Consider the following 72,089-nt stretch of genomic DNA (forward strand, 5'->3'; position numbering starts at 1 on the left):
AATGCACCTGCTACATTTAGTCGAATGATGAATCACATATTTTTGAAATATCAGCATTGTATTATAGTATTCTTTGATGATATATTGGTATTTAGTAAAAATGAGAATGAGCATTATGAACATCTGTCTTTAGTCTTCAAGTTGTTGAAAGATAATCAATTGTATGCTAATCTAGAAAAGAGTGAATTCTTTCAAACAGAAATTGAATATCTAGGTCATATTGTTTCATCAGAAGGTATTAAGGTTGACCCTAAAAAGATAGAAGCAATATTGAATTGGCCCATACCCAAAAATGTGCATGAGTTACATTCTTTTCTAGGTCTTGCTAGTTTTTACAGAAAGTTTGTGCGAAATTTTTCATTACTTGCCTTGCCTTTGACTAAACTTTTAAAGAAGGGTATTGTTTATAACTGGATTGATAATCAACAAAAGTCTTTTGATTTATTGAAACATGCATTAACCCATGCTCCTGTATTACAACTACCTAATTTCAATAGACCATTCTTTTTAGTAGTTACTGATGCTAGTGGATCTAGAATAGGAGCCCTACGTATGCAAGATAATCATCCCATAGCCTATTCTAGCTGTAAACTGAAACCATCCGAACTTAAATATTCTACATATGATAAGGAATTGTTAGCTGTAGTACAAGACTTACGACAATGGAAACATTACTTAATGGGTTCTGAATTTATGATTAAAACTGACCAACAAAGTATTAGACATCTCCTTAGTCAACCCCAAATATCTGACCGACATATTAAATGGGCAGCTTTCATTCAAAGTTTTCATCCCCTTATACAATATCAACCAAGAAAAGAGAATGTAGTAGCCGACACTTTAAGTAGAAGACCGACCATTCATAATATTTCTGTGATATCATTTGATTCTCTTACCCCTATGAAAGATACTTATTATCAGGATATTACTTTTCAAGCTGATTGGAATAAATTAGTTGTAAATAATTGGATTCTTATTGATTCACTATCTTACAATAATGGATTCATGTTTTATGAAAAGAGATTATGTGTTACAATTCCATTTAAATTATTTGTATTGAATGAGATTCATTGTCCCCCATATCAAGGTCATAGAGGTATTATATCTACTTTGCGTACATTGACTAAAGATTTTTATTGGCCACATATGGACACTGATGTATCTAACTTTGTTTCTGAATGTTTAGTTTGTAGAGGCCAATTACCTGTACACCCTGTCTATAAAAACCCACCTTTGTTAGATGAAGAGACTGAAATCCTTGAACCTGAAGCTATTATAGATACTGACTTTATGACCACTAGAATTGGACGTAGATATTCTAGATATTTGGTCAAGTTTAAAAACCATCCTGTTGAAGAGGCCCAATGGATGCACGCTAGAGACTTAAATGCTTTCCCCACTCCGTTAGCTCCACATTGAGCTAATAGCAATTGAGGACAATTGCTATCCCATCCCGGGGGTATGATGCCAGGAGGCATATTACACGATGGATTCTGTGCCACGGTAGATTCCGTAAATTTTTATTACCGGGGCTCATACACAAAGTGGATTCTTTGTGCGAGAAGTCGATGGGGACGCCTATTCTTTTCGGGTGTTTTGTTAATTTTATGTGTACATGGGTGATTCCGCAAAATACATATTAAATTAATAAAAGTTTATGAGTTTAGAGTGCGCACTCGTGATAAATTAAGGTTAGGATTGATTTCTAACCAATTGATTTATTTATGTAGCTGAATACTGCTAGGTATTCACTTTTGTCGGTTTAATTGTATTATTTTACTAACGATTGTGAATGCTTCAGTTGATGTGTAGAGATAGCAGTAGTGGCGGTGGAAAGCATTGGAAGATAGCGTGTATTCGAGTTATCATCTATATTTTGATGGGCGCATACCTTATGCATGGCGCCTATATTTTGTCGCGTCTATTTATTAAGGCGTTCGATATTTATTTATTATTTTTGTATGTGCATGGGCACACGATTTAGATATTTGTATTTGGACATTATATTGGGTATGTCTGACTTCTTGGGCACCCATTAGCTTTATTTCTATTTGGCACTAAAGCAAACTCAAAAGTCAAAAGCGTGCGATTTTGTAATTTGGGCTATTATTTGAGCTTGAAGATTATTAATACATAAAATACATGCTTTGTGGAGCGCTCACACAAGGCATGGGGGAGATTGCACCCAATTGGTCTCTTGTTCATGTCGTGCATGTCTTCTACATTGATTTGTGTGCAAAAAGTAGAGTTCTTTTGTTCTTGGGGACCTTTTGATGCTCACTACGCACGCTTACGGCATCCGATCTGTGCACCAAGAGATAGTGTATATTTGTGGTGGTCTAAAGTTTCTTGTAGATTGTCTCGATACTTGCTTAGCTTGAGCATCTCAATATCCCAACTGTCTATACTATTGTATGTGAGGCTTCCCACCTCTATGATATATCTACCTCAATATTTCTCAATTGTTCTAATGTTGCATCATGTGTGGCAGGTTGTACATGCTACTTGCATATACCACCTTGCATATCTCAAAGATTTTTATGGGTAGTTCAGTATCTTCTTCTCATTGAATGTACAAGGCTATGGACTATCTTTTTATCCTCAAGATATGATAAGTAGTATCTCGTCCCTCTTGAGACTCCATATCCAAGAAAAATGCATTTCCTTTACTAAGGATCAAGCTCATTTTACTTGTCATTTGAATATGCATATAAGCTTCATAGCCAAACACATGTAAGTAGTCATAAGAGATTTGTTGTTAGACCATACCTCCTCAAACTTCCTTTCTTATTTTATTCATGTGGTAGATAAGCAAAATGCCACTTGACCTTATAGCTTGACCAGAAGTTATGAATCATGAAATCTTGTTAACATCATGAGGCTTAAAAGAGAGCTTGCAAACATGAAGATGAAGAGCTTTAACAATCTTGAAGACCATGTGCAAAGGATTAGGGGCTTGGTTGGCAAAATTTTAGAAGCTGCAAGAACTAGTGTCTAATAAGGAGTTAGCTTTCATCCTTTTAAACATTGGTGCAAAGGAGGAAGCTTCAAATTTTGATTATATATGAGCAAGGCTAGAATAAGAGGAGAAAAGGCTCTAGCTCTCATAGGATGAAGGAGAGAGAGCTTATCTAAGGGGACTCTCAAGTAGCACATCATGGTAAAGGAAGAGGCCATTATAGGTCTTCATGGACCATTATTGCAAAGGAAAGGACCATATAACAAGGGGATATGAAAATAAAATGGTTGATAAAGGCACATGGCAATGATGGCTTTGTCATAAGAGATGAGCAAGGAAGATAGCAAATAACCTTGGCCTAGGCATGTTGGAGCCATTATGCATCTATATGGGAGAAGGAATTCTTGCAAGTATGACAAATATGATAAAAAGACTTTTGTACAATTGAAGTGAACACCTTGATAAAGGTTTTGGGGACGGGATCACTTAAAATTAATATATAAATGCCTATAAGCAACTAGCCTGCTAGTTGGAAGGAAGGGGTTATGCGTAGTAGAAGCTTAGTAATTCAATTCCTTAGTTGGGCAACTCTGCAATGTCAAAACCTTGGGTGATATGACCTTCAAATGAAAATATTGGGCTCGTCTCCCAACTTACAAAATGAATTATATTTGAAAAAAATATCGAAACCTAGCGTCAAACCTATATGCAATCATAAAGAATACTCCCAAACCTCCAAATCCTCCATTTCTTGTTAATAAAAAAGGAGAAATTTTTTTAAAAAAACCCTTCTCTCTCTGTTTGCATTAATACATCATGTGTAGCTCCCTCCCTCCCTCCCTCCCTCCCTCCCTCCCTCCCTCCCTCCCTCTCTCCCTCTCTCCCTCTCTCTCTCTCTCTCTCTCTCTCTCTCTCTCTCTCTCTCTCTCTCTCTCTCTCTCTCTCTCTCTCTCTCTCTCTCTCTCTCTCTCTCTCTCTCTCTCTCTCTCTCTCTCTCTACTGGCCCATCTACTTTCATGAGAGAACACTATTTTCTCTCTCTCCCATGTGGTTGATAGGTGGTCTTCTTCCACCTCTTCTTCTAGCCCTCTATCAACAAATTTCACCTCCTCGTGAAATTACTCTAGAAGCAAGTCATTGTTATTGATCATCGTTTCCTTTGGAGTAGTACTACAATGGGTGCCCATGATTATCATCATAGTGGTGAGGTGTGCACTGAATCAATAATGACCCCTTAGCTAAGCGCCTAACAAGTTGTTGCTACTAGTCCCCTCTTTTGAGGTCCTATTAGTATAGTGGCATGTATGCCTTGGAGACTCATTGCCTTAAACAACATGAGAATGAGCACTGGTAGAGCAACTTGAGAGATCTTTCATGGCAACGCAATAGGGGCCCTAGTGGTGGATTTCTATGTCACTCTTTGAGAGACATGTCCGGCTCTACAAGATCCATTATGCCAAAAAGGTCCTTGCCCTTGACAACCAGTCTGTCACCAAGCCCTAGTGCTCGTCAGCTAGCTCCAGCCACAAAACTTCACGACCTCTTTTGGGTCATCCACTCCAGTGGGCATGCCAACCTCAATGTTGTTTAGGCCAGTGAGCATGCCATCCTCAATGCTGTCTAGGAGGCTCTATGACAGTGAGCATGCCATCCTCAATGCTGTCTAGGAGGCTCTATGACAACTAGAGCCTATTCTCTGTTGGGGTAAAGGCGCCTCCGCCGTGCGCCCCGTGTATAACTACACTGACAGTACCCGCCACTGCACACTGCAGGTGGTGGGCGCCCGTCAGGTCACTTTATTCTTTACATTCATTTTAGTGACAAAGTAAATAAAGGAAGTCCCGGTCACACATTGTGACTGTTCGAGTTCCCATTTCTTGTCTCTCTCTCTCTTGCTCTTGCTCTCTTGCCATAGCTCGCGTGCAAGCTTCGATCCTTCTCACCTTTCAACTGGTATCAGATCTTGGCTTCCTCTTGCTCGAGCTTGACTCGGTGCTTCTCTACCTTCGCATTGACTCCCTTCACGCATTGGGTCTCCATCCCGGCAGCCATAGCTTATCTCCCGAGCTTCCGACACTCCCCGGCTTCCCAAGCTCCCTCCTGGCATTGTTGGGCTTCTTCGAGGCCTTGCCCTTGAGGTATTGCATCAGAGTTTGAAGGGTTTTACTTCAATCTCAGTTTTAAACAGGTGGAAGAAGAGGGGCAGCCATCACTTGAAGCTTCCTCGGGCAGCCCATCAGCAGTTCCCCCTTGTGCTCCATGTGGTTTGAGCCCACTCAAGGCTTCTTGGAGCACTACTAGTGCCTACCTACCCTCCCCATTTGTCTTCCCCAGCACACGTGGCAGTCCAGGCCTGCTCAGAGATCACGCAAGCTGCGCCCTGCTGTGGCAACACTTTACACGTGTGGCATTCCTCTTCCTCCAGCTCCCACTTCCTCCTGGAGCTCATTGGGCACTCAATAACCACCTTGGCCTTGCTCTATGCCCTTTGGTACTGATCTATGGCACTTAGCCTTTGAGCTTTGAGCTCCACATTTTCAGATAGGCTAAAAATCACAGGTCTACATGCTGTAATAAAGGGCAGCCCCCTGCTTCTCATGCCTGAGATCAGTGGTGATGGTCCGATGATGCCCCTTTTGTGCTCGATAAATGCCTATATGGTTGGGGATGATGTGCCATTTTTTGGATAGGCTTTTGGAGCTGGATTGAGCCCTTGTTTGCTCATATTTTTACTGTTATACAGTGCTGGAAACAGGGCAGCCACACTTGGCATTGGCATTTGATGCTTATACTCTACTCTATTACCTTGTTTGATGCCCGTATGCGGCCTACATGATGCCTAGTGCCTTGGGAATGTATGCACATGATTATGCCATGATTTTGGCCTGAAACATTGGCTGAAATTTCTCAGTTTTGATAGTCAAACTTGGCTGCAATAACAATGGGCTGAAGGTACTTTGGATGCTTTGTCACTTACCTATTGGTACCGGATGTATGCTTTGGGATTTGCCATCATGTATCTGACATTTGGGGACGAATTTGAGCTCATGTTTGAATCTATGGAATGTATTTGAGCTATGCATAAGCTTCGTCTTGGTTGGTATTCACTGGCATTTGGACCGACTTGGCATGCTCTTGGACCGCTTATGCCTCATGTCTATACTTGACAGTTAGGCTTCATACATTACATGCTTTGGTTTGTGATATATGCCGCTTGGTTTGTCTATGCTTTACCGACATTGGGAGCTTTGCCTTGGATGTGTTTGAGCATTTCCGACTCAATTTGATCATTTACTTGGTTACTATCGGATGTCATTGAGTTGACAGAGATCTTATTTTGGGATTATGTATTGCTCATTGGTTGCTTCCATCAGTTGCTTCATGTATGTCATGCTCTTGGGATGCGAATGACGCATTGACTTGGTCACTTGTCACTGGTACTTTGTCTTGGGTTGCTTGAGCCCTTGAGCTTGTTTGTACGCCTTTTGTGCCAGTGGGAGCATCTTGCATGCTTACTTGACCTTGAGCAGGGATTACATGCTATTGGAGCAGTTACATGTATTGGAGCAGTCTATGTCATTGAGCAGTTATAGATGTATTGAGACTTTGGGATTACACTCCGACAATTGGATGTTGCATTGAGTATATGTCTTGGTTCACATGATGCTTATGAGTTGAGTCTCAGTTTGGATCCGCTTTCTTTTGAGCAGACACCTATTTGTGTTAGGTTTTGGCAGTTGCAGGTACATTTTGCCTAGATTGTCTGGGGGTGTGCCTCTTACTGGCAGATGCTATTTGACATCTCTCGGTGTTATGCTCATGTATTTTCACTGTCATTTGGCTTTGCTTTGTCCTCTTTATGCCGGCTTTGGACCTAGCATTGTTTAGTTGACATTAGATCCAGGTTTGGGACATTTTGCTCTCATTATTGCAGTTCTGAAATTTATTACAGCAAGCATTTATTGGTGGACTGAGCAGTATTTTTTATGCTGAAATATCTTGTTTTGGTGTACCACACCTAGTACTAAGTGGGCAGCATCTTTTGGCACACTTTTCTCGCCATTTGGAGCTCATTTCAGTGGATTTTGGGCATTTTCTGCAGTAAAATAGCAAGCAGTTTTACATTGTATGTGCATTTCTAGCCTGTATTATGGCGTCCTCTTCGACTGATAATGCCATATTTAACATCACAAAGTTGGATGGTACCAACTACTCTTATTGGAAGAGTCAAATTTGGCAGGTCTTGGTGCAGAAATCTCAGATTAAGCCACTTCGGTTGTGCGGGGAGCAGCGTGAAACTATGAACAATGACGACTGGCTTGAACTTGATGAGCTATGCAAGTCCACGATTGTATTGTCCCTCACTGAACAGGTACATTATAATGTATTTGAGGAAGAACAGAGTGCATGGGATCTATGGAATAAGATCAAGAATCTTTATGATAAGAAAAGTCCGGCGAGTTAGATGTACTGGTTGAAGCAGCTTATGGATCTGCACATGAAGGATAATGCGACTATGTCTGCTCACTTGAGCCAGTTCCATGCTATACTAAAGAACCTGACTTCGCAGGATATCACCTTTGGAGAGGAAGTAACTCCTCTTTTCTTGCTTGGGACTCTGAATGAGTCATGGGATGTATTCCGCACTGCCCTATGTGCCTCTAATGCTACTCTGAAACTGAATGATGTTGAGAGTGCTCTTTTGCAGGAAGAGGTTAATCGCAAAAACCTGGATGCCTCTCGTGTTTCACATGCTTTGACAGTTAGAGGCAGGAATGACAGGAATGATTGTGGTCATGGTCATGGCCGTGGTCGTGACTCACAGAAGGGTCGGTCTAAATCTCGTGGAAAGTCGCGTAGTAAGTCGCGTGGGCGCAACGCTAATGTCACTTGTCATCATTGTGGAAAAAAGGGCCATATCAGACCACAGTGTCATGAGTTGCGCAATGAGAAGCGCAAGGATAAGGAGAGAGAAAGTGCAGGAGAAGTCCTCTGATCGCAGCATAGTACCTGTGAAGTCCAGCGTCAAGATTGAGGAAATTAATGTCACGCAGACCGAGGATTCCGATGGTGGTGATGAATTCATACTTGCAGCTAGTTCTTCTGATGCCTTACACTTGACTGAGACACCTAGTATGTATGCACAGTGTTGGTTATTGGATTCAGGTGCGTCCTTCCATGTGACGCCTTACCGTGAGTGGTTTCACTCTTACCGTACTGTATCTGGATCAGTCAGACTTGGAGATGATAGGTCTCTTGATATTGTGGGCTGTGAAGATATTCAGTTGCAGTTTTCCACTGGCAGTTCCTTTTTGCTCAGGGATGTACGTCATGTACCTGCACTTACACGCAGTCTTATGTCTTATTTTGGGGATTCTGTCTGGAAGATTACTAGAGGCAGACTTGTGCTTGCTAGAGGCGCCAAGGTTGGCAGCCTCTATCCTCTTGTTGTATCTGGGTCTTCTGTAGACCATGTTTTGGCAGTGGGTTCTATCCCACATGTATCACTTTGGCATGCCCGTTTGGGGCATATGTCTTTGAAGGGAATGAAAATGTTATCTGGTTTGCAGTATCTTCCATCTTTGGACTATGCACGTTTTGACTCGTGTGATCATTGTCTTTATGGTAAGCAGAATAGGTCTACACATAAGAAATCGTGTAGGCCATGCCGTGTATGTCTATGGGTGGCGCGAAATACTTTGTTACCTTCATTGATGATTTTTCTAGGAAAGTGTGGGCTTATCCCATAAAGCAAAAGTCCGATGTCTTGGCAGTCTTTCAGCGTTGGCTTGCTCTTGTTGAGAACCAGACTGGGTATAGGCTGAAATGCCTTAGGACTGACAATGGGGGAGAATATGTCTCACGTGCTTTTGAGCAGTTTTGTGATGACAGCGGTATTAAGCGTCAGTTGACCGCCCCTTACACCCCACCCCAGAATGGTTTGGCTGAGCATATGAACAGGACTATTCAGGAGCGTGTCCGCTCTATGCTTAGCCATGCAGGCCTACCACAGAGCTTTTGGGTTGAGGCAGTTAGTATGGCAGTGCATGTCATAAACCGATCGCCTTCTAGTGGATTAAATTTCCAGGTTGCAGAGGAAGTTTGGGCTGGTAAGCCACCCTCTTATGCGCATCTCCGTGTCTTTGGATGTGAGGCATTCTGCAATGTGCCCAAGGACAAGAGGAGTAAGTTGGATCCAAAGAGCATTAAATGCATCTTTCTTGGTTATGGTGATTCAGGAGAGATGGGCTATCGCCTATAGGATCCGCAGGCGCGAAAAATAGTACGCAGCCATGATGTAGTCTTCCATGAAGACAAGATGCACAGGCAGCCTGAGAAGGTGGTTGAGATCCGCAGAGTGATCTTTCAGGAGGAGCCTAGAGCTCTTGCACAGCCAGTTGGATAGCCTACAGCTGCGGCAGATGCTCATGGTCAGAGTGTTGGACAGGCAGCTGGGCAAGCAGTAGAGCCTGCAGTGAGACGGTCTGCTAGAGACAGACGTCCACCTAATAGATTTCAGCCCTCTATGCATTATGTTTTGGTTATAGATGCATGAGAGCCTTTCACTTATGATGAGGCTATGCGCAGGGGTGATAGTCACTCCTGGGAGAGGGCTATGCAATCTGAGATCGACTCCTTGCATAAGAATGAGACTTGGGATTTGGTTGCCTTGCCTAAGGGCAAGAAGGCTTTGCCATGCAAGTGGGTGTACAAGCTGAAAAGTACCCCTGAACACCCCAAGCCGGCATACAAGGCTAGACTGGTAGCAAAGGATTTTAAGCAGGAGCATGGTGTAGACTTTGATGAAGTCTTTTCTCCTGTGGTTAAGATGACCACCCTGCGCTTGGTCTTGGCTTTGGTTGCTCAGCTTGACTTAGATCTATATCAGATGGATGTCAAGACGGCTTTCTTACATGGGGACTTGCATGATGAGATCTATATGGAGCAGCCTAAGGGCTTTGCAGAACCTGGAAGGGAGCACCTAGTGTGCAAGTTGAAGAAAAGTCTTTATGGCTTGAAGCAGGCACCTAGGGAATGGTATCATAAGTTTGATGCCTTTATGTAGTCACACAGGGCTACACCAGGAGTGCTATGGATCCGTGTCTTTACATGAAGAAAGCCAGTGATTGTTCATTGCTTATTTTGGTACTCTATGTGGATGATATGCTGATTACAGGGAAAGCTCATGATGAGCTAGATGCTCTTAAATCTCAGCTGAAGAAGAGCTTTGAGATGAAGGATTTGGGACAGGCCTCTCATATCCTTGGTATGCGCATTAGACGCGACAGGCATCAGGGACTCCTCTACTTGTCACAGAGGGAGTATATTCATAAAGTCCTTGAGCGCTTCTGCATGCAGGACGTAAAGCCTATTGGCTGTCCATTGCCTTCTTATGTGAAGGTATCACATGCCGATTGTCCGCAGACAGATGAGCAGAGGGCCGAGATGGCCCAGATCCCTTATGCTTCAGCAGTGGGCAGTTTGATGTATGCCATGATAGCCACTCGTCCAGATATTGCCTTTGCAGTTGGTGTTGTGGTACGCTATATGGCTACACTTGGTAGGAAACATTGGGATGCTGTAAAGGGTATCATGAGGTACCTGGCAGTAAACATTGGGATGCCGTAAAGGGTATCATGAGGTACCTGAAGGGCACAACATATATGTGTATTTGCTATGGCAGCCAGGATACAGGGGTCGTGGGGTACACTGACTCCGATTATGCAGGACATGCAGATAGTAGGAAGTCCACTTTTGGCTATGTATTCACCTATGCTGGAGGTGTTGTCTCTTGGATGTCCAGGGTTCAGAAGTGTACGGCTTTGTCTACCACTGAGGCCGAGTATGTTGCAGCCACTGAGGCTTGCAAGGAGGCCATATGGCTAGGCCGTCTAGTTGTTGACCTTGGGATTGATGCTATACCTACACTGCATTCGGATTCTATGAGTGCCATTCAGTTGGCTAAGAATCTGGTCTTCCATGCGAAGACAAAACACATTGAGGTGAGGTATCACTTCATACGTGGTGTCCTAGAGGACAAGTCTGTTGACCTTGTCAAGATCTCCATTGATGAGAATCCTGTAGATCTGCTCACGAAAAGCCTCACTACTGAGCGCTTTGCCTTCCTTAGGAGATTGATGGGCATTGGATGAGATGTTGCCTTTCCTCATCCCTTGTACCTATGTATAGTTGTACTGTCTTTTTTCTTTTCTTTTCTCTCTCACTGGGGCAGATTCGCCTTTAAGTGGGAGGTTGTTGGGGTAAAGGCGCATCCGCCGTGCCGTCCCGTGTATGTAAAGGCGCCTCCGCCGTGCCGCCCCATGTATTACTACACTGACAGTACCCGCCACTGCACACTGCAGGTGGCGGGCGCCCGTCACGTCACTTTATTCTTTACATTCATTTTAGTGACTAGTAAATAAAGGAAGGCCCGGTCACACATTGTGACTGTTGGAGTTCCCATTTCTTGTCTCTCTCTCTCTCTTGCTCTTGCTCTCCCGCCATAGCTCGTGTGCAAGCTTCGATCCTTCTCACCTTTCATTCTCATCAAGTTGCACAAGATGCAGGCTATGCAGGTCAACCTTCCCTTTGAAACCATAGAGGTGGAAAGCATAGCCAATATCCGAGTGGGGTATATGAGTCCATTGCCAAAGCACCTCCAAATTTGGCTTCTAGGAAGGGATTTTCCCAATAGTGTGTGATCAACCACTTTAGTAGCGAGGGGTATGGCTTCTTGTCCTAGAAACGTGGCTTACATTCTCATACTACTCGAGAGGATGACATACTTTAGCCTCATGAGGGAGGGGAGGGAGAGGATTCTTGAGCTGGTGTACAAGTGGCAGTTTGCAGCCTCGCAAAAGTGCCCAAGGAGCTCAGATCCATTGTGTGAGTCAAGGGCAGCCCTCCCCATCAGTCCACAACATTGCTCAGGTCATGATGTGTAGCCAGTATCAAGGCCCTAACTTTGATATCAAACTACACCCTGCCCTCAAAACTAGTCAATAGATCCTCCTACTCTTTGGACACATGTCCACTTCCATTGTGCTTTGGTGCTTGATGAGTTCCCTAAATGCATCGATTGCACCCTATTAGCTGCCCCTCACACTAGCCCCTTTAAGTAGGATATCTCATTGATGAAACACAATTTATATCCTTCATTGCTAAATCATATCATGGTGAAGATGCAATCTCTAATAGGATTTATCCAAAATCATACCATAGTGTCAATGTTGTACAAATGTGCTCTTAGATGAGCATAAGTGGACATAGTGAATCAAAGTAGCCTCCATTCAAGAGAGCTTGTACAAATGTATTTATAGCTCATGATTCTTTAAAGTGTCTCTATATTAGTATCTATGAGCTATTCAATTTCTCTGGATACTACCCCTCGAGAAGGCAATCTACAACCAACATGGATTTGCTCTTAAATTGAGCAATCTAGCATGGATTTGCTCTTGAAATTAGTGATCATTGTACAATGTATATAATCTAAGGTTCACACTGTAACCTTTCATTTGGTGCCATGTCACACATCTCTATTAAGTGAATGCTCTAATCCTAAGTATTGTTTAAACACATAGATGGATCAAAATAGCTAGAAAATGCTAAGTAGTGTTGGCAAGAATCGATAGTTTAGTCCCCATAAGGGGTGTGTGTAAAATACCTTTCCATACTTAAGGACTTTCTCATGATTTGCTACATTTCATTTGTTATTATAAAAATGTTATATTTTGAACTCACTTAAGGACATTCATCACAATGCAAATGTGTATATAATATCTTTTTTGAGGCTCAAAGTTATGGAGTTGATCTTTTCTTAGAATGTCTTGGTAGTTGCACGAGAGAGAGAGAGAGAGAGAGAGAGAGAGAGAGAGAGAGAGAGAGAGAGAGAGAGAGAGAGAGAGAGAGAGAGAGAGAGAGAGAGAGAGAGAGAGAGAGAGAGAGAGAGAGAGAGAGAGAGAGAGAGAGAGAGAGAGAGAGAGAGAGAGAGAGAGAGAGAGAGAGATGCTTTTGAGATATGGATAATTACAAAAGCAATAGCCCTCTTTATGTTTTTATTTTTTTGAGTTGTAAATACACTCCTTGGTAAGACACACTACATCAATGTGTTTAGGGGTTCAATTCTCCTTGAGTTTTACTTAATGTATCTCCTTTGTTGCATTTAGATCTTCTTTATCATATTTTTATCATCCTTGCAACTACTCAATTGAACTAAGAACTCTACTTCTATTTTGTTGTTCCTCTTTTATTTCTAAACATCAATCATTGCATTTTTTGTCATGTCAATCTTATTCATCTTCAAACCCTCTTCTATTTCAAAAATCAACCACTACATTTTTCATCAAGAAATTGTTGATTCACATCATTTTTCATGTAGTTGAAGACGTTAAGTGCATCGATAAATGTTGATTAACATGGGTTTTTCATGTAGTTGATTCACATATTTAGTACTATATGCTATCAAACAAATGATACAAGCAGTTATAAATATAAAAAACAGACCTTATGTTGATGGCCAATTGCCAATGGAAGTTACTAGAATGTTTATGTAGTAAGCACTAGTTGTACTTATGCGAGATAGAGGAAGAGAGATATTAACATCTATAGATAGAGGTGCATGAAGAGTGCAATAATATGCACACGCGCATGCACATACACACGCATGCGCACACACATAGAAAGAGAGAGAGAGAGAGTCTTCACACATTCAACACCTCACAAGTGAATGCATTATTGCATTTAGACAAGCATGTTGTCTATTATAATGTATAAGTGTATTGGTCAAATCTGCCAATTACACCTGCTAGTAGTTTTGATGGGAAGACATAATTAAAGTTAACAGGTCTTCTGTGAGTTGGCTGACTTACAGAATAATTTACACGTCCCGCGGGGGCCACAGTGGCTTGTGTGGCTGAGACAGCTCCCCCTTTTCCTTTTCCTGCACACGACCGTTGTGGCAGGCGTTTCATCGGCCATGACAATGGCGGGTCTAGGTAAGTACATGGGAAGCTTTTAGAAGCCGCATCAAGAGAGAATCTACCCTTTCAAGGATAGAGGTCGCGTGCGCATTACTCAGGAGGAAGAATAAGAAGCAGACGCAGAAGAGAAAAGAAGAAGAAGAAGAAGAAGAAGAAGAAGAAGCAAGCAAGGATGGCTTCCTAAGATCAGGAAACATCAACATAAGGTCGAGGCATAATTTCAGGAATCGTCAATTGAATCCTGGAGCAATCAAATGGGAAAATGAAAATTTCAATTTTGTTTTTTTAAGGCGATCATTGCGAACTTGTTCAAATCCATTGCGATCATGTCCCGCTGTGTGAGAAGCTGGAAAGAGGTCTGAGAACTGTTAAGGCAGGAAGATAACCCAGCGGTGCCACGGAATTGACAGTCCAAGCTACGCTATTTCAAAGCAGAAGACGTTGTCCGAGGACAGATTTGAAAGCTTATCCAAAATGACCACCAAGCTTAGGAATTCATGATATATGTAATATATGTAATTCTTCAACTAAGGATGGCAATTCATTCGATCTGATTGATCACATATTTGTTTCGGATGGAACCATCTTCCATCTGTCGGGCTGGTAGTCCCGAAGGACTGTAACAGGCTGAGCCAATATCTCGAAGGTAACCTGTTGAAACATCTGGAATCGAGATGATCATTTGGGAGTGATACACTTCAGGGAAAAGGTGTCCAGGTCCTGTACACTTCGGTGCACTCGTACAAGTTGTTATCACCAAGCTTATATGGCCAAGGGAAGTTCACAATCAACAGCAAACCAAACATTCTCTTTTATACCCAAAACATGGGCAGAAGCACAGAGAAATGCCAACGAGGACCTCAAGCTCGTTAGCCAAAAGATGCAGTCTTTGACTGACTCTTTCAGTCGTGAATGGGATCACTTTAAGAGAACATCTCTTAATATTGGTGGCATTCAGAGCTCAGGAGGTCTGTTTTCTAGGATGAATCAGAACCAAAGCCCACTTACCCTGGCTGCTGATATGGAAGAATTGGCTGCCCAAAGGTTCAAATCTTTGTTAACTACATACAGGGCCCTAAACTTCAATGTAGACTGGAACAAACATGAACAGAAAACTACCATCTGGAAGCCTCCCCCATCTAAGCTTGAATTGTCATCAGTGCTTAGAACTGTTCCCAAGGTTTTCAACCCTGAAGACAGTTCCAAAAGGAAAGTTGTAGCAAAGCCACAGAAAGGAGAACTCAAGTTTCTTGTGGGTTGGAAAGAAACAAAACTTGCTTTGCAAGAATGGCAAAAGTCAAGGAGTGGAAAAACACCATATTCACTGGAAGAGTGGGAGCCATTGCGGCGTTTGCGAGTTAGCCTTTTGGAGTTGGAGACAACTGCAGCTGCGAGCAAGACTCCAAAAGAATTTTTTCAAAATTTATGCAAGTCTGAATTCTTTGAGAACACAAAGAGGACCATGGTACTTTATTTGAGCTGCTTTTCCATTATATGCATTGCACAGTTCTAAAACCAAAGAAATTCTAAGGCTATTTGAGTGGATTTACGGTTAATGTAGAACAAACTGGTGAAGTTTGATTCGGTGCATTGCACTTGGTTCAAACAAAAGAAAGCAATTAAGTGGCTTTTTGGAAGTTCATTTTGTGTATCAGTGAAGTATAGCATGGTGCGTTAGTTTGAATGAATGAGGGTCAAATATGTCTTCAATTTGAAGTGCTTGAAGGAGTAGGTACTTACTAAGAAAAGGTGAAGAATTTATCACTTAGTCTAGAATGCTTACTTGCATAATACCAGATGAAGAATTTGTGATTTCTCCACAATACTTTACTTAGAGTGATAAGTGGTCTATTCTTTACTTAGAGTGATAAGTGGTCTATTCCTGCTATTCATATTGTAATCACCCCTCTTCTTCCTGGATGTTTTGACCTGTTCTGGACTAATAGTTTGCACCATGCACCTAGAAGCCACTCCCATGGCTATCGGGCATCAGGATGATCAGCCCTATTTTTGTTGGACCTCTATTTTCAGCTTACACTTGGCAGGGGGGCACCACAAGTTGTAAGGACTACATCAAGTTTGGGCAATTTTATAATGTTGGTTAGCAGCTATTGCCCTTAGCTAGGACCCATCAAGTTTATATGTGTTTTGTGCCAACTACCGGTTTTCATATATATCCTTGCCTTCACATACTATTGGAGTGTCATGCCTATCCTGAGCTAGTTCTAGTGGAGGTGGTTGGTGGGACTTGTGATGGCAACTGTAGTGAAAACCACGAAAGCACAATAGCTGAAAAAAGAGAGATAGAGAGAAGCAAGTATACAAGTGCAAGATCCAATGTGAGTAAAAATGATAAAAGTACTGAATGAGATAATAGAACAAGAGGCTCCCCATGAATACATAAGTACACGGGCCAAGGCTCTATATCAAAGCTTTAAACATGGCTTTAAACTTAAGAGTTCCTTAAGTCCCAAAAGCATTTAGGTAACTCTAACATGTGCCTAGACTTTGGGTTGGCTCACACATGGAGATATCTCCAAAGGTGAGCTGCCATCTCTATAAAGAGATCAATGCTTTGCATGGGCCACTTGCATTGTAGCTCCATTGTCAGTAAAAATGATAAATGTACTGAATGAGATAATAGAACAAGAGGCTCCCGATGAATACATATGTACAGGGGCCAAGGCTCTAGATCAAAGCTTTAAACACGGCGAGGTGCCCAAATAGAAACTATACTAACTTAAGAGTTCCTTAAGCCCCAAAAGCGTTTAGGTAACTCTAGCATGTGCCTAGACTTTGGGTTGGCTCACACATGGAGATATCTTTGAAGGTGAGCTGCAATCTCTATAAAGAGATCAATGCTTTGCATGGGCCGCTTGCATTGTAACTCCATTGATTCGACATTTTAGGAGCTACCATAGCCAATCCAAGATCCCAACCCTAATCCTACTTAGTTTGAGCATGTAATGCACGTGTACAATACTTGTGTTCGGATGATCATGAACAAGGTAGAATGATGTGGTAGAAGAGCCTTGTGGTTGGCGGTGCTAGGGCTTTGAGTAGTAGGATTACATGTGCATCCAAGAGGCCATGGTGATAGTAGCAATTTTGTGAGTTGGATCACATGCAAGGGAATCATGGCAACAATTTGTGGAGATGGCAATTTGTTTGTTTGTTTCTTTAGTATTGCCTTATTTTGATGACACGTTGAAACGTCTAAAAGGAGTCGACGTATTTGATATTTTTAAATAAAGTGATGTATGCTTTTATTATCAAGGTGTTGGACTGTATGATTGGAAGAGCAACATAAATGCAATTGCTAGATGGACTGCCAATGCATCATGGAGATTGTGATCACTTGCATTGCTCACTGCGCCTCTTGGATTGGCCTTGTGCCGCCGGTTGCTGGATATTATAGCTGTTCGATACTTCCAAACTATTGCCACAACCTTTGCCATAGAGTGCTCCCTGAAGTTTGCATGTGCATCTCAAGGCGCTAGATATTTGGGGCTTTTGACCAAATCGAAGTCATTCATACATCGGACACATATATGGTACACTCACCATGGTTACATGAGCTTTGGCAGTCTCATGACTCTCTAGAGGTGTTAGATGGTAGGTGCTTTGCCTACTTTGGATACTCCACCTCCCCATGCTTGTGAGGGTTGCGTTGTTTGTGTGTGGTGTCCTATGAGGACTAGAGCACTTGGTGGTCATTTGTATTTTGTTACATTTATTGATGACTACTCTAGGTACACTTATGTATATGGTTTGAAGGCAAAATCCAATCTATTTATGCACGTCAAACACTTGGTGGAAAAATTGGAAGTAGAAATAAGTCTAAAGGTGTAGACTCTACGCACAGATAGAGGGGGGGAGTATATGTCTCGTGCATTTGAGACATTTTTGCTTGAGCATGGCATTATGCATCAAGCCATTGTGAGGGTGATACCTCAAGAGAATGGAGTGGCTCAAAGAAAGAATCGCATACTCATGGAGATGACTAGATGCATGCTTAAGAGCAGAGAATTGCCAGACAAGTTTTGGTTAGAGGGACTTCAGTGGGCAAATCATGTTTTGAACCGTGCATCTACAAACGTACTAAAGACTATCACACCGTTCGAGGCTTTGCATGGCAAGAAATCGAAGGTTGATTACTTTTGAGTGTTTGGATGCATAGTTTATGTGCATGTACTGAAGGAGATCAGAGAGAGAAGGAAGTACAAAATAGGAGATAGAAGAGAAGAAAAAGAATAGATAAGAGGTGCACAAGATAAAGACAAAGCACAATGAATCAAATCACTATGTATTGATAGAACCTGAGAAGATAAACAAAATCCTTGTCTGCACACCGTATTTGCGTAGCGACACGACAACATGTCGAATGCATAGTGGAGATGCGATGGCCAGCAATGGTAATGGCTGAGAGAGAGAGAGAGAGAGAGAGAGAGAGAGAGAGAGAGAGAGAGAGAGAGATCATTGGCTTGATAATCGATCACTCATTCTACTTAATTATCGAGTTTTCAATTGACCTTGCAAATTGGGGCTGTTTTAAAGAGCTAATTAGTTTATAATGCATTTTTGAGCTTTTACACATCCTAGCTGATGATGGACATGATAGATGAACATGGATCCCAAACTAATAGTCCTTGGAGGTGGTAATCTAACTAATGAAGATATGGCATTTGACATCTAAATTTAGTCTACCTGAAGATGATGGCATTTGATCATTGGTAGTAGTGGGAGGTTGGGCAATAGCTATCAGAGGAAGGTCTGTGCAGATTGAGGCTGCAATGCAGTAAACACAAGCTGTATAATGCTTGGGAAGAGGCTGAACAGCAAGGGAACAATAGTGGTTAGGGTGCTAGGGGCTAGTAATGACATGGTAGTGGTTGCGATGGTTTGGACAGCCATTGGAGGGAGAGCCGATGGCTGAAACCTGTAGGACAAGGGATAAGCTTGAATGGTGAGTAGGGTGTCTATTTATAGATGAGTGGATCCTTCCTAATTAGGGTTTGGCTTATGGGACACAGACACTCTCTAGGACCTTGCAATGTTTAATGAAACTTTGGGTAATTTACATGTTTTGGGGCTGTTTTAAAGAGCTAATTAGTTTATAATGCATTTTTGAGCTCTTACACATCCTAGCTGATGATGGACATGATAGATGAACATGGATCCCAAACTAATAGTCCTTGGAGGTGGTAATCTAGCTAATGAAGATATTGCATTTGACATCTAACTTCAGTCTTATGTTTACATGATATCTTCTAGCATAGTTGCCCTCGTACATAGTACAGACTTGTTCATTCTGTATGATCCGTACAGTATAGTACGGTATGAATCCGTATGATTCCGTTTGAAAATACTGCCTCTTTTGGGCCACCGCGTTTGGTGCATTTAATGTCTCGGTCAAAGTTAATTTTGTGCTTTTTGCTTGTGTTTTTGTCTTGTTTTTTGCCCACATGGCACAGTTGCCAGCCCATTGCCAGTTGCCATTGGATGCCCATTGCTCGTTGGATGCCAATTGTCTTTGGATCCCATGTTCTAGTCTTTAATGCTCTTTTTCACACTCTTGAGCCTTCGCTCTTCTTCCACTTTGGATCCCTCTCCTGTTCCACTCTCTTCTCTAGCCTATAAAAGGTGCTCCTCCCTTGCATCCTTCCATATCAAATCAACAAGCATTCTCATTGCTCAAGCCTCTCTCTCTTTAAGCAAGCTATCTATCTATCAACATTCAAGCCTATCCCGATTCTACCTCTCTCTCTCTCTAACTTCCATCCCCTCTCTCTTAAACTTTGAAGCCTCTTACTCTCCCTCTCTTTCTCAAGGCTTAAGGCTCAAGCCTCTCACTATCCCTTGGGCCTCCCTTTCTCAAGCCTCTCTCTCACTCGTGACTCTCCTTCTCCATCAGCATTATGACTCGTGAGAAGCACGAGGCCTTCAATTTGCACACCATCCATGTGGAGAGGGACACAAAGAAGTCCAACTCCCACCATTGGACGTGCAAGTATTCTCGGAAGCGCTACATAAGTGGTGCGACCTGACTTCTCCAACATCTTTCCAAGATGGGGGGCAAGCTGCTCCATGCAAGGAAATCCCTCAAAACATCGCGGACGAGATTCTCGTGAAGATGAGAGGGGGATCCACTGGAGGAGGAAGAAGTGGTGTATTAGCACCAACACCTATGCCTACTAATGAGGAAGCATCCAATGTGGGCATATCTTCAATCGGTGCGGGTGAGGCCTCCACCATTGGTGCTGGGGGCTCCACGTCCGTATCTAGCTTTGGTAAAAGACAAAGGGTGGAGGCTCATGCAGCACCGGAGAGGCAATCTTCTCTCTCTCAAGCTCCCAGTCATGTGCGTGGATCGATTGCCTTTCTTAGAGAAAGGTAATGACTTGTGGATATTAAAATTGTATGCACGGTGATTGAGTGCCATCTTGTATTCATGTTCTAAAGCAAGAGCAATGGAAGAAGAAGATGGTAAAAGCCATTGCCAATGTAGGTCCATGTGAAGGATGGGCCGGTATTACATACAATGACAGGAGGACAAAAAAGATTGGTGAAGAGAAGGAGAGGATTGATAGACCCTTAATCCTATTCGGACTGCATGGATAAAATATGATTGCTCTATTCTCGTCAACGAATGGAGTGATCATAAGAAATGGGGTATCATCAACATACTCATCTCATGTCCACTTGGCACTTACTTTTTGCGGGCTGTAGTCACTCGCAAGAGAGGGAGGAAAACTATGGGCGCCTTCATCTATTGCCACATTCAGCAAGCCATCATTGAGGTATACATTGTCTTTTGAATTTGTTTATTTTATTATTCATAATTATCTATCTCCCTATTCTCTCTAATATCTATCTTGATTCATTGCAACGCTTGTGCCTCAATGAGTAGTTTTGGAAGAAAGTCCATGTCATTGTCATTGTCGTGAGTCCCTTTTATAGGGTGTTATGTATGAGTGATTGTGAGGGGTCCACCATGGGCCTTCTTGTTCACTTCTTTAGATTAGCATTGGTAGAGGCAAGTGCTTGCACAGTGATCATAGAGACAGAGCATGCACATGTTTTAGAGAGAGTAGAGAGGAGATAGGCATGGATGCATAAGCCTATCCATGGTTTTGCAACATTGGTATATTCGGCCTACAAGTCACTAGCGGTCATGGATGATAGAGAGCTTCGTTTGGACCAGCTTGCTTATTTGACTTATGTGTTCCCTGTGGATGACCACAATGTAGTGTTGGAGGAGCTAGGATGCTATGCAGATCAGAGAGGGCATGTGGCTTTTGCTTCTCCCACTTGTTGAAGGAGAGAATTACTTGCGAAGCCTTTATTTTGGTGGCAAAACTTTGGATATGCGATGGAGACCCTTTAGCCTTTAGCCATGAGAGTCCTTGCTGAGGGTTGCTCTTCGGGTGCATGTGAGAGAAACTGGAGTGCCTATTCTCTCACTTACACGAAGATTCGCAATCGACTTAGCACATGACAATTAGAGCAGCTAATCTATTGCCGCACTAACTTACGTATGATGAGGGCTATGATGAGCATGGGTAGTCCAAAGCAAGTAAACACTTAACCATAAAATTTAAATATTGTTGTTTTAAACTTTAAAGTTTATACTTTACAATTTAGACTTAGCATTTACAATCTTATGTGCATTGTGTAGGTGAATGTTAATACATTGAAGTTGACGGGTGATACTCTTTTGAGTGTACATCAAGAGGTGGATGAGGAGGAGGAGATGATCCTTGCAGAGCTCTATAGAGAGCTTATAGCAACAGACACTCCTGACACTCGCAGTCGACATGCTCATGGGAAAGGAGTTCGGGTAGGTGGCAACAAGGGCATGGTTATTCAGTGCCCTTCGACATCGATGAGGGTCTCCCATCCCATGCCTCATGATGACATCTCCCCCTTGCTTACATAGCCAGTGCCTAGGGAGCCACCATTTGATGATAATGGTAAGCTCATCAGTGAGGATGAGTATGAGGGTGTCTCATCATCCAATGCCGAGAAGTCATCTTCAAACTCTCTTGATGAGCACTCAGATGGTTCTAATGATGATGATGATAGTGATGCCTCATCATAGATTCACTATCTCATCATAGATTCATAGGTCTCTCTCTTTTTTGTATCTACTATCATTGTATCCACATGCTATTATGATCCATTGTCCATGTATGTACTAGACTCTAGTTCTATTGCATGTTGCGCGCAACATATGCGACCGCAAGGACCACCCTTGTGAATTCATCTTATTTTGTAATGAAATGGCCATTTCCACTTTAAACATGTGTTGGTTTTTTTTTAAATCAAGCTTTTTTTTTTCATACTTATATCGTACTGTACATTATAAAATCATAAGGTACTATTTAGTACCGTATTTTATTGTACCGTACCGTATCATACCTTTCGTACCTAACAACAATACCTTCTAGTTATTCTAATCAATATTCTATGACACTTGTATCTGAATGTTTTGTTATGGACCACTAAGAAAAGTATCATCCAGTAGCTAGGTAACAAGGCATTACAAATGCAGGTCAGGTCTTGTTTGTTTTATTTGGACTTTATCATAGATTCACTCTCATACATAAATGAAGGTTTTGGTCATAGATCCACTCTCATGTTGGAGGACTTGCTGTAGTATGTTATTCAAGTGGTTTGAAATTTGATCTTTTGGTGTTATTATGGTGCTTTTTGGGGTGTTCCCTACTGGAGGGGTGGGACAGGTAAGGTTTTGGATGTTTCTTAGCACTCTGTGTTATAACTAAATATAGAAGTGAGTGCTCAAGCTGTAGAAAGGATCAGTCAGATTTGGTACTGAAAAGACTGGCTTATGGTTCCTACAAATTGACACTGGTGATAGTGTTGCAGCAACAACTGCTATTCAAAATTCATTTTCATTTGTAATTTATTGTTCTCATGGAAGATTTTGAATGCTTTCTAGCTTTCTGCTCTGATACTGTCCCTATTGCAGTTAATAAGCAGTAAATACTTCTCAAAGATGTCAGGCATGATTGTAATTGAAGCAATAGTGAAATTAACACTTTTTGCCTTCATTTGGGACATGTTAAGTGAGCTTTATGTATTCTAAACTTAGTCAACTATATTATGTGTTGTTACAGAACATACCGATGCGGAGATCGAGCACTGAACAAGTACTTACTCAACCTTTACATTGTTCAGAATTATAGTTTTTTGATTAATGATAACTCCAAAAAGCACACCTTTGACGTTTCAGTAAAGACTGGTTGTAATGTAGCCACCTGTAAAGTTCCAGTTTCAGCTTCATCCATTTCTTTTAAAAGATAAATGTCTTATAGTAATGATTTTTGAGAGTTTCCTGAGAACTGCAAGCAGTAAGTGCTAGGAGTAATGTTGCATACAGGAAGTAGCTGCATTCTGACTAAAGTAACATATCACTAAACAAATAATGATAAATCTATTTTGTGAAGACAAATATGATAGATGTTTCAGTTCAAGTGGGCACAAATACCACAAATCTAGATAGAGCCCCGTCAGAGCAAAGAAAGAGAAAAAAACACCGTTGAGAAAAAGATTGTTATTCATAACGGGATAAAGAGGGGACCTCAAGGATGGGACCTGTCATAACAGAATTTTGGTAGGAAGCCTTGGCTCTTTGCTAAGATTGACATTCCTTGTGAGCCATAACAATTTTTTTTTTCCAAAGGAGAAGACTCTGTTAATAGAGTCCTCTGAAAAGAAAATCCTGAAGCAGAGTACAAGATAGCAATCCAATATACTGCCAGAGACTAATGCATAAACCCACTCTCTTTCCATAAAACTCAATGTTCTAAATGTTCCTCCTTTCGTTACTGTGCTTATGCTCTTAAGAAAAGAAGGCACCTCCTCTGTGAAAAATCAAGATGAGCATAATGCTGTAACATGTCTGTTACCAGCTCAGGTAATACTATGGCACAAGCAATGGCTAGTTATGGGTAAAGAAGGCATTGTTACATGTTGCTAGAACTAGCTGGGAGTATGATGCAAATTGAGTTAGTGATAGTCTAGTTTGCTTCTCAGATGACAGACGGGGTTATATGGACATGAGGACCTCAACAATCCTTACCTTCATCCATATAGACATCTGGCCGTGTTAGTGCAAAAGATTGGTGTTTTTGGTTGGAGATTCTAATAATAAGAGCATGCATGCATTTTTGTGGACCGTGCCGATGCATCTAAGACTTCATCGATAATAAGGCTTGAGGTTGAGAATAGAGCAGGGCTGTTGTGGTTAGAGGAACTTGACATTGAGGAAACAGGCTTTATAAAGTTTGAGAGTAGTTGAAATGAAGAATACTAAGTTGACTATGTGGACCTTTCCACGTGGTATGCATGATGGAATACATCATATTTGCAATTGAAAGGTTTCAAATGGATGCGCTTTGAAGTTTGAGCATGGTTGACTTCTTGATAGGTTTCTTGAGGTAATAGACCTTGTTGAGAGATTCAATCTAAGCTTTCTATCTAAGGATTATTATATGCATCTTATAGGCCCAAATATAGGCCCTTTGTTTTGATCCAGGCCAACCAAATCAGCAGCCTACAGCTCTGACCTGTTTTTTAAAAAAATTTGCCTATATATAGACAGCCCCTTTGTACAGTGCAGTCAGCTCTCAATTTCAGTTTTCCTCGCTTTTTCCTTTATGTTGTGCTCTTGCAAGAATACATGTTCTCATGACAACCAGCATTAGGTTCCTCTTCCTCCTTCGGCATCACCTGTTGAGAAACCCTTCACCCGCAGTTTGCGTTTTTGCGTTTATGGTTTGCGTTTAGGGTTTGCAGCCCCAAAAAGGGGCGCCATCCTAGACTGACTATGCCTATTTATAGGTCTCTCACTCATTCATTCCTCACGGCTGATTAATTCAGTCCGTCATCTCTTCTCTCCAGCCTCTCCACTACCCTCACACCCCTTCAGGAGGACATTGCAGTTCGTGGTTCGTGGCTGTCTTCATCATCTTCCTTGTGCTACGGCACCCTTGTTCCCTTGTATCACATTCACTCCATGATTCAGAACTTCATCATTCCATTCATCAAAGTTTCTTCTCTCTTCTCTTCTCTTCTCCATGTTTGCCAAGTTTACCCCGTGTTCCTCCCCGCCAACCCTACTGTCTCGCTGGTACGTCATCTTTTGACATGGTATAAGAGTTGGATGTGCTCAAACAGTGGCAAAGATCCTCCACTCCAGTGAAGGCAAAGACCGGTGGCGGGTTCGGCATCCACTTTTCTTCTTCTTCCGCTGCATCAACATCTCGTTTTTGTAGATTTCAGGTGTTTTAGCTTGTTGCCCACACCCCGTTTGCGGAGGACATCTTAGCCAAAGTTGTCCATTGCTATCTCCATCAGTTGGCGCTTGATTTCTAGCCCTCTTCACACAGTTTGGAGCTAATTCTAGCCAGGCGACTGCTGTTCTTGTGCAGACCTGCTACCGTACAACCTGCTATGTCATCACAGTCTTGCTGCGTGCGTTTTTAGTATTTCTCTCTCCTGCAAGCTGTTCTGTGTGCGTTTTTAGTCTTTCTCTCTCCTGCTGCCTACGTTTTTAGTCTTTCTCTCTTGCAGGCTGTCCTGTCTGCGTTTTTACTATTTCTCTCTTTTGCAGGCTGTCCTGCCTACGTTTTTAGTCTTTCTCTCACCTGTTGCGTGCGTTTTTAGTATTTCTCTCTCCTCACATGCGTTTTTCTACTGGTTGCAACCTCTTACTACTGGTCGTATCCTCCTCCCACTGGCAGCTCACTTCTAGTCCTTCCACTGCCCTCCCACCCCTTGAGGTGAACATTGCGGTTCATGCTTCACACTGCCCTCATACCCCTTGAGGTGGAAATTGTGGTTCGTGGTTCATGGTTCATGGTGACTGACCTTCTTCAGCAAGGCACACTGGTATCCATGGCTTCTTTACCAATAGATGACCAGTCTACTGGGTGTTCCTATTGCGGCACGAACGGTCATTCCACCGACGACTGTCGACATCGACCTTTGCTCCCCATCCCCCTAGAGTATATGCATCTTCCACCAGGCACTCCTTGTGCCACCTCTCCTTTCTGGGCCACAGAGATCGTTGTGCATTGACTATCAGAGTACTATGCTCAAGGCAATAAGACGCATTTGATGCGCACTAAGTCCTTTCGAGCACATGGAGGATCGATTGGTGCTATGACCTCCTAGAGATCATCGCAATGCCAGCGGCAGTCTTCTCCTACTTATTTTCAGGTACAGTGGCTTCCATGACCTACGGATTTGCAGTCCGCTCCATCGAGAGACAGTGATTGTTTGATACCGTCTCCTCGTCAGTCTGCTCCTTTGAGAGACAACGGTTGCTCGACTCCTTCCTCTTCTTCGGCTACCCAGTCTGCTCCATTGAGCGACAACGACTGTTGCCTACCTCTTGCTCATTCTGAGCCCCACCCTTCCCCACCCTTGACTACTCAGGTTCGAGAGGCTACCTCTGGGAGCTCTTCGGCACCCCAGATAATAGATACCTTCTTCGGCATGACCAACGGCACTTCCTTCGTTATCATACATTTCGGAGTCCGTGATCCATGAGTTTTTGGATTCCCTATCTACTTCAAAGGGGGGTTCAGAGGGGGATGTTATTTCTTTGCCCTCAAAGAGGGTATCTACTTCTTCTTCGACTTCTGCGGGGGGCCCTCCACCTTCCGTCACCTCTTCTCTCTAGCCTCTCCACTACCCTCACACCCCTTTAGGAGGACATTGCGGTTCGTGGTTCGTGGCTGTCTTTATCATCTTCCTTGTGCTACGGCACCCTTGTTCCCTTGTATCACATTCACTCCATGATTCAGAACTTCATCATTCCATTCATCAGAGTTTCTTCTCTCTTCTCTTCTCTTCTCCATGTTTGCCGAGTTCACTCCGTATTTCTCTTCCATACTTCTTCATCCTTTTCTTCATCATTGACACTCTCGAGCAGGATAGCTCGTTTGTTTTGTGATGGGCTGGATCTAACCATTCCTTTCCATTCTCCCTAGGGGACACAATTACTTGACCAACCACAAAGCATATCTTTTCCTTAAAAGAAAGAGTTCAAAGTGGTTCTATCCACCTTTGTAGGTCTTCGTAGGCCATTGGGTAGTTGACAAGCACTTTTTGTCTGTTGCCTTGGCATCTCTAAGGTGATCACTTGGGCTCCTTTGGTAAGTTAACCATCGCCTCTGTAGTCTTGGTAGGCCATTGGCGAGCATCCTCTTTGTTTTTATTGCCTTTGTCTTTGTGGGTGATCACTTGGGCTCCCTTGGTAAGATAGCCATTGTCTCTATAGTCTTGGTAGGCCATTGGGCAATCGACGTGTACCCTTTGTCCAATGCTTTGGTTGCTTTGGGGTGGAATGCCTTGGGGTAAAAATGGGCTTGAGCTTTTTTTCTAATCCTTTCTTGGTTCTAGTTTTGGGCCTGAGAGGGGGTGTTGAGCTAAAAATGCATTACAAACTAATTAGCCCTTTAAAACAGCCCCAAAACATGTAAATTACAAAATGTTTCATTAGATGGTATGTGGTCCTAGAAAGTTCTTGTGTTCCATAAGCAAAACCCTAATTTGGGAGGATTCTTTTGCAACTACAAATAGATAGGCTACCCACCATTCAGCCTATCCTTTTTGTAGGTTATGTTAGTCCACACATCCTTTGTTGTTGTTGGTGCCTAGTTTTCAACCTTCAACCCTCATGCATTTGCTGTCTAGCCACCATTGATTGCAGCCACATCATCTACAACACCTAGTGTCCATTCTGCTATTGCCACCCTATTGCAAGGAGGACCTAGACGTTTGCGTTTTGTTGCAAGCTTGTCTATACTGCCACATTGGGATTCAAGTGTCCATCAACAGCCTGTGTTTTGCTGTTTTGCAGGCCGCCCTGCATTAGCACACATCATGCGAGTTATCGCCGTGTTGTTTATAGCCTTGGCGATCAATTTCCAGCCTTGTTCGGGTGGTGCATTGTTGCGTTCACCAGATTTCAGCCTCCGGATTGCAATGTTTTGGTGATTAGCCTACTGCTCTTCCCTATTCAGCACTCTCTCAGCTCTGATTGGTGGTTACAACACTTGGTATCCATCTCTAGTGAATGTCACACTCCAACTACATTCGTTGCTCTACCTTTGAGCATTTTGTACACTCTTTTCTTCATTTTCAGCATTGATCCATTCACTTCAAAGTTCTCTTCTTTCTCTGTTTGTGTTTGTGTTTTTGCGTTTTGCACTTTAGGTTTCTGAGCTATTGTGTTTTAGTCATGCTCATACATTCTATGTTTTCTTAGTGCAAACCCTAGCTTATCTTTACACCCCCAACCTACTAGAGGCAACAAGTGAGCTGGCACCAACTATTCCCTCTCAAAGCTGAAGGTCTCATCCATTTTGGACTTTGTGACAGCTTGGCATTTATCACCCAGCCTATTCCCTGTCCTATCCCATTTCTTGATGATGATGAATCTATGGATGGGGCTGAACCACAAAGGAAGGATGAACAACAAATGTGAAGACAAAAGCAAGTGGATCTAAGATGTGACTACACTATACAGAAGAGTTTCTTATAAGTAGGAAAATTTGGAAAAAGTAGATCTGACTTGCTGGCTGATTTGTAAAATGTCTTGGTTTTAGCCATTTGGTTAGCCAGAAATATGATCTAGACAGGCCCATACCTATGACCATAAAATGCCTACACAATCCCCAAATATGGTGCTTGACTAACTCTCTCAACACCCCTCCCAATGACATTGGGGAGCAAGAATCTGAATGAGCCTAGGGGTCCCACACATTTGAATGCACATGCAAATAAGCCACACGCTGCTACAGAACCTTAAAACTATTAGTGCAGTACGTTTTTGGCTTTGTAACCTAAAAGGTTGGGTTTTCCATGATTTTACCGACCATGTTCATTTGCTGGAGTTTAATGAATATATTGTCTTTATTTCCCAGTACTTGCCTTTATGCATAAAGATCTAGCATTGAGTCTACATCATTGTACCATTATCATTGATCATCAGTCTTTTCTCTCAATGTCCTACCACGTACCTTGTAGCACATTGGTAAAGGATGTAGAGTAAATGCTCATGAGTGCAAAAATCTGCAGCTTGGGTAGATTTACCTTTCCAATTGTTTCTCCCCTTCCACAATTTCAATCTTAAGAAAAAGCAAAGGATTACAGATATGTGTGGCTTTATGTGCATAGATACAGCTTTGTATACTTGCATGTTCTTTGCAACACATTACAAGGCGTGTAAATTATTTCTGAGCTTCACATGCTTGCAATATACAAGTTTTGATTTGGGGTTTCATGTCTCCTTTTTTATATGACACATTAGGAACTTGTGAGGAATGATGTTGCGCCATTGGACATACCTGAGCTCCTTGAAAGCCTAGTGAGACAATCAGAACCACTTCTTGATCAGCTTGGTGTAAAGAAAGGTAGCATATCATTTGCCTCAATGAGAGACATGTAGTCAAGAATGTTGTCACGAAGTTTCTAAACGGTTTCTTTCAGCATGATCTTGATGCTTAGATCATGATGTTTATGAGCTCCTTGGAAAGAGAAATGCATGCTAAAACTGATGCTTACAATAAAATGGCAAATCCAGTACTATTGACAAATACAGCTGAAAGTGTGAATCTTTACAGCTAAGGTTTATATGCATATTTTGATTGTGCTGCTTAAATCCTTAACAAGTCTAGTTTTGTCAAGTGCTATTACTTAAATATTTAACGAGTCTGGTTTTGTAAAGTGCAGTGTTTCTTTTTGCTTTTTGTTAATGGGGTGGTGGAACTGATTGAGCTACCTTACAAGGGTGATTCTACCTTACATGGCTGCAAAGGAGGCCAAGTACAGCTGTTCAGGCTGTGAGGGTGTCACTGAGGCTTAGGAGTGCAAGAGGGCAGCAAAAGACAGCAGTTCTCTGGTGGAGAACATTGCTGAAATAACAGCATAGAAACCTGGATGCAGTCAACCAGCAGCAGCAGTGGGAGGGTTGTATAACAGGCTGCAGGAGATGATTATGAGGGAGTAGGGCTAGCACTGATGATGGCTGAGAAGCAAAGCAGCAAGCTAATGGCCATGATGAGGGCAATGGATGCTGATGCAAACACAAGGGTAGCAGGGTGTGATTAGGGATGGAAAGGATGGTCACGCACCACTGGATCCCTCTTACAGAACTTTTCCAGCAATTTTCCCTAACAAAAGCGCTTGAGTTTTGTATTTATATAAACTTCATGTAGGATAAGTTTTCAGCCTGTACAAGAGCCCAAGAAAATCAGCCAATAATATGGAGTTAAATTTCAGGCTGATTTTGAGGTAGCTTAACACCCCCCTTCAAACCCAAAACAGTATCCTAAGGGCAATGAGAAGCAAGCTCTGTTCTCCACCTAAAAGCAAAGAGACCAAGGCAGCAGACTATGGGGTGCCTCAAACTGCTGCTGAAGGGCTGATTGCAAGGGGGGTAGATATCTTCTTTGAGTCAGGCAATAGCCCAGCAAGATTACAAAGGTGATGGAGCATTCCTATTGGTCTTAGTTTTTTTCTTTCTTCCCGAATTCAGAGTTGGATCATATATACATATGGGAGCAAGGGCTCTCAATTCAAATGTGCTCTCAAGTTTTTGCTTGTTGAGATAAACGTTAAAGCATGCTACACAATGCATGGGTTTTCACATGGAAAGCCACCCATGTGGTCTTCATCCTTCCAAGCGTCATAATGCATAAATGAAATGCTAAATGCAAGATGTGTGAGGATATGCTAGGGTTTGTACAGATAAAACATAGAATGCATGCACACAACCAAAACACAATAACTTAGACAAAAACACAAAATAAAAAATGGCAGAATAGTAGAATTTGATAAATGAATGGATGTTGAATATGAATGAGTGAAGAAGATGATATAGATGAGATGATCAAGGAGCGAAGATGTCCAACAACCACTGACTCTTGTGGGAGAAGGTTGAGGAAGCTTGCCGGAAAGTGTCGTCCTCCATGTATGAATCCCGAGTGCAGTAATACCACCAAATCTGATGTACATGCAGCTGATTGGAGCTGAGGGCGAAGTCACACAGCAGCCAAGGACCAGTCAGGGGTGAAAATGATTGTACATAACAGGCTGGAGTAATAGAAGATGTGATCTGCAGCAGCTTCTGCAAAAAACCATAGGTCAAAATCAGGTTGCTTGGCTGTAAAACAGGTCGTAACGGCTATTGTTGATGTTGTATGTAGTCTGCAGATGATGACGAGGCTGTAGACTAGGGTTGTGGCAGTTGAGTAAGGTGGAGAGGCCTCCGAGCAGCATCAACAGCACCAGGTCGGGTGGTGGTGGTAGCTGGTAGCAAACGCATGCAGTAGATGAAATCCACATGGCAGGTGGTGGCAGCAAATAGAAGGGTAGATGATGTGGGTAATGATGATGGTGACAACTCTGGGTCCAAAGGATGGGCAAAGGGATGAATGAGGTAAATGTGGTGTGCACAGCGAATCCCTTTCATAGAAAGAGTTGGAGCTATAAGTATTCTTGTGTCTCATTCAAAAAGCAAAAATGGCTTTTTAGGGTTGTTTTAATGAGACGAAACATGCCCAAAATATATAATAAATTAGAGGAAAGTTTTGGTAGCCTCCGCTTAGGATCAACATTCAATGAGTTTGACTACAAGTGCCCAAAAAGGGAGCGCAAGGAGAGTGAAGATACAACTCAGCTCTGACCCAAAAGGTCCCACCCCAAAGAGTCAAAGCATTGGGCAAAGGTTGTCACTTTGGACTACCCAAGAACCTACTAGGATCATAGAGGGGGCGGATATCTTCTTTTGAGTCAACCAACTAAATGAGAACTTTTTTTTTTTGGATTTAAAAAAATGGACACTACCTCCTTCGTCCATTCTAAATTAAGACCCAATAATATACATTTACACTCAAAGATGTTGTGTAGAGGTATAGAAGAAGTTAATGGTGAAAGTAGATGAAGTGTAGGTGGTAGTTGCTCATGATCCTAGGTGAATAGTGTGCTCATGTATGCTCCGCTTGATGAGGTAATAGGGAATTGTATGCTCATGACCCTAGGTGAATAGTATGCTTATGTATTCTCCACTTGATGAGGTAAAAGGTGAATGCGTGCTCATGTATGATCTGCTCAATGATGTAAAAGGGAATTATGCTTCACAATGCGCAGCTTTTCCCCTTGGATGGGTGCTTGCTTTTGCAAGTTTTCACCCAACCAAGGCGCCAAGATATACACACAGTGTGAATGGAAAGGATTAATGCAATAGGGGCAAGCTCATGTAGCAAGGTGTCAAGTGGCATTGGAAGTGTTCACCTACACAAGCCCCTTTTACAAAAGTGAGTTGTAATGAAATGCGATGATGTACACAATGCAAAAGGGTGGATACAATAGGGAAGCGATGTAAATGTCAAAGACAAGAAGATGTTGCCAAAACCTATATGTATATCATGGGAAAAGCAACCCCCTCTCAAATTTTGGAAGTCAATGTAAAGAAATGGTATGGCAAACATAGAAAACGCAAAGTGTGCAACAACATAGACAACATAATATTTAGAATGCTGAATGAGAACGTATGAATGATAATGAAGATGATACAATTGGGGGATCTCGAACCTCCATGTCTCTAGGACCAGGGTAGAGATGTCTAAAGGTGTTAGAGTGTGTCGAGTGTGTCGTACTTGAACAGTTTTCGAGGCATGGCAGTAGATTCTTAACAGGGAGATATGGATGCGAGAGTCTTGGCATTGTTGTTGTGAGAGTTTGACTCCCTTTTGTTTGATGAGTTACCTTAAATTCTATCAATAACACCTTGGAGAAAGTCCCCTGAGGTAAAATACAAAGTACAAGGAACTCTGTAAAAAGTAGCCAAGGACATAAAAAGTGCAATGGCTGTGTGAACAACCAATTTGTTGGGTTGTAATGCCAGACCATCTGAGGGCCAATGCGAGAAAGAAGTTGAATCCAAGAGGGTTGTGCCAAGTAATGATGCCTAATAGGCTGCCCTTGTTGCAGGCCCAATCATCCACATAAAATCGGTTGATCCTAGAGAAGGTCCTACCTCTTGTTGTCTCGTCTCTCCTAGAAAACTGAAGCAAGCCTCTAGATCTACCAAACTCTGCTGTGAACCATGGGTCCTAACCTCTCATGTCAAATCAAAGCTCCTCCCAGGCAGCCTGCTATCCTCCCCTAATGGACTTTGTGTATCTACCTCTCGTACCCTTCAAAGCCTCTACCATATTGAAGTTCCCCCCTACTATATGATTGACTTGTAGGAAGGACTGACCAAGCATAGACTAGAACTATCTCCTGTCTCTTTGGCCATTTGGGGCATAAATGACAAGTAGACTAATAAGTGTGTTCTCCACTTTCACAGACACCCAAATGGCTCTCCCCAGAATCACAACTCCCTAGTCGTGTACTAACTAACAGATATGCATACACCACCTGTATCTTTGTGACTCCCACGGCTGCTGGCGAATAGTTGAGGCTCTATCCTAGCAACGACTTCACACAACATTGGGGTATCCTCTCTGCCGAGAGGTGGTGCTCTTGCAGCATGTGAAAATCAATCAATCCTTCCACTAGTGCTTTGTGTAAATCCTATCTCATGGGATTCTAGCCCTGCCAAAAATGTTGTCCTCCAAAGGCTCATACATTCCATGGCAAGATCCTCATGGGGCGTGTCTTGAGTCTCTCAGATTGGTGTGGCTTTGCAACCCACCCCTATCCCTTCTATCTCCTAGTATATACCCTCTCAAGGCTCCTCCACCAACGTGTATCTTTGTGACTCCCACGGCTGCTGGCCAATAGTTGAGGCACTATCCTAGCAACAACTTCACACAACATTGGGATATCCTCTCTGCTGAGAGAGGTGGTGTTCTTGCAACATGAGAAAATCAATCGATCCTTCCACTAGTGCTTTGTGTAAATCCTTCCTCATGGGACTCTAGCCTTGCCAAAAATGTTGTCCTAAAAAGCCTTATACAATCCATGGCAAGATCCTCATGGGGTGTGTCTCGAGTCTCTCAGATTGGTGTGGCTCTGCAACCCATGCCTATCTCTTCTATCTCCTAATATATACCCTCTCAAGGCTCCTCCCTGCTAGCTCCGCGGCAATGTGGAATGGAAAAAGTCAGAGTATGCATTGAAGTCCTCCACCTCAACTTGCTCCACATATTGGGTGTCTAGGACCTATGATGGTTTCAACTTTGGTGGCTCTACCTGGTGGCCCAAGAGTCCTGGAGATAGTGGCACCGTCACATCTCTTGGAGGATTGTTGGTGGCACTACCTCTAAATCTCTGGGATGGTTGTTGGTGGCGCTACTACCGTTTGGGACTGGAATTTCTAGCTCCTGGGTGATCACGGGTGTGTTTGTGGAGGATGTACATCTCTTTGTGGTCCTAGGCTTCTCTGCTCCTGTCCCTCTCCCTCTACACACCCTGGTCTCTTCTCTGTTTGTAGGCCATCTCTAGCACTCTGCCTCACTCCTCTGTGGCTTGGGTCTATTGCCTCCCTTAACCCTAAAGGAGGTTTGCCATTGCCATGTCCTGGTCCATTCCGCTGCTAGATGTCTGATTATCCTATAGGCCAAGCACTGACCCAGGAGTCCTGTATATGAGACTGGCTCAATAAGGAAGCCCCCATGTATGGAGGGATCCTAACAGACCAGGGGATTGTATGTAAGGACTCTGAGGGCACAATGACTCTGACAGATGAGTATGTGTGTGGGCCTCCGAGACTGCATTGACAAAATGTTCTGTCTGTATGACATGGGTCAAGTGTGGCTTGGGTCTATTGCCTCCCTTAACCCAAAAGGAGGTTTGCCATTGCCATGTCCTGGTCCATTCCGCTGCTAGGTGTCTGAGTATCCTACAGGCCAAGCACTAACCCAGGAGTCCTGTATATGAAACTGGCTCTGTGAGGAAGTTAACAGACTAGGGGATTGTATGTAAGGACTCTGAGGGCACAATGACTCTGACAGATGAGTATGTGTGTGGGCCCTCCGAGGCTGCATTGACAAAATGTTCTATCTGTATGACATGGCTGAAGTGTGGCTTGGGTCTATTGCCTCCCTTAACCCTAAAGGAGGTTTGCCATTGCCATGCCCTGGTCCATTCTGCTGCTAGATGTCTGATTATCCTACAGGCCAAGCACTGACCCAGGAGTCCTGTATATGAAACTGGCTCAATGAGGAAGCCCCCATGTATGGAGGGATCCTAACAGACCATTCCGCTGCTAGATGTCTGATTATCCTACAGGCCAAGCACTGACCCAGGAGTCCTGTATATGAAACTGGCTCAATGAGGAAGCCCCCGTGTATGGAGGGATCCTAACAGACCAGGGGATTGTATGTAAGGACTCTTGAGGGTACAATGACTCTGACAGACGAGTATGTGTGTGGGTCCCCCCGAGACTGCATTGACAAAATGTTCTATCTGTATGACATGGCTGAAGCTGCTACCAATCTCAGACAAGCATAGGATGAAGTACTCATGGAGGGTTGGAAATGAGAGATTGATGGTGGTGCTATCACTGAGTGGCAACTAGTGCAGGTCCTAGATCTATCCATCAAAATACGCTACTAAGGACTTGACACTAATTTGGCAGCAGCATGATTTGTTGGAGAAGAGGTTGCCAGATTCCTTGGTCTCTTCTTGCATGATTTGGTGCTGCTGGTGTGTATCAAGCACATGTCATTGGGAAGGTGGTGCCATTTTTTGGTCGTCTAGCGTGTTGTATATATGGTGGCCTATCTATGTGCACTGGGTTGGTAGTTCGTGACTAGAGGGTGTCTGACATCAATTCTGTGAGAGGAAGCTGATTGCTGGGGTGTTTGGCTGGGTTGACCATGTTCAACGAGGAGAAATAATGACTGGATCAGCATGATTAGAGGCCCGACTGTGTATTAACGATATTGCTGCTCATGTTGTGAAGAGGCTGGGGATTCCCTCTTTGTTATTAACGTGTTCTTGTAAGAAGGCTCTTGTGTATGCAGATAATTCTATTTTGCATCTAGCTTGTGTCCATCTTGCTCTCTTTTCCTCCACACAAACACACACCCTAGCCGCCCCCCTCCCCCCCCCCCCCCCAAACGCACACGCGCGCACACACACACACACACACACAGACCGCCAAAACATTATGAGCACTTAAGGTACGATCCCCCATAGGCAACCTGTCAAGCTCATGAACATGGGTGGATCCAAAAATCCAACAATTCAATTTGCAGTAAGTCTCAAAAGGAGCACTATGTTCAATTGCAAAAGGTCTTGCGCTTGTTGCAAGATAATTGAATTTTCTTGAACAAGAAGTGTGATTTCTATATGATGTCGATATTTTATTTGGGGCACATAAGGGGTGACTAGTATGCTTCCTAAGAACGTCAAGGCAAGGCCTTGTTCTAAAGATAACGTGGGAGATGCGCTTGCTCTTGACATTGTTAGTGTTCTAGTTGGGATTGTTAGTGTCCTACCATACTTTCAGGCACATTATGCACAGGTGACATTTCCTCTTTCAGATGCCACTAGGCAAGAGTTTCAATGGACTTGGATGCAAGAGATGGACCAAGCTTTCAAGGAGTTGAAGATTATCTACTTTTCTCCCTATGTTTAGATTGTTGGAAAGCCAGAATCTCAAGGCAGCTGAATTGAATTATTCCCATTATGACAAAGAGCTATTGGCCATCTATATGCCTTGAATAAATGGATACATTATTTGACTAAGCAAGCTTTTTGCATAAATTATGTTCAACAAGCTTTGCCCTACCCTTCTTACCTAGTCACATTAGGGTATGACTAGCAATCACTTCCAAGATTGAGTATGGGCTTGGTAAGGAGAATGGAGTACATGCATTGAGCTAGTGATCACATGTAATGATATGGTCACTTTCATGGAGTCTGATTTCTTCACTCCTATGAACTCTATGAAGTTGATGTAGATTGTTGTCCATAGATGCAAGCGTATTAGTTGGATATTCAGTCGTTTTTTGTGTTGAAGAATGAATGGGTGGATGTATTTTCATGATGAACTTTGTCTTGTTCCTATAGGATCTTGCAAGGCTACTAAAGCAAGACATTCGATTCCTTACCTTTTCTTTGGATTGACTAGAAGGCTATTCAACTTGGATAGTTACAGTTCTACTGGGAAAGAAAGTTATGTACTTGGATAGTGACTGAGTTCAAATGATTGCAAGCAAGATTGTGAAGTTTGAGGATGCAAAGTGAAGAGTTTAGGCTGTTAGAGCCATAACTTGTACAATCTCGTATTTAATTGTTGTAGATACAAGATTTGAGGATCTCTTCCACATTTTTATCTTTCTCATGAGTTGTGCAACTAGGATCTGTGAGTGCGCATAGGGGAAAGGAAAGTGGACATAGAGCAAATAGAGAATGAGTTTAAAAGAAATGTAGGAGAAATTTGACAAAAGACTAAAGGCTGCAATAGACAGTCTCAACATGCAGCTAGACAAGAATGAGGAGGGTTGGCTGCATGATGACTTGGGCTGGTTGAATGATGACCAATGGATGAGCAGAGCCAGGGGGCAGGCTGTCTATAAATAGGCAAACTGAGGCCACAACTGGTATATAAGTTGGCTAGGCCCAAAATGTGGGTGCCCAGGTCAGCTGGACCGAATGACTAAAATGATCACCGTGCTAAAAATGAATTGCACTAGTGTCATCTCCATCTAGAGTATCTAGGACACATAAAATGACATGCAAACACTGTGTCAGATCTCCAAATGTCCTCATTTGACTTGGGCTGAGGCTCATAATCGGGAGATGGTTGGCTGGACTAGGAGCAAGAAGTGGTTATATCAGCATGTTAAGTGTATTCTTACAAATCTATGGGTTGTTGTTCAACCATTTATTTTAGTGTCTTGTTTTTGTTTTTTTGAGATAAGACAGACCCGAACACCCACAAGAGGGGTGCCTTCCCTCCAAACATGAGCCAACGGAGTCGACAAAAGCCTTGTGTGCAAGAGAGTGATTATCAGTAAGATTGCACTGGCTGAGTTATAATACTGATTACTCGTTCACAAAACTATTTGCACAAAAGGTTCAATATGTTCCTGCAAGTTTGCACGCCACATAACAGGAAGTAGATTGTTGGTTTTCATGTTTGAATGTGTCAACTACAGTCTCACACTCTTTTGTTCTTTGCAATTTCTTTCTTGATTTCTAAGTATATTGATGTGGACCTGGATAGACATTCAGTGCTTAGATTAAAGAGTACCAGTTCTGTGAGTTTCTTAAAACACTTGTGTTTTGCAACCTGAACCAGGTTTCTCCAATAAAATTTGTTCTGCACTTCGAAGTTGGAAGCACCAAGAACCCTTTCTGTCTTGTATTCCTGCTTCTGGTAGAGATGTATCAGTGCTTTCAAAAGAAGCTGGCAATGCTGTCAATGAGTTGGATCTGAGAATAGCCAGTGTCTTGAATAGTACTGGTTACAAGTATCAAGACAAGATTTGGGGTGGACATGGTGTACCAAGGGTCAAAAAGGATGATGATAAGAGAAACATCACAATTGCTACAACAGCATGCTTGCCATGGATGACAGGAACTGCAATCAATCCACTTTTTCGAGCTGCCTATCTTGCAAAAAATGGTGATAAGAATGTGACATTGCTTGTTCCTTGGCTCTCAAAGAAAGATCAGGAGCTGGTCTACCCCAATCAAATTACTTTTGACTCTCCAGAAGAACAAGAGAACTACATAAAACAGTGGTTGAATTCGAGGATCAGCTTTCAACCTGATTTCAAGATTGTATTTTACCCTGGAAAGGTGTGCTACCTCCATTAGAACTAATCGTGATTATAGACTGTTGTAAGCTATATTATTGTTAGAATGATCTAATATTAAGCTTTGGGATATAATGTAACTCAAATGCATGCTTGCTTTGCTGACTCTCAAAAGTCAGGTTTTCATAACAACACATTCTTCCATAAGAGCACAATGGCAGGTGTACTAGTAGTACTCTGTCAATTTCTGTTATTACAAAGGCTTCCATAGACACCAAAGTAAATAGTGTATTGCAATAACAGTCTGCCATTTTCAATTATTAGGACATTTTCAAGTGAGTTCAATCAGATTTACTTTTATGAAGCAACGTATCAGAGTATGCAAGGACTGTTTTGGAGCTGGACCACTTAACTTGTTGCAATTTGCAGTATTGTCATGTAAACTTGAATGTTTGGAGGCATTTGGTCCTAATGGCATATTTCTTAAAACTTCGCTACAGTTCTCAGAAAGCAAGAGAAGCATTCTTGCTGTTGATGATATTACACAATTTATTCCTGAGGAGGAAGCTGACATAGCAATCCTTGAGGAGCCTGAACATCTCACTTGGTACCATCATGGTGCTCGATGGACTCGAAAGTTTCAGCATGTGGTTGGAGTGGTGCACACAAACTATCTAGAGTATGTAAAAAGGGAGAAAAATGGTCCTTTCCAAGCTTTCTTGTTGAAATATGTGAACAATTGGGTGACAAATATTTACTGTCACAAAGTAAGGAACAACTATTTCATTTGCTACTCTGGAAGGTCTTTATCGATTTGTTTTTCTTCTAATGTCTTGTCCTTTCAAGCAGATTATTCGGCTCTCTGCGGCAACTCAGAACCTTCCAAAGTCAACTGTTTGTAATGTCCATGGGGTGAGCCCAAGATTCCTTGACATTGGGAAGAATGTTGCAGCTGAGAAAGAAAAAGGCAACCCAGTTTTCACAAAGGGAGCGTATTTTCTTGGTAAGATGGTTTGGGGAAAGGGATATCGAGAACTAATTGATTTGTGGGCAAAGCACAAGGAAGGTCTTTGTGAGGTGCCATTGGATGTGTTTGGAAATGGTGAGGATGCTTTAGCAGTCAGAGAAGAAGCTCAAAAACATGGCCTAAACATCCATTTTAATGTGGGTAGAGACCATGCTGACAGACTTCTACATGGGTAAGTTCCATGCATTATGAAATGCACTTAGTTACTAGTGTAGCATGAACTTGTGTGAGTTCCAAGCATTCTTTTATGACTTCTGACAAAAACTCATTGAGTTTGAGATATCCTGACCGACTGTGTCTGCTGAATTTACTCAGATACAAAGTTTTCATAAATCCAAGTGTCAGTGACGTTGTCTGTACAACAACGGCTGAAGCTCTTGCTATGGGGAAAATTGTTGTTTGTGCGGACCACCCTTCGAATGAGTTTTTCAAGGGATTCCCAAATTGTTTTATGTACAAAGATAGTGAGGATTTTATTGAGAAGTTGAAACAAGCTATGAGTATAGAACCTGAAGTGTTGTCACCAGGACAACAGCATATGCTTTCCTGGGAAGCTGCGACTGAGCGGTTTTTACAGTCCACTGACTTCGAAAACCTTCCATCCAAGGGTAAAAGCAAAGCACAAAAACGGCCCTTTGGGTCATCATTGTCTAAGATGGGTGGCGTCCTTGACTATGGAATGTTTTTGGCTCATTACTGTCTCTCTGGCATTGAAGTGGCACGTTTAGCATCTGGTGCTATACCAGGCACTATGCACATGAATGAAGAGCAGAGAAGAGAGCTTGGCCTGGCCCTGACAAACATGAAAAGGGATATGTACTATACTTGGTAGTTTAATCCATACCATATCAAACCGAATAAAAGAAGCCTTGTGTTTTGGCCTGTACATGATGAGAAGGTTTTTTGCAGTAACAAGTATGGAATGCCTCAGAAAAGCTGGGAATTATATTGGCTAAAACAGGACAGAAGAGGACGGTACACAAGGAGCTTACCAATAGCTATCCTATATCTATTCTCACAAGCCAATCAATGTTAAGACGCAGCCATCTCCTTGCGCAAAAATCTGATGAAGAGACTGTCTAGCCGATCAATATTAAGACAGGCCATCTCCTTGTTCAAAAATCTGATGAACAGACTGTCTTTTTACAAACTTGACTACGTACAGTTTGGATACTGCAACCTGTACTGGGTAAATGGTAAGAAGGGAACCAGGCGATCATCTTCACCACCGCTAAAAATTCACATGATCCCCTTCGACAAACTATATCATGGAGGAGCGAACCCCCTTTATCATAACTATGATGGATCTTGTAAGATTGTAGGAGAGCCAAGAGCTCTTTTGTTCTTTCCCCCCCCCCCCCCCCCCCCAAGAAGCTCCTTCATACATTGATGCCATTATCTTTCTATTTTATTTTGTTTCCTTTGTTTATTCATGATGAGACATACCATGGATCACTTTACACCAACAGCAGTGAAACTACCTTGCCATGATAAGAGTGCTCAAACCATGCCCACATAACCACAAATACCTAAAGCCAAACAAAAGCATGAATGGATTGCTTCTCCTCCATATGTTCCAACAACTAGTCCAACACAAAAAAACGAAAGACAAGTGTACTCAACTCTAAAATAGTTGTGGTTGACATTTTGCCTAAAACCCAAGAACTAATGATTACTTGTCGACATGTGAATGTCATCCATACTTGGAAATGAATCCCCAAACTTGTCTAGCAACTAGGCAAGAATAAGGAGATGAGCAAGAGTCTCATCACATCTGGTATAGAAAACACATTTATAATTGGAGATCTTGCGATATCATAACATATCCACTACGTGGAGACCCTCAATAAGAAGCCTCTAAAGAAAACATTTTCTCTAGTAGGGAAGCTTAGACCTCCACATCTTGAAGCAATTGATCAAGCCACTTAGCTTTACTATTTTGAGAAGACGAAGTGGTATTTGATTTCTTAGTCATCCATCTCTTATCTCTAGCCGTCTAACGATAAACCTAGTTGGATGAATGTTTCATAAAATCATTTTGGCATACAAAAGGCTAGTCCAACCATGGAGATCGAGGTATGACATCTTTGATAGTCCTCAACCTACTCATGCCATTCTGTTTAACTCATCTTGCTCCATGTGCCTACTAGGCTAGGCAAGTAATGTGAATATGACCAAATTCTTTGCTTGCAATGAATTAGCTCCTTTCTAGAGTCATGAAGATACCAATTAGTGAAGTGAAGGATCTTCTACTAGGTTGCAATCAATTGTGGAAGAAGAAAAGTCATCTTTTTAACAAAAGCCATAACAATGTCTACCCAAGTGTGTTGTTGCACATGTAAAGATTATAATAGGGTGATCCACAAAGTTGCCATATGAATACTTATGTCCAACAAGGCAACATCATCATAATGATTTGGTATGGCAACATATTAAGTAACCCATACTTGGCCCAAATGGTTTTCTTGATTCCCACAGCATGAAATGAATGTGTTGCGTCAATTCTTGTAATGAATTTTGTGTCTAAAATTGATAAAATGTTCATTCAACTTAACTTTGTCGAGTTGGATTCACGATGGTAGCAACACGACATTCTCTAAACTTATTGTGAGTTAATGGATTCTTGGGCTCATTAACATAATCTAAGAATAGTGTATTTGACACACCAATCCATCATAGGACATTTCTTGCTCAAAAGATGTGACAAGGCCTCCATATTCCTCTCAGTGTTGATATCATGCATAAAATTTTCATATTCTAGCTTGACTTGATCTCATACCATGTTCACAATGTAATGGTTGGCATCATAGCATTAGTAAGAGTGTCTTTTGAAACCAACAAAATTCTATAGTAATCAAGGCATATCTAAATAATAGTTTGAGACTCTGTAACCACAGTAGCCCCTAACTTGAGTGGGCTTCTTTGAGCATCATTGGTGCCCCCCATATGCCCCATAACCCTCAACACAGGTAGCAACAAACCCAACAGCAATTGGCGTGTTTGCGCTTGTTTGGGCTACTGCCTCTCTTGTCAGATTGCCTCACTTCTAGGCTTCCCTATAGCTTAGCAATGGTCTTTGGCACCTTGGCAATGATTGCTATCCACCCCAGCATTCATCCTTTGGATTTGAGCTCAGTTTTGACATGTTGAGCTTTAGTCCTTGACTATGGAAACAGGGCAGATTGCTGTTATACTTCAGTTTTGAGCTCAGTTTTGACATGTTGAGCTTCAACCCTTGACTATGGAAACATGGCAGATTGTTGTTATACTTCCATGACAACATGTTTTGTTATGCCTATGGCTTGTATTATGCTACAGGGATGCTATCATTGTGCCTGGACTTTATGTTGATTCTTTGGAGCACTTGTGGGATGCTTTGAGCCATTGATAGCTCATTTTTCACACGATTTAGGCTATATATAGTTCTGGACAGCAAGCATTTACAGGGGACTTTATGCCTAATGCCTACGGATATGGTTTGGGAGCTTTATGATGTACCCATGTATGTGGAGTATGCCACATGTTGCCTTTTCCTTGGATATTGATTTGAGCTTGGATTGAGCACTGTTTAGCTCCGTTTTGGACAGTGATTTCAAGTGGTTTATAGCAGGTATGATCACACTTCTTAGTGGATATTTAATGCCTATTGGATTCAGGCTATGTCTTGGCTATCTACATTGATGTAGTGACTCTGAGGATTGACATAGAGCTTGGATTTGCTCTCGAATCATTGGTTGATCTTGAGCTCGCTTTGCATAGCATTTGGATCTCCATTTTTTATGTACTTCTGGTATGTACTTTACTTATATCTAACATGCTTGGCCTATGCCACTACTACATGCCCGTTACATTGTTTGGAGTTGGATGCTATTAAGCCTTGCTTTGGCTTGACATTTGATTGCTTGGGAGCTTACTTTGGCTGTTTCTCGACTTGCCAAAGTTACACTTTGGATGTACTTGATATCTATGGATGCTATGTATAGATGCTACGAAGCCTATATGCTCGAGATGTCTCACTCATGCTTGATCTTGGATACTTGTCACTAGTGCACTCTTACATGCTTTGTGCAAGCCTTTTTTCTTGATATTTATGGATTTTGTGCCAGTGGGAGCGTCTTTGGATGCTTGATAGACATTGAGTAGGTGGTTTATGCTACTTGAGCATTCGAACACTTAAGACTGGGATCTTCACTTGAGCATACATCTCTTTGTGTCAGGTCTTGCCAGTGTTGTGTACACTTTGCCCTATTACACAAGGGGTGTGTCAACTTATTGATGGATTATTTTGACATGCTTGGGTATTTGCTCGATGTACGTATGGCTATCACCTACTGATTTATGCATGCTTGATGCCGATTATGCTTTGACAATCAGTGTTTGACTTGGTTTATTCATTTTGCCTACAGTTTTTGCTTTCATTGTACCTGGCTGTAATTTATTACAGCAAGCAGTTACGCATGGACTGTCGTGGAACTTTCATGCTGAATCATCCTGATTTTATGTACTTTTGATAGTACTTGGTGGGAAACATCATGAGCTATTAGTTCATGGTCATTTTGCCTTGGTTTTGGTGGTATTTTGGTTGTTTACAACATAAAACAACAAACAGTTTTGAACTGTCTGCACAGTTTTGGACTGCAGTATGGCATTTTCTTCCACTGATAGTGCTATCTTCAACATCACTAAGCTTAATGGTACAAATTATGCCTACTAGAAGAGCCAAGTTTGGCAGGTATTGGTGCAGAAATCGCGGATAAAGCCACTAAAGATGCATGGTGAGTAGCCTGAAACTATGACTGGTGACGAATGGGATGAGCTTGATGAGCTATGCAAGTCCACCCTCATCTTGTCTCTCACTGAACAGGTGCATTACAATGTGGTTGAGGAAGCACAAAGTGCTTGGCAGCTTTGGAATAAGATCAATAACCTCTATGACAAGACAAGCCCAGCAAGTCAGATGTATTGGTTAAAGCAGCTTATGGACTTGCGCATGAAGGAGAATATGACAATGTTTGCTCATTTGAGTCAGTTCCATGCTATTCTCAAGAACTTGACTTCGCATGGCATTACCTTTAATGATGAGGTTACTCCATTGTTTTTGCTTGGGACTCTGAGTGATTCATGGGATGTATTCCACACTGCCTTATGTGCTCCTACTACTATTTTGAACTTGCTTGATGTAGACAATGCTCTTCTATGCCCATAGGAAGAATGTGACATGTCATCATTGTCTACATCAAGCAAGAATGTGAAAGGGTCATCATTGTCTACATCAGGAACAATATGACATGTCATCATTGTCTACATTAGGCAAGAATGTGAAATGCTAATGTGACATTTCATCATTGCGGCAAGAAGGGTTGTATACGCTAAGAGTGTCATGAGTTGTGCAATGAGAAGCGCAAAGAGAAGGGGAAAGACAAAGTATAGGAAAAGTCCTCTAATCACAACATTATGCCTACGAAATCCAATGTGAAATTTGAGGAGATAAATGTCCTGCAGACTGATGACTCCGATGGGGAGTACATACTTGCAGCTAGTTCTTGTGATGCTACGCCATTGACCAAGGTTCACTCTATGTATGCGTAGTGTTGGCTTTTGGATTCCGGTGCTTCATTTCATATTACACCATGCCATGAGTGGTTCCATTCCTACCACACGGTCTCTAGTTCCATTTCGCTTGGGTGATGGCCGGTTACTTGCTATTGTTGGCATAGGGAATGTACAGTTGTAGTTCTCTACTAGCAGTACTTTTCTGTTATAGGATGTATGTCATGTACATGTGCTTACACGCAATCTTATGTCTGCAGGGCAGCTTGATGATGTTGTGTTTCATGTTTCATTTGGAGATTCTGCCTGGAAGATCACACGTGGCAAACTTGTGCTTGCTAGAGGTGCCAAGGCTAGTAGCCTCTATTATCTTGTAGTTGATGCGTCCTCTATTGACCATGTTTTGTCAATGGGTTCCATCCCGCATGTATCTCTTTGGCATGCCTATTTGGGCCATATGTCTTTGAAGGGAATGAAAATGCTTCTAGTTTTTGCAGTACTTACCGCCCCTTGACTATGCATGTTTTGATTCATGTGAGCATTGTCTTTATGGCAGACAGACTAGGAATATGCATAAGAAGTCTAGTAGGACATGCATGAGTGAGCCCTTGGCATTGGTATATTCGGATGTTTGTGGGCCCATGTCCTGTCAGCCTATGGGTGGTGCAAAGTATTTTGTGATGTTCATTGATGATTTTTCACGTAAATCCTGGGCTTACCCCATTAAATCTTAAGTCAGATGTCTTGGTTGTGTTTTAGAGATGGCTTGTATTAGTTGAGAACCAAGTTGGGCATAGGCTGAAATGCCTTAGGACTGACAATGGGGGAGAATATGTGTCACGTGTCTTTAAGCAGCTATGTGACAAGAGAGGTATTAAGCGTTAGTTGACCGCCCCCTATACCCCATCCCAGAAAGGTTTGGCTGAGCGGATGAATAGAACCACCCATGAGCATGTACACAGTATGCTTAGCCATGCATGCCTACCATAGAGCTTTTGGGCTGAGGCAGTCAGTACAATTGTGCATGTCATCAATAGATCACCTTCTAATGGTTTGGATTTCCAAGTTGTAGAGGAGGTATGGACTAGGAAACCTCATCTTATGCACATCTACGTGTCTTTGGATGTGAGGCATTCTGCCATGTGCCCAATGACAAATGGACTAAGTTGGATCCTAAGAGTGTCAAATGCATTTTCCTTGGCTATGGAGATGCAGGCGAGATAGGCTACTGCCTTTGGGATCCACATGTGCAGAAAGTCATCCGCAACCATGATATAGTCTTCCATAAAGACAAGATGCATAGGTAGCCTGAGAAGGTGGTAGAGATACGTAGGGTTATATTCCAGGAGGAGCCCCATGCTCCTACACAGCTAGTTGGACAGCCTACAACAGTAACAGTTGGTACACATTGCCATGGTGTTGGAGAGGCAGCTGAGCTTGCCATGAGACGGTCTACTAGAGATAGACATCCACCTGATAGATTTGAGCCCTCGATGCATTATATCTTAGTTACAAATGCAGGAGAGCCTCTCACCTATGATGAGGCTATGTGCAAGGGTGACAAACTGCTAGGAGAGTGTTATGCAGGTTTGAGATAGACTCCTTGCATAAGAATATGACTTGGGATTTGGTTTCCTTGCCTGCTGGCAAGAAGACTCTACCATACAAATGGGTGTACAAGCTGAAAAGTACCCTTGGACACCCTAAGCCAGCTTATAAGGCAAGACTTGTTGGTAAGGGTTTCAAACAGGAGCATAGAGTTAACTTTGATGAAGTTTTTTCTCCTGTGGTCAAGATGACCACCCTTCGCTTGGTTTTGGCCTTAGTCGCACAGCTTCACTTGGACATGTATGAGATGGATGTCAAGATTGCATTATTGCATGGGGATTTGCACAATAGGAGATTTACATGGAGCAGCCTAAGGGCTTTGCAAAACCTAGCAGGGAGCACCTAGTGTGCAAGTTGAAGAAAAGCCTTTATGGATTAAAGCAAACACACTATGGAGTGGTATCATAAGTTTGATGCCTTTATATAGTCACATGGCTACATCAAGAGTGCTATGGATCCATGTCTTTATACGAAGAAAGCTCATGATGGCTCATTGCTTATTTTGGTACTTTATGTGGATGATATGCTAATAGCAAGGAAAGCTCATGATGAGCTAGATGCTCTTAAATCTTAGCTGAAGAAGAGCTTTGAGATGAATGACTACTTTACCTCTCACAAAGGGAGTACATTCATAAAATCCTTGAGCATTTCCGCATGCAAGACATGAAGCCTATTGGTTGTCCATTGCCTTCTTATATGAAGGTTTCACAGATCGATTGTCCATAGACAGATTAGCAGAGGGCCAAGATGGCCAAGATCCCTTATGCATCAGCCATGGGCAATTTGATGTATGCCATGATCACCACTCATCTAGATATTTCCTCTGCGGTTGGTGTTGTGTCATGCTATATGGTTACACTGCATTGATACCATACCTATGCTGCATTCGAATTATTCTATGAGTGCTATTCAGCTAGCCAAGAATCCGGTCTTCCATGCGAAGTTGAAACACATCGAGGTGAGATATCACTTCATATGTGGGGTCATGGAGGACAAGTCTATTGATCTTGTTAAGATGTCCACTGAGACGAAAACCTTGTAGATCTGCTCACAAAAAGCCTCACTACTGAGCGCTTTGCATTCCTTAGGAGATTGATGGGGGCATTGGATGAGATTATGTTTTTCTCATCCTGTTGTACATGCGTACATTGTACTATCTTTTCTTTTTCTTTTCACTCCTCACTGGGGCAAATTCGCCTTTAAGTGGGAGGTTGTTGAGGGCAAAGGTGCCTCCCGCTAGCTACCCGTGTATTACTACATTGATAGTACCCGCTACTGCACACTGCAAGTGGCGGGAGCCCATCATCGTCACTTTATTCTTTATTCTTTTAGTGACAATTTGAATAAAGGAAGGCCCGGTCACACATTATGATGGTTGGAGTTCCCATTTGGTCTATCTCTCTTTCTTGCTCTTGCTCTCCCGTCATAGCTCTTCCAAGCAAGCTTCAATCCTTCTCACCTTTCATTTTCTATTATCAAGTGGCTACCGTAGTAAGCCACTTGTTTTATTAACCCATTGATCAAGTTCAAATCTCATTTTTCTCTACCTACACTAAATGATTGTACAAAATGTAGACCTTCTAGTCACCACATACTCAACTTAACCAACTAAGCTACACCTCTCTCTCTCTCTCTCTCTCTCTCTCTCTCTCTCTCTCTCTCTCAAATGGAGGCCTCGATTTGTCCTCTATACACAAGCTATCCATTTGGTCTTGGCACTAGCATAATGGATTATTTGATGGGCTCTCTCTTCTTGATATTTGGAATACATAATTTTCTATCTTGTGACACCCAATTGGAGTCTAAGTAGATCATAGATATATGTCTCGTATCTCATGTCTATAGCACATCCAGACTTCATCGTAGTCATTACTTTCCCATCCCCACTACCAGTTTTACATGTCAAATATCTTAGAGGCCACTCTATGAAAGATGAGTTCAAAGTCATTCCAAGAGTTATTGAGTCGATCATTCTCACAAATCTTCCCTACTTTCCAATTCTTGGGAAGGAAATTCTTCAACTTAATGATGCTCAAAAGCGTGGGTCAAAGAGGACTATTGTATGGGCATTCTTACAAATCCTATGAAGAGGAAGACTTTATGGATTCACTTCTCAATTCTAGCAAGAATGGAGGGTCCTTCCTTTGATCTTAACAATAAAGAGTTGAATAGGGTAATTTACGTAGACATAATCAATTTATATACCTAGAGGACATGGAACACATTAGTCTAGCCATTAGGAATGAAGATAGCCATCTGTTAAGACCATATTTTCCACATCACACACAATAAGTTTCTACAATGTGAATACATATGCATCACATAATCTGAGATTTATGATGTGGTTGCCTCCACAAATCAACCTGCTAGGAAGAAGCCACAAGATATGGAGTAGGAGAAAGGTCCCCAACAAATTGAGCATGCAAGTTATGCCATCTACAATCCAAGACATAGGAACATTACATTTGCAAATGCATTTTTTATTATACAAGAATGGAAATTTCATTATATATTTTAAGATGGTTTTGGTCCCCTCTCTTAATCATGGAGTTTCCTTACCAAAGATATATTGGCCTCTTTCTTTTGAACCTCCATAGATATGAGTCTTCTTGAGATAGCAAGTAGTACAAACAATAGAGTACCATCCAATGACCCACTACACAATTCTTAAAAAAAATTCATATGAGATTACCTCTAGAGATCCATGAGGCCCTTGACTATGACCAAGATACCATAACAAAGTCCAAGCCATCAACATCTGCCATAGCAACTAGCCATCATATGTATTTGACTCAGATATCTTATTTTCTATGCTATAGTCTATGATGAGACATTATTGAATGACATCTATCTTTGCATTCTCCCTTCCTTTTGTGGTATCCTCTAGGTAGTCATAGTCATTGCCTTTCATTTCCATTTCCATTGTGTTCACTTATGCAAGTATTATTCATAGACATATATGTAATGTTTTGGTTTCATAGCTCAATTTTAGCCTTTTGGAATCGTGCATATAGCTTTCTTTCTTATATGCAACCATTGCAAATTACTTCAATTCTTGAATTTACTATTGTTCACTTGCCAACACCTTCATTTGAAAGAGGGGGCAATTTACCATTCCAAAAGGTAGAGATTCTAAAACCAAGTTATTGCGGATCTTGGATATAGTTGGAATGGAAGCTTCTTTTGGTTTCAACTAATAATTAAGAAATATATTGCACAAGCCATATAGAGATGATCATGCCATGTCATGGCACATTGCAACATTAGATGGCCCAACTTTTGGAGAATCTTCATACATAAAGAAACATCTAATTGAGTAACATTCCCATATATACAAATGATCTACCCAATGTGAACCAAGATATAATGAAAAGACTTTTCATCAATGGGTAATCTAACACAACATCTGAGCTACCAGTATGGCACCTTAGAAATGTCTATTATTGAAGTCATACTCGATAGTCCAATAAGAAAAATGACAAAATTTTTGAGGCTAGAACTTCAATGCAATTCATCATAGCATATTTTGGAAATTTGTTTAGATGTGTGATGCATTATTGTGGCCACACTGCTTTCTTTTTTTTTGGGGAGAGAGAGAGAGAGAGAGAGAGAGAGAGAGAGAGAGAGAGAGAGAGAGAGAGAGAGAGAGAGAGAGAGAGAGAGAGAGAGAGAGAGAGAGAGAGAGAGAGAGAGAGAGAGAGAGAGAGAGAGAGAGAGAGAGAGAGAGTGAGAGAGAGAGAGAGATAGAGAGAGAGAGAGAATCTAAACATTTTATGCTTTGAACACTCTTTGTTGAGCTTAATATAACCAAAGTGTTGTGCAAATCAATGCATTCACCCATTATCTTTAGAAATCCTTGTTTGAATTATGGTGGGAGCAAGAGAGTTTGGGAAAGGTGTGTTCAAACATTGTATAAATATGGTTGTGCAAGATTTACCCTATATAGCTAAATCCTCTATTGATTAGGTATTTTACAAATATGCTCTCTAATGATATGCCCTTCTATTACAAATGATGTAATAGTTCTTATATTCTATACTAGGTACACTATGAATAGAAGTACATTGGCTTATCTACAATATTGATAAACATTTATCAAGAATTAGGGTAGCTTTCACCAACATTCAATTCTTAGGTGGAAGTTTGCTTAAACTCAAAGTCATAACATATCTAGTCCATTTAGTTATCTCTAGATTCAATATGGATAAATGTTGGTCCTTAAGGTGAATAGGCCTCTTTTGGAAAATATCTCTAGATTCAATGTGAATCTCTAGAAAGGCTAAACCTAACTTGTATCTTACATTTCCCAATGCAACAAATGCCTTATTGTCCTCTTACCACAACAAAGGGTTATTCAAGAGTTGTATAGAATTATTTGGTCTTTTTAGATATGAGTCAATTGTTTGGGCCTTTTCTAACATTGGCTTTCAATGGAAACAATGCAACCATCTCTAAACAAGCTATAGTATTATACTTAGCCTCCAATGAGAATAGTAAGTATTGTTCGAGGTTCTTACAAGGAGGTGCTTTGAAATGCAATGTTAACAACTTCGGTTGAATGCCAAATATTCTAAGTTCCTAAGAAAAGTTCACAGTCTCATTAGAACTTTTTAAATGCAAACATGCAAGACAAAGTCAAGTCACTCATCATAACAACTCAAGCACTAAGGATCAAGATGTTTGCACATGGGAAATGACATTTCCTTTCATCCAAAGAAAGATTGGGGAGTCAAATCTTACTTCTATGACATGGTTCCCCATCAATTGCAATGTTTTGAATTATGTGGGAATTGATAGAGGCTAGATGTTTTCTCTAAGTGTATATAATATCACTATAATGAAAATTTGATATTTGGTTTTAATATTGGTTTTTCACTCCAAGATGCTTGACTCCAATCTTCCTCGATTTAAGTGCTTATGTACCACATTGGAAGTGCACATGTGTATGCACACACACACATACGCATTCACACATGCATGCAAGTGCACCCACACGCGCACGGGTGCGCACGCACACACACACGCGTGCGCGCACGCACGCATACGCATACGCATGCACACGTGCATGCAAATGCACCCACACACATGTGCATGCACATGTGTGCACACACGCACGTGCACACACATATGTACACATGCACATGGGTACATGCATATATACACATGTAGAAGCTTCTACCATGGTTCAAGAGTTCAATGATACTAGAATGTATCATCAACTTATCCTTGAGTTGAGTGTTGTTCTCATGGGATTATGTCACATATGTTGGCCAAATGACCCTATGTACATTAGGTTGTGTACATTCATCTTTTAGCTATAATCTAACCTCATTTTTCCCACACCTCAGTTGTACTCTAACCTCCCTTCTTTTCCATATTTTAGACTTCTTGACCATCCAACTATATACAAGTGTGCATATGTTACAATACAAGAGGGGATAATGTATGGTATCCAAGAATATACAAGCTCCCCGATTGGACATCAATGTTGCCCTCTTGCCAAGGCCCTCACAAGATCAAAAAATGGCACATAGATTGGAAAGGATGGATTGTGGGCTTCAAACCACATGATTTTAAAAATGGTATGCAAACATTCAATATGTATATTCTACGAAATTTGTTCAAATAGCACCTTCTATACAATATTACTTTCCCACTCATCATAAGTCAACAATTATGAATTTTATATGCATTATTATTAGTTTGATGAAATTTAAAACTAATAATGAGAGCTTTGTGAAGATGGTTTTGTTGGGGTAAAGGCCAATGGCCAATAGCCAGGTGGCAATGACCACAATAACATGATTACATTTCTTTGAGTGCGTTACAATAACATGTTATTAATGAGAAAGTTTTATGTTAATAATGTTGATATTTATGATAATTGGTTGAAACCACCTATGCATGTAATCTCATCAGGCTTTATCAATTTCGTGGTAGACCCACCATGATTTTGCAATTTCTTAGTGGGGTGTCAAGAAATAGTAAAGCCTAATGGGCAACTATCTATAAGTAAGGAGGCTACCCAATTAGAGGCTTTTGCCTAGGTGAGTCTCTTGAGGTTTACATCCTTGCTTGGGTGAAGAACTCTCCTACATATGGCAGAAACCTAAGTACCTTATGCATCGAGTGGATGGTTGTGATAAATTTTGCTAGATTCCATTCTTTCTATAGAGGTACTTTAAAACATTGAGCCAAATCCTAGGTAAGCAAGATTGGGTTAACTATTTTTATTTGAGCAAAAGATAGCAGTTGATTGTTTATTAGTACTTTGGTTCATGATATTCAAGTGACCTTGGGGTTAAATATTTTATTAGTTGGGTAATTGTTCCTTTTATGGACTTTACTTATCCTAGAAATAAATCATTGGGGTAGATGAATGAATGAGTACATTGCATAGCTATTAGGCTAGCACTCTAAACTTAAGCAATGTTAGTTCATATGGAGCATTTGATTGTATGTGTTGATTGGAATATGTTGTCTTGCACTGGGAAAGTTTAGTTCATGATTGTTTGGCTTTTTTAATGTGTTTATTAGACTATCTCATCCTTCATTAGGCAAGATTAGTTCATGATTGTTCAGTTTGTGTTGCATTTGACTAATGTATTATTTTGTATAGGAAAAGGCTATCTTATAAAATTTCAAAGAGTCATGTGATTGCACGTTTCCTTTACAATTGCTCAAACAATTTTATTAACAAACTAGACAAATTTCCAATATAGTTCAAGATATGTGCATATAGTCTTGGATCAAGAGTAAAATAATTTGTATACACATGCATGCGCGCGCGCGCGCGCGCGCGTGTGTGTGTGTGTGTGTGTGTGTGTGTGTGTGTGTGTGTGTGTGTGTGTGTGTGTGTGTGTGTGTGTGTGTGTGTGTGTGTGTGTGTGTGTGTGTGTGTGTGTGTGTGTGTGTGTGTGTGTGTGTGTGTGTGTGTGTGTGTGTGTGTGTGTGTGTGTGTGTGTGTGTGTGTGTGTGTGTGTGTGTGTGTGTGCGCGCATACATATGCATGCTTATACTTATATTTGTAGACCTTGCGAACATGAGTATCTACTATAGACTCATTGTTTGATCATATGTTATGCTACTTGTTTTGTACATGTAGTTGCATATGCACACATGCATACACATATACACTTATTATTCACCTGACTATATGCCTATTTGCATTATGTATGTGTGCTTGTGATTTTATCATTGTACAATTTCTTGTCTTGCTTTAAATTGTGCTTAAATATTTATCTTTAAAAATCTTGGTAGGAAAACTAACAAGTTTGGTGGGCTTGCCCCAAGAAGAGCGAAAAGTCCAATGATTTTTGAAGGTTGCCAAGTGAGTGAACAAAAAAAACTAAGTAATCATGTAAGTGAAGTGATTGCTCTAATTGTTGACAAAAAAATTTGAGTAATTACGTAAATATTCAATCCTTGTTGGGTGGCCATCCCTTGCATAAGTATATATTGTACACTCATACATAAGTAAAGATAGCAAATAATAAGGGTACCATTCATTATACCCACTAAACTCTTTTGTGTGCTTCTCTTTCTCTTAACCCTCTTGCACTCTATAGCTTCTACCTTGCATCCCACAATGTCTTCCCTCTAAAATTGGTATCAAAGAGGCATTCATGGGAGCTCATGCTTGAAGCAAGGAGCCTAAAGATTCAAGCTTTGTCATAAAGTCAAGGATTTGAGTTTGTCTTGTGATGTTCATCCTTCCTATCCATATCTTGAAAGAGGTCCTATTCTCATTGCCAAGCTCTACATCAAAGTCAAATAGGTGTTCCAACTTGATGAGTCATAGAGGCTCAATTCGAGGGCTTCAATAGACTAATTCAATTGCATTTGGGTAGTCATTTGTGGTTTGATATAAAGAAGGATTGCTACAAATGGAAAAATGAGAAAAAATGCAAAAAGAATTATATGACCTAAATAGAAGAGGTTAATGCATGTAACAAGGATGATGGAGATGACTTATATATGCTTTTTACATAGAAACATTCATAAAGAATCCAGTATGCATGTGGCATTGTCACTATCTAATGGATTTTATATGAAAAAGTGAACAATGAATCCATGGGCTATGACTCAAATGGAAGAACCATTGAGAAAATTTGAGTGGATCCCCAACTTGAAAAGCTATAAGGACTACTAGTAGATGCCGGAGTGATTAGAGTGAAATCTAAAATGGAATGGGTGGATCACTTATAGGTCTTGGACCATGAGTGATCAAGGTATAAGCCACAGACCTCATCATCATGACTCTTGAAGTCCTTCCAATTGAAGGAAGATCAAAACACAGAACCTCCCTCAAGAGTTAGAAAAGTTGAGCTCAAAGTCTAAGAAAAGCACAAATACCAATTTTGAGAACCCTCAATTACTTAAGGAGCAATAAAAAAGGAGAGATCTCCCTATTAATTTGGGATGACAACAATTGAAGGATACTCAAAAGAGCAAAAGACTTTGATGTAGAAAATCAAAAGATACCACATGATCTCTCAAAGAAAATTCTCAATATTTAAGAAGGGGGATTGAGCTAGCATGATGCTTGGTGCAAAATCTAGCAAACCAATTAGGAAAATCTAGTGAACCAATTAGGAACTAAAAAGGTTAAGGAGGTGAATCTCACTAGTCAAGGGGAAAAACCCTAAAACCAATTTACATTTTCTAAGTATCTCACAAGAAAGGATGAGTATAAACTCATTAGTCTACTCAAAGAATTCCAAGATTTGTTCTCTTGGAGACCTACACTAATCTCGAGTGAGTCCCACAATATGTGCTAGCACTGATGGGAGTCAATAGAGCAACACAATCGTATCCTCTATAGTTACTTTCTCTCTTATATATCCATACTTCCCATAAAAATCAAACTCAAACTATAGCCCAAAACATACAGTTTTATAAGTAGCAGCCAAGAACTTGCTTTTAAATATTCAATTATTATATATTTGTAAGCATGTACATTGCAAGTGCCTCTTGAGGTTTCCGAACTTCTACATTTCTAAGCATGTATATTGCATGTGACTCTTCATGTTGCACTTACAAAAGCTCTTTACATTTAAGAGACAAATACATCGTTTGGAACTTACAAGGGAAACTCCTCTTTTGGGACTATAGATTTGCCATAGACATCTCCAAGTAGCTCTTTAGGTACAATGACACTTCTCATATAAGCTAGCAACTCTAGAATGAGAGTCCACTAATAAAAGGATTCCCATGAAATGACGTCAATACATGGAAGTATCGCAATGGAGAGTGTAGGAGACAAAGGGAGGATCAAGTAAAGAGCTATCTTTTCATGATTGTTTGTTAGGAAGCTCAAAATCAAATGTTATATTATTACAATATGCTAAATGTATCACCAATGAATCTCTCCATAACAAGGTATTACATCGATGATCCTTCTTGGAACAGTATTAGGAAACACAATATGGAAATGCAATTGTAGGGTCTTTACCGCCACAAAAGTGCTCATATAAGGTATGTGTTTCATACTAGTTTCATATACACAACTTCTAAGTGAAACCTATCCACGTTAAGTACATAGGTTATTGATATACATTATAGGTTATCGATATACATTTATGACCTTTTTTTAATACAAAAACTCATGACAAGCCCACAGATTCAATGTAAAGTGAGATGCTTTAATTGATACATTAAGACTCCAAGGATGTAACTTCAATTCCCTCACTTGCAAGTAAGAGGTAAGAAATAGTGGGATGCAATGTAGAAGCTATGGACTACAACGAGAGAGCATACATATGAGAGTTTTTGTGGGTACAATAAAGTGTACCCTTGTTCTTTATTATCTTCACTTATAAGTGATTGTACATTGTGTACTCATACAAGGGGTGACCACTTGGGCTATTAGTCATTGGCCTTTACCCCAACAACCTCCCATTTACAAGCCAATACACCTTTATGGGAGTATAAAAAGTGAAGATATTATACTATGCCCATCAGTACTCTCTAATGTGCAAAGTGCTCAAATGATAAAGTCTTCACTAAAATATTTGCAAGGTTATCCTCCATATGGATCTTGACAAGCTTAGTGTGCTTGTTCTCAAGAACCTCCCTAACCAAGTGATACTTTACCTCAATATACTTTTTCTTTGCATGAAAGATAAGGTTCTTTCCAACCTAGGTTGTATTTTATGTTATTTGAAAAGTGTTTCTTACACGTTTTGTGACACATTAGTCTTTGAGGAAACCATCGAATATTTCTTACATTTTGATCGAAAGCATTTCGATTAAAAAAACTATGTTTATATACCTAACAAATCCTTGTGTTGTCACACAAGCTTTGGAAGCACTTGTGTTCAAGTATTTAGCTTAAATTAGAAATAAACTTTCAAGATTCATTGAAATTGAAAAATTAAAAATGGGATTTTTTTTGTTAGAGGTTATCCAACACCTTAGAAAATATTTTAACTATTTAAATTTGTTAAATTATTTAGAAAATTTGAATTAATTTAAATAAGTAATTAAATTTATTAAAATAGTTAACTAATTAAATTATGTGAAATAATATAATAATAAATATTTAAATGTTTACAAACTAGTTTTAAAATTTTTAAATAATCTAGCAATCTTTAGATAAGGATTAAATATAAGTTAAGTTAGAGTTTTCAAATAGGAGTTGAATATATATTAGTTTAGAAGATATTAGATAGAAGTCAAATATTAGTTTAAATTTTTAAGATAGTTCTTGAGTTTTTAGATAGAAGTGAGACACAAGTTAATTTAGAGCTTTTAGATAAGAGTTAAACATAAACTAGTGTAGCCTTTTTTAGATTGGAGTTAAATATGAGTTGGTTTAGAGTTCTCACAAAAGGATTACCATATAAAGTTAAAGTTTCTAGAATGGAAAAAATAATTTTGAATTTATTTATTTATTTGTTTCATTCGAAAACCTTTGTATTCTTAATGGTGGAATATTTTCTATCTAATACAAACTATTATTCGGGCCAAATAATGCTACTTAGGTGCCAATTGGATAGCACTTTGACTACCACAATGCAATGTAGGTGCCTCTTCTATCATACCCATGTCTCCCACTAGAGGAGAAAGACATACATCTTCCTTGTAATCCTTAGTGGCTACAACATACTCTGCCTCAATTTCTAGATAAAGTCATACATGGTTATATAATTAAGAGACCCAAGTAACTAGACCACCTATGAAAGTGAAAACAAAGCGTATATAGACCTCCTAGAGTCTATATTCCCTACAAAGTAAGCATCTACATATCCAAGAACAAATGTATCCTTCCTTGCAAAGCATATGCATGTAGATCTAGTGCCATTTAAGTATCTCATGATACTCTTTATTTCCTCCCAATGCTTCTTGCCAAGTACCATTTAAACTCCCACATGCCACTACATATATAATGTCTAGACATTTGGCACCCATAGCCAATAATTTTTGCCACAATTTGCCATATAACAACTCCAACTACATATGTAATGTTTGGACATGTAGCAACCATAGCATACATCAAGCTACAAGCTTCTATAGATGCATAAGGAACCTTGGTCATTTTAGCCTTCTACTCATCTAACTTGTGGCTATCCTCTTGCCAAAGTATCAAATATGGAGGTTGTGGAGCACTAATAGCCTTCACTCTCTCCATATTGAAACACTCCATTACCTTTCCAAAGTATACATTCTTAGATAAATAGAATACCTTTTTGACTCAATTTACATAATGCATATACCAAGAATGTGATTAGCATTCCCCAAGTCCTTCATGTCAAAGGTTTCATCATGTAATCTTTTTTAAAAATCATCCATATCCATAACAGACTTCCTAGTAATTAACATGCAATTCACATAAAAGATCAAGATCATAAGACTATGCCATTCCTAGCCTTTCTAATATATAGGCAGTTATCAATCTCACCTCTATTGTACCCTTGAGACCACATAAAGGCATCAAGTTATGATACCATTCCATGGGAGCCTATGTGCAACCATATAAGCACTTATATAGCTTACACACCAACTGTCCCTTGCCTTCCATCTAACCCCTGAGGATATTACATATAAATATCTTCATGCAAGTCCCCATGTAAGAAAGCAATATTTACACCCATCTGAATCAACTCCATATCCTCTCTAGAAACCAAAACAAGGATGGTGCAAATGTCATAATCCCTAGAAACTCGCCCAACATTGCAATATTTTCCAAACAATTTGTATGCACTTATTACATTATTGGCATCTTTCTAAATCAATTTAATACAGATGTGTCACAATTGTTGCCTTCCAAAATACATATTGGTGATTCAATGAAGGGAAAGGATGTCTGAATGAGCATGGTGTTATAAGGTTAATGAGCAAAAAAAAAAGACCTGCAAAATCTTAGATGGGTAGATATGCTCTAAACTAATTAATATGTTTCAATGAAATACGAGAAGAGATATTAATTCAAAAATTATCTCTAACTATTTGGATATATATGTAGGGATATAAGTTTGACACACATTTACCATTGATTAAACAGTCATTCGATTAAAGCGTAAGCTTTGGAAAAAGGGGATCATTCTAGACAAGCAAAAGCTTTATTTGAATTCCACTAGATCAAGATAGTTTCTTGATAAGTGAGTCACATGTGCATGAGTTTGCCTATTAGATTTGGGGGGCTTAGGAGAGTTAAATTTGTAGAGCTATAATTTAAACATTTGTAGTGGGAGGTTGATTAAAATGTAAAGCTTGAAAGATTAAGATTTAGATGAAAGAAAATGAAGAAAAATGAAAGAAAAAAAAAATGAAGAGGGGACCATTACAACATGTGAGGTAAAGATATCATTGCCATGTTCTTGATCATAAGGATGATCACCACTATCATTTCCTTCACCCTAATTTCCATCATGATCATTGCCAAACTAATTTGTTGCATGCCTTTAGCATAGAATAGAATATAATTGAGAATAAAATAGAAAGTGAACAAATAGCATGAGAGAAGAAAACACCATGAGCTTGCATGACACAAGAATGGGTACAATCTCCTCCCATGCATGGGTGGGCATCTCCCCCATGCATGTATCTATAAAATTAAAGTCAGACTTTAATTTGCCCAAAATACATTGAAAGCATCCTTTTTGTGTTTCTCACTTTTCCGCACTTTGCACAACTTACTTTTGTGCAAATAAATCGAAACACACTCTATTTTAATAGCTTTACTAAAAATAGTATATTGTCTTCTCTAATAAATACACACTAAAAAATCTATTGTGCATGTGCACATGCAAAGCCCTTGCACTGATAAGCACATTAAAAATATAAATCTTCCATGTTGAAGAGTGTATCAATCCACATACAAAATTACACACTCCAAAAATTATAATTTTTTTTACTCCATCTAATTATCTACTTGCTATAATACAATACACATTGGTATCCTTCTATATATCTACCAGGTATAATGCAGCCCAATACCATATGTATACATTTGTACAATAAGTCATGGATTATGCAACAAATAAACAAAATCCACAATAAATTTTGATAAAATATAGTGATATTTTTATAATTTCAACAAAATATCATGATATCATAATTCCTTATCATTCCTGTAGTAGTATGTTCATGATCAAGTATTACTTCAAGAAATAAAATTTCAATATCAGTTTCTTTTGATAAAGATAGGTCATCAACTGCAAGTTTAATTGGAGGTGTTAATAGTTTCAACCAACTAATATAAAAAGAATTATGTATCTTCCATTAAGGAGGAATGCCCAATCTAAATGCATTCTCATTAATCTTGTGAATAATTTTGAATGGGCCATAATATCTAGGTGCTAACTTAATTTTTAGATGTTTTTCGATGGATTGAAGCCTCCTCTTTTCAATTCTTAACAAGACTAAATCATTTTCTTGGAATTCAATATCCTTGTGTAGTTTATTAGCTTGAGCTGTGTAACTTAATTGAGCTTGCTTAAGTTTTTCAATGACTTCTTCTAAAATTTTTCTATGGTAAGTAGCTAAAGAATCAGCAAAACTAGCACATAGCAATAGTGGTCATAGGAAGAAGTAATTTCTTTCCATAAACTACTTCGAAAGGAGCTTTATCAATTGCAGAATGTGGAGTATTGTTGTAAGAAAATTGAAGAATAGGCAGATGTTGGTCCCAATTACTAGGTCATGTAAGATCTAAGAAGATCAAGAATTGTAATATTGGTCGCTTCAATTTGTCCATTACTCTCACGATAAAAAGCTAAAGTAAATTCCATCTTAGAGCTTACATTCTTAAAAAGAGCTACCCAAATATGATTGCAAAATCAACTATCTCGATCAAAAAAGATAACCTTAGAAAATTCATTTTGAGAAAAAAAAATGTATTAATAAATAACTTAGTGGCTTATGGAGCAAAAAATGTCTTTTTACAGAGAATGAAATAGGCATGTTTACTAAATCAATGAACAATGGTCCAAATCATGTCACGATGAGAAGATGTAGTGGGAGGCTTGTGATAAATTCCATATAGATTTTCTCCCATGGGCCATTAGAAACAAACAAAGCCATAAGGAAACCATATGTTTTCCCATGGTGATGTAAAGAAAGAAAAATTTGTGCTATTTCATCTTATTCTCTTGTTCCTCAATTTTACTCTTCATTATCCTTATTGCTCTTTATGAATTGTTCATTACTCGTTAGAAATTTAGCTAAATTTTTCTTTAGATTGTTCAAATTTTTTAATTGTCCATTTCTTTGGCACGAATGGAGTGTTTGATTTCATAATTGGTTAGAAGTCCCTAATTTCTTGACATACAATGCATTCGAAAACAAACTTTGCAATATTGTGCTTCATGATAGGCCAATAAAAATACTATTTGCATGCAGCTATGGTAGATTGGATACCTATATATCCAATATATGCATATTGATGCATCTCAGTCATAGCAACATGTCTAAAAGGCATAATAACACACAGCTTGCCTTGATAGTATAAAAATCCATTCATATAAAAGTAATTATAAAGCAAGGTGATGTTTGTATTCTGAAATTTTGGCCAAATAAAAGAAAAATATAAATTAGTCATATGTTCGAATCATTGTATCAAAAATTTTGAATCTCAATAGTAGAATTATGATTTAGATACAGCTTTTAATTTTATCAAATCCAAGCAAATGATGTGATGCAATATTGTCATGTGGCCTACAACTTAATGTGTCTACAACAACATTAACATGACATGGTTGATATTGAATCACATGGGTGAAATTTTTGAATGAAGAAAGATCGTTTAATGTGTCGACCAAAATTTAAGGATTGATTCAGTAAATGTTTTATGGCCTATTGATTTATCTTTATGAGAACTTCTAAAGTTTTGTTCCAAAGGTTTTAGTTTATAGCTTTTAAGATCTATTTTGCTTAAAAAATTAGCTCCTTTAAGCTTATCATGCAAATCATCAACTCTAGAAATCAGATATTGATTTTTAGCAATAACTTTATTAAAACTCAATAATCAATGTACATCTTGTATGCCTTATTCTTCTTTTTTACCAGTAAAACAAGTGCACTAAAAGGAGAAGAATTAGAATGAATGAAATCTTTTTCTAATAGTTCAATCACTTGTCTTTGAATTTCTTATTTATGCAAAGGAATGTGCCAATATGGAGCTTTGTGTGGTAGAGTAACACTAAGAAACAATTCAACTTTGTGATCTAATTCTCCTTGTGAAGAGGGTAACAACTTAGGTGTATAATCATCTGCAAGAAAATATTTATATGAATCTAGAAACTTTTTCTCTATGTGTGATAATGCAAATGACTGAGACTTTTCAACTTTAGTCACAAAAATCATGTAGGTTTTATGTTGTTTCCTAAGTGCTAGGCTTAGCCTATGTATGACTAATCAATGGCAATAATTCCATTTCATGGTCATTAGTCAAAGAAAGAAGCTATCCTTGGAATTCTAACATTATTGTGTGTGTATGATAATCAATGTCACGATTAAATTGTTGCCTAAAAGGCATACCAAGGATAATGTCTGAAAATTGAGGAGGTGCAACTAAGAAATCGCGTTTCTCTTTATATTTTCCCATAGAAATTTTGAACCTCTTAATTTATTTTCTACTAGTATGCCTAATTCCTTAAAATGCAGATTTAACCTTGTTGTAGTGTGTTGATAGTTTGGTCAGGAGCGTAATCATATTATCCTTCAAGATTGTGCAATTAAGAGGCAATTTAGTTGTTGTTGCGGGGTAGTGGAACTCACCAATCTACTTGGAAATGTCCAAATTTTCCACAATGATGGAAAATAAGTTTGGCCTTTTTATTTTGAATATTAAGATTTGTAGTTTTGAGACTTTACCTCGTTGTTTGGATTATTATTTTGGTACCCTTGCACATTGCCACTTCGTGGTTGGAAATTAGAAGACCTATTAGATGAAAAGGAATTAGGATGATAAGGTACAAAAGGTGTTTTCAAATTGCAATTGTTGTTAAAGAAGCGACATGGATGAGATTGTTCAATGCGAAGCATTTGGGCAATAGATTAGAATTCTTTCTTAGCATCATGGGCATAAGAGATAGCTTTATAAAGAAAAGTGGGTTTAAGAGAGTTTAGTGTAGCTTGAATGCCATATTGAAGTCCATCTTCATGTTTGCATTGCAGCGTGACTGCATTTAAATTATATTGAAGATGATCGATTTGTTGTTGCAAGGTAATTGAAATTTTTCAAAAGTGGTGATTCCATGTTTTCAATGTTCACTTCATTAGTGTTGGAAACACCCGACATGATGGAAATAATCTATGGTGCAAGAAATAGCTCTAGAGACAACCTACTACATGAGAATAGGCCTCTAAAAATTTCATAGAATAGATAAAATATGATGTATGAAAAGCCTCTTATAGAATCCACGAAGTAAACACCTACATATGGATAGAGATATACTTGAAAGTCTTGCATAGAAAGAAGGGGGGACTTAATCTATGGCTCTTCCCCTTTATTAGTTAATGGCCACCCATGATGGGGTTAAAAATCTTTAAGCTTTTGAATCTTAAAAGTTTTAAGTGTAGTGAAGCTTAAAGGGAAAGAAAGAAACAAGCATTGCCCGTCAATTCCAAACAAAGGTGCCTAGCAATGTGACAGCCATTCATCCAATTCAACAGCTCCATCAATAGACTCATAGGCACCAAAGGTGGTTTTGGATAGTGCATGGCGAAATTGAGGCTAGCTAATCAAAACAACTCCCTCTCTTTGTAAAAACCACCTTAGAGAGGACAGCACCAAGAAGATGGTGGTGTTCCACAATTGTGGTATTGAAAGAAAGAAGTCTTTTAGATAATTGAAAAAAGAACCTTTGTAGAAGTCCTCTTTTCCAAAAATTGAAGTAAAGTACCACTTAATAGTTGAAGAAAGGCTTTGTGAACAGCTTTTACACCCAACAAATAATAGAATGAATCTTGATGATGGTGTTATTGAATCTTTCAAGGTGGATGGATGTCTTCCTTGTTGATGTTGACTCGCAAACCAATCACCTTGCTCTAACCCCAATGTTGCTTGCCTTCACCAACCATAGAATAGAATATAATTGAGAATATAATAGAAAGTGAACAAATAGCATGAGAGAAGAAAACATCATGAGCTTGCATGACACAAGAATGGATACAATTGCTCCCCATACGTAGGTGAGCACCTTTCCCATGCATGTATTTATAATATTGAAGTAAGATTTTGTGCCCAAAACGTATTAAAAGTATCCTTTTTATGTTTCTTGATTTCATCGCTTTACATGACTTGCTTTTGTTCAAATAAATCAATACACACTCTATTTTAATAGCTTTACCAAAATAATAATTTATCTTCTCTAATAAATGCATAAAAAATAATTCTATTGTGCACATGCACACACAAAGTCCTTACACTAATAGGCACATATAAAATATAATTTTTCCATACTAAAGAGTACATGAATTTCATGCAAAAAATTGCACACTCCAAATATAATAATTATAATTACTCCATCTAATTATCTGCTCACTAGAACACAACATACATTAGTATCCTTCCATCTATCTACCAAGCATAATGCAACCAGTACTTTACATGCATGTTCACACAATAAGTCACGAATTACGTAGCAAATAAATAAAATCCATAATAAATTTTAGTAAAATACTGTGATAATTTTATAATCTCGATAAAATATTGTGATAAACATTATTCCATAAGATGATTGTCACCGTCACTATAAACTATGAAAACGATCATTATTCTATTCAGTGACATCACCTTCTTCATGGTCGTCATCTCCTTCTTAGCTATGCTTACCATCTTCTCTTGTATTCCCATCATCACCTTAATCATCATAATCTTTGATATCATTTTCTCTCTACCCATTCTGAAAATCATGGCTTTCTTGGCATTCATTTTTAGCCACAAAGTAGAGAATTAGATACATATTCTTTTCTTTTAAAATCTTTAGGTTAAGTATTAATATAAAAATGCATGGAGCCTTGTTCACCCATGAAAATTTCAAGATCATTGCAGCAACTTCAAGTGTTAAGTTTGGAATGGGAAATCAAATAGATTGCAATGCATGACTTGTTGGTTGATCTCCTTTGCGCTGAGATTGTAAGACACCCCTCCAAAGACAACTATGAACACGGGAATCTCAAATAAATACTCATTTACCTATTTTGAACAAGAAAATGCTTAAATTTTCTACATCTAAAAATTTTATTACTAAGACTAAAAGCATGGTTTTGCATTGTTTGTATGTCATTGTGATTTTTTATGTTACATAAAGCTTTGAAAAATGACAAATGCTTAAAAACACATCAAAATGATCTAAAAATGTGACGTGAAAATGTTTGTTATTTTAAATACTATTAAAATTATGATTTATTTTTCTAATATTTTTAAAAATACATTTAGTATTATTTAAAAACCAAAAACTAGTTATTTGTTAAATATTTTAGTTTAAATAAAATTAAAATTGAGAACTTGATTAAATTATCTAAAATTTTAAAAGATTAGCTTTGAAATTATTTCTTATTTTCTTGGATTTATATGAAGTAAATTGGAAGTGAAGAGTCTCTTACAATCAAAAGACGAGAAAAAGTACCTTCACATGGAGAACAAAGGACATTGAAAGTTATAGATATAATGAAAAAGGTTAGGGCCATTTCAAAAATAGGACTTGCTAGCTAAATCTACATGTAACAAGAAAAGTGTATACTTTACATAATATCTTTTCCCAATCACTATGGTCCAAAGTAACAATGGTTGTGGAATTATAAGGGATGAAGGTATTACTGTTATCTTTAGATGCCACCATATATCCTCAATTCTAGGTATTGATCATGCACTTTGGATAGAAACATCAAGAAAGGTTGGAAAAGTTCTTAGAACTTGTTGAGAAATCCATTGATGTTGATGTGCCCCTAGTTTTGGGGAAGACCCCTTAGAGGGCCCAAGAGAACACTCCGTATAGGAGGCCCTAGAGAAGCCGCCATAACAGGACCCAAATAAGATATCACAGCATACCCTAAATAAGACTCCACAATAGATTTAAAAAACCCCACAAGAGGCACCACAAAAGACCCCATAGAAGGAGAGTGAACCCCAAGCCTCCTCTAGAATGACTCCTAGATGGACACCAAGGAAGGAGGTAGAGATTGGGGCATCGTCCCCTAGAATGACTCCCAGGAGGACACCAAGGAAGGAGGCAAAGGTTGGGACATCATCTCCTAGGACACCCAAGTTCACCCCAGCTAGGAATGTTTGCAACAAACATCAATACAAGCTTAATGATTTTTTATCATTTATTTATTTGTTCTCTTATTTTCTTCCCAAGTAGAAATGTTTGAGAGAAATTTTATAAAAAAGGCCCTTGTATTTGTATCTAATGCTTGTAACAAATATCAAAATAATCTCAATTATTTTTATAATATATCTATTTATTCTCTAATCTCATTTTGAATTATTAGTTTTGAAAATATCTATTTTTTAGCATATGAGTTTAGTGATGCACAGTTGGATTTGTCTCATAAGTATTCTAATCTTTAAATTAATTGTAGCAAAAAAAGGCACATGGGAAAATTTTGACAAAATGGTAAGCTCAAGCCTTTAAAAATGTAACAATGCCCTCCTTGGGTAGCTTATAATATGTATCAGCTTGTTTTGAACTTCTTTCAATCCTAAATCAACATTTGATATCTATGGTTTGTTGCAAAGAAACTTTTAAGTGCTTCCATTATATCTACCAATGTCCATTTTTTGTTTGTTGAGAAATACTTTGGATCCTTATCCTCCAAGTAAATAGTCGTAACAAAGTCATTGTTGCTTTCCTCAAAGTCCAAAGGTATGCAAGCACCCTTAGTCTTCCTTTGTCTTCTTTACTGAAAACCAAGATGTAGTATGTGCCTTGGAATGCTATACAATAAGGTAATAAGATCCTCTGAACAATTGTAGAGACAAAAACCACCCTTTTATACCTTCTTTGTTGACTTCCAATCTACTCTAAAGATTTAAAGTAATGTACTCGACAAGATTTTCCTACCCACAACCATGCATTGTTTTTGTTCTTTGCAAACATGTACCTTGAAAGATTGATCCAAAAACATGAATTGGAATGAAATAAGATAAACTAACTCTTCTTGATATTCTCCTAATCTTCATAGAACTTTGAATGTCTTCAATTACCTTTAACTTGGAACTATGGATGGTTACATTATCAGTCTTATCCCAATTTAGCAATCCAATGAGATCATGTGAAGGAAAATTTTCCCACCTTCCAAATTCCTGTATGTTTGTTGGAACAACATAAGTTGTAAATAAAGAATATAATTCTTATCAATGAAGAAGAATGAGGGCCGATCAAGGTAGATAAGGTATTTCCATCAAGGTAGGTAAGGATGTGGAAGGACCTAGAAGAAGCCATGGAAGAAGTCTGAGGTTTTGACAAGAAATGAGGTTGGAATAGAGTAGTGATAATGCAAACACAAGTTAAAGGAGCAGGTACCAAAAGAATGAGAGCTACAAGATGAATGCACATAAAAAGGGTGCTAACTACAAAAACTTTCAAAATATTCATTTCTTCGAGATTGAAATTTCAAAAATTTTAGTTTTCAAGTTTACTTTTGAGGCGGATTCAAAGGACCTCTCTTTTTAAGAAGTCACATCAAGGCGTTGAAAGTAAGAAAAATAAGCCAAAAAAATGACGTTATCCAGGGCAAGTCCTCTAGTTAGAATTGCCTTATGAGGGTAAGTTTGCAGGCCTGTTTTCACCTTTTAACTAATATTAGAAGAAGTTTGGCCTTTTTGAATGCCTTATTTTATATTTGTTGTGTTAGTTGGCTTTTGCTGAAATATGTGTGTGTTTGGTACATACACTAAGCTATATGGATGGAGTTTTGGTGCAACCAATATATTGCCTAGAAGTTGTGGATTGTATCGTGCATACTTGACATGCTGCAAATGTATTCCTTTAAGTGACCTCGCATCCTAGGTGCAAAAGAATCCAGAATTGTCTCAAGAGATAATATCATTCCATTATCTAACTTTGAATTAAATGTATCAAAAGAGCTACCAATTTCAATGAAGAAGTTCCATCTTCAAGTGCACATCTATTGCATGCTTGCTTATAGCATCTCAAGTCTCATGGTTCATGTAGAGCAAGTACACCATTGGCCTAAAAATCACAAGTGCATTAGTAAAGTCCCAAGATCCTCACTCTTCCTCTAGTATGGTCTAGTTATATCCCCATGATTAAAGTAGCTACATAGTTAGTTACTATAGATTCGTAATATAGCTAAATTCTAAGAAATATATAAACAAGGCCTATGCTTCTCCATATTGTAAATTTTACTAGAAAATTAGCCAATAGTGGTAAAAGCCAACCAAACATTCTTGTATAATGATAATCTCTTGCTATTGATATTGGTATATTTTGCCCATTTGATCAAACACAAACAACCTTGATGTTTCTAGCAAGATGTGCCCTTGTTCTTTTGCATTGTGGTGTTTTGACCCATTTGCATGTTTGAGAACTTTGTTAACCTCTTCTTGATTAAAGAAAGGTTTAGATGTGCAAACAAATGCAAGTGCTTAAGCCTCCAATGGATTTGAAAAGTAATTCCACCTTCAAATTTTAGTCTCCAAGATGAGCAATTCCACCTAATTATATCTCTTACACTTTGTACGTTTAAAAATTGCACCTTTAAGGGCTGACCTAAAAATCTATTATGCAAAACCAATTATATCTCTTACACTTTGCACGTGTTAAAATTTTGCACCTTTAAGGGCTAACCTAAAAATCTATTATCCAAATATAATTTGTTGAAAAGTCTCTTTTTTTAACAAGGACTAATCTAGATGCTAAGCAACTATATAAACTTCAATTAAAAAACTCAGGTTTATGATTAGCAATTTTCACATGGACATGTCACCATATGAGTATGATACATACACAAAAAGAAAAGATGTCTCTTACAAATGCATTTGAAGAAGCAAATGTTGCAACGGAGTTTGCCGTTTCAAAATCTTAGTTCTCTCATAGTTCAAGCACAATCTTATATCAATGATTTCACACATCCAACAACAATCATGGAATGTGTTGTGTTCAAGACCAATTTACTAAAAACAAATGCCCACATGCAATCACCAACTATAGAACCTCTAGCCTTTCCACATCAATATTGTCTTCTACCGCTAAGCCCAATCAATGCATCTTTCATATTGGGTATATTAGGAACATGATGCTCTCATCTCTTGTTCAATCATTTACAATGTTTTCTTTTCAACAATGGTCCTTATATGCCTCACAATAATGCATCCATAATGCAATATTACAAAACACTACATGGACTAACATTTCAATGTTTCTATGTAGGTGATTACATTCTTTTCCACTTAAATAGCTTATTTGCTAACTAAAATCTAAAAGTTTCTATTGGAGCATTCATGAAGAGAGAAAAACTTTAAAGTAATATCATATATATAGTTTGTAATGAAATAAATCGTGGACATTACCAAGTTTCATCTAAAAATCTTTCATTTATGGAATAATTCTTAAACTTTACCAAGTTTCTTCTAAAGATCTTCCCTTTGATAACAATTTCGATTGGCTCATAAACTTATTTTAGGTCATAATGTACCAATCTCTCCAACTTCTCATTACCCCCTGTAAATTAACAAAGATTTGGAATACCTACTCCAAAGCTTGGTACAACCACATTATAACATATGTGTGTTTTCAATCAAGTGAACACCTGATCTCTTTTCAAAAATTGCACATCCTTTCAATGTTTGTCATATGGCCGCCTTTTGTTCCTTTTGGAACTTGACTTGTCTAGTAACATTGTCCAAGTTTTTGAGCTTCATCAATACCCAAGGCTTTCAACTTAGGTCCTCATCTATGTTATGTCACCAAATTTGGGCTAACAAAAAGCCATTAACATGTAGAAGAAGAAGACATGTTTCTTGCATTCTCTTTGATCAACCACAAAAACATGTGGATGGTTTAAAGAACGAGAAATTTCATGCACCTAACTATCAAATAATGTTCTAGTACGCCTAAATAGTGGTCTTTGCTGAACCTATCCACAATTGTCTATATATCATCATTGCCAATCGGTGACTTTGGCAAGTCAATAATCATGTCAACTCGTCACAATTCACCAAAATCATGTTTGCAGAATAAAACTTACATACGTCCACATATACCTACCTCTCTGCACATACCTCCGCATGGAGACATATGCCTGCTTCTACATCGAACCCAAAGACCAACTATATTTAAACAGTCAACGACTCGCATTATATCGGCGTACAGACTCTTAATTTCCAGATAAATCTACAGAAAACCTTGATGAGCATTGGTATATATACATATCATAGTACAGACAGCTCTCTCAGCATCATCAGCTGTTGCTCAACCACCCAATGATACAACCCATTTCCAAGGAAGTATAACTCCTTGCATTCACTGAACCACTTATATGCTTTCTTCTCTCTTCAGCTTCAATTTGCATTCACTGAATCACTTATATGCTTTCTTCTCTCTTCAGCTTCAATTGCCTCTTCTCTTCTTCAACTTGGGCCAGTAAAGTCTCCAGCTCAGCTTCAGGTAGCTCTTCCAGCCGCTTCTGGTACAACATGTAGCCATATTAGAATTCTCCATCAATATCACAGAGAACAGAAATTTCCCCTAACCAGTCAACCGTAAGATTGGCTTGAGGTACAGAATGTAACATGCAGTGCACATAAATAAGCTTTTTGAACCATCAGAGACCTCCATCACTTTGTTCTCATAATCCCGCAGTTGTTGAGCGTATGTCATCTCTTTGTTTGACACCCTAAATACATAGGTTGAAATCCAACCCACTGTAAGTCCCAGGACCATGACCAGTTGTACAACATTTCCAGCCTTGAGAGAATCAACACCAATAAGCTGCAACAAAATGTGTGTTAAATTTGCCTGGCATTTAGAAAACCTCTAACTACAAGGCAAGATTCACTAGCATATCAAGAATAGAGAATACGGTACCAAACTGCTAGTATAACGTGTAGCTACCACATGATGCAGAGACAATCCCTAGTTAACTGTAAGTCAGACAAAAGTCTGTTGAAAGACTTGATTTAAAGCTTACAGGAGAGAGCACCAAGTTATTCATATTTAGCAAACCTTCCATGGATGAGCAACTTCATGTATATATGTTATGCTAGAGCCAGCAAGCACAAATAGAAATTCCAGTGAAGCATAAGTGAAGATATTAGACCATTCTAGAAAAACTAAATCATCCATCAAAAGGGAAACAAGTTCCCTCCCTTTTCGTTAGGATAGCTAAGCATGGCAGAGATGTAACAACCTCCCAGTAGAATCCCATCATTAGAAGTTTCATGTGAAAGAGCTAGAATACAAAACACATAACAGATGCAGGTAAGCTCACCTTCTAGCTGTGACATTGACCATCTATAAATGCACTCAAGGATGCAGAAAAGAATTGAATTTTAAGATATCTGGAAACAATGATTTCTGTGTTTTGTTGAACTAAGTACAAACAAGATACAAGAGCCCAGACATGCCTGCATCCAAGAATGGAAGAAGTGCAATGCAATTTGACTAGTTCTAACTGCTGCAAGGGCAGGTTTCTATGATCAGTGTAACAGCTGGAGGTAAGAATGCTGAATAACAATCAGCAACAATGAGAAATCTGACAAGTGGGACGGACTTTTTATTATTAAAACTTCCAAT

General features: G+C 39.6%; 2 protein-coding genes across 3 annotated transcripts in view; one reads left to right on the forward strand and one right to left on the reverse strand.

Annotated features, from left to right (window-relative positions):
- Positions 1–13,835: 13,835 nt before the first annotated feature.
- Positions 13,836–41,765, forward strand: LOC148034468 (digalactosyldiacylglycerol synthase 2, chloroplastic-like). 2 transcript variants are annotated; one of them, XM_087679413.1, is made up of 8 exons: positions 13,836–14,144; positions 14,229–15,403; positions 23,079–23,111; positions 29,285–29,387; positions 38,237–38,739; positions 39,197–39,463; positions 39,546–39,895; positions 40,039–41,765. In XM_087679413.1, the coding sequence occupies exons 2-8, from the start codon at positions 14,705–14,707 to the stop codon at positions 40,553–40,555; spliced, it is 2,472 nt and encodes an 823-aa protein (XP_087535539.1). In that variant the 5' UTR covers positions 13,836–14,144; positions 14,229–14,704; the 3' UTR covers positions 40,556–41,765. The 2 variants fall into 2 exon arrangements, with proteins under 2 accessions (XP_087535539.1, XP_087535538.1); XM_087679412.1 differs by having other exon boundaries at positions 13,836–15,403.
- Positions 41,766–70,295: 28,530 nt separating this feature from the next.
- Positions 70,296–72,089, reverse strand: part of LOC148034469 (uncharacterized) — a 12,795-nt gene continuing 11,001 nt past the window's right edge. Inside the window, exons 3-4 of the mRNA XM_087679414.1 lie at positions 71,127–71,285; positions 70,296–70,980 (exon numbers count right to left, since the gene is read on the reverse strand). Coding sequence (XP_087535540.1) covers positions 70,879–70,980; positions 71,127–71,285 — 261 coding nt within the window. The 3' untranslated portion in view covers positions 70,296–70,878. The remainder of the gene's footprint in view (positions 70,981–71,126; positions 71,286–72,089) is intronic.

This window comes from Lygodium microphyllum, chromosome 6 (assembly GCF_053477565.2).
Source record: "Lygodium microphyllum isolate KBCC chromosome 6, Lygodium_microphyllum_v1.1.10, whole genome shotgun sequence".
Classification (NCBI taxonomy): domain Eukaryota; kingdom Viridiplantae; phylum Streptophyta; class Polypodiopsida; order Schizaeales; family Lygodiaceae; genus Lygodium; species Lygodium microphyllum.

Bases quoted from the DNA above. Each gene is read 5' to 3' on its own strand.
- LOC148034468 (XM_087679412.1), top strand. From the start codon at position 14,705: ATGGCCAAGGGAAGTTCACAATCAACAGCAAACCAAACATTCTCTTTT. The intron at 38,740-39,196 runs GTGTGCTACCTC...ACTTCGCTACAG, and splicing joins TTGTATTTTACCCTGGAAAG to TTCTCAGAAAGCAAGAGAAG. The intron at 39,464-39,545 runs GTAAGGAACAAC...CCTTTCAAGCAG, and splicing joins CAAATATTTACTGTCACAAA to ATTATTCGGCTCTCTGCGGC.